This window comes from Nicotiana tomentosiformis, chromosome 9 (assembly GCF_000390325.3).
Source record: "Nicotiana tomentosiformis chromosome 9, ASM39032v3, whole genome shotgun sequence".
In the NCBI taxonomy this organism is placed as follows: domain Eukaryota; kingdom Viridiplantae; phylum Streptophyta; class Magnoliopsida; order Solanales; family Solanaceae; genus Nicotiana; species Nicotiana tomentosiformis.
This window is the reverse complement of record NC_090820.1, coordinates 46,242,575-46,314,663: the sequence shown is the minus strand read 5'-3', so window position 1 is coordinate 46,314,663 and position 72,089 is coordinate 46,242,575. Positions and strand designations below refer to the sequence as shown.

The 72,089-nt window shown below is 37.2% G+C and overlaps 1 protein-coding gene, 1 long non-coding RNA gene and 2 other non-coding genes across 5 annotated transcripts; all 4 read left to right on the top strand.

Annotated features, from left to right (window-relative positions):
- The first annotated feature begins 7,913 nt into the window (after positions 1 to 7,913).
- LOC104106921 (FCS-Like Zinc finger 8-like) lies at positions 7,914 to 10,419 on the top strand. Its single transcript, XM_033658836.2, has 3 exons — positions 7,914 to 8,319; positions 8,410 to 9,292; positions 9,976 to 10,419. The coding sequence occupies exons 2-3, from the start codon at positions 8,469 to 8,471 to the stop codon at positions 10,079 to 10,081; spliced, it is 930 nt and encodes a 309-aa protein (XP_033514727.1). The 5' UTR covers positions 7,914 to 8,319; positions 8,410 to 8,468; the 3' UTR covers positions 10,082 to 10,419.
- Positions 10,420 to 27,126: 16,707 nt separating this feature from the next.
- On the top strand, positions 27,127 to 27,233 carry LOC117279350 (small nucleolar RNA R71). Its single transcript, XR_004509763.1, has one exon. It is a non-coding gene; the product is annotated as a small nucleolar RNA R71 (small nucleolar RNA).
- A 5,635-nt stretch (positions 27,234 to 32,868) lies between these two features.
- LOC117279351 (small nucleolar RNA R71) lies at positions 32,869 to 32,975 on the top strand. The gene has a single exon (XR_004509764.1). It is a non-coding gene; the product is annotated as a small nucleolar RNA R71 (small nucleolar RNA).
- A 24,923-nt stretch (positions 32,976 to 57,898) lies between these two features.
- On the top strand, positions 57,899 to 61,917 carry LOC104106920 (uncharacterized). 2 transcript variants are annotated; one of them, XR_001971353.3, is made up of 3 exons: positions 57,899 to 58,465; positions 59,679 to 60,568; positions 61,536 to 61,917. It is a non-coding gene; the product is annotated as an uncharacterized lncRNA (long non-coding RNA). The 2 variants fall into 2 exon arrangements; XR_011411368.1 differs by having other exon boundaries at positions 57,900 to 58,465; positions 59,260 to 60,568.
- The last annotated feature ends 10,172 nt before the right edge of the window (positions 61,918 to 72,089 follow it).

The window sequence follows — 72,089 nt, the reverse complement described above, 5'->3', positions numbered from 1 at the left end:
ATTTCGGGTCGTGACAGTACCTAGTTCAAATAAGGAATAATTTAATATAGAAAATATAATTGATTTGAGATTCTTAAATATTAGGAAAATAACTTAAATGACTATTTTGTATAATGTAAAAATACATTTTAAAGAGTAAAAAAATAAACGATATTTTGTTAAGAGCTTTCGTGCGATAAATAGATAGATAGATAGATAGTCCATTCGTTCACTTTTACTTGTCTACTTTTAACTTTTCACGGCCCTTACGAAAAATTATAGTATGTATTTTATCATATAATCCTTAATAATGATAGTATTTTAAAAAGTCTTAGAAAATAATTTTAAAAATGAGTAATTAATTATAAGGGTAAAATAAAAAAAAAGATTGTCTTTCTTTTTATTTAGTATAGTGAATAAATAAAAATAAAAAATATATTTTTAATATGGTGGATAAATAAAAATGAACTTAGAGTAAATAGAAAGCCGTAATATAATTGGTAAAAGAGAAGTGGTGAATTGGAAAAGAAAAGGGTCCTGATAATTGGGGAGTTGGACCCACCAAAAGGTAAAAGACATAAACATTACGTTACTCGAGGTGTTTGTGGTTTTTGAGAACGATGGCTTTGGGCCTACTTCCCCCAGTAGGGTACTGGGCAGTCCGTGAACCATCCACCACCCGGGCCCTGTCAATCTTTTTGCTCCTTACTTTATTTGAACCTTACTACTTCACTAACTCCCTTGGGATAATAATTGGATTACCTCATCCTTCTTTCCATCCCCTACCATATTTGGACTTTTATTATTTTCTGAATTTCAGCTATAGACGATGAAAAGAATTGTATTTCCTCCATTTTGTTTTAACGCATAATCTCTCTTTGAATTTAACTTTACGTACAAAAAGTTTTATGCGCAAACGATTCCCTAAACGTTAATTATTGACATTTTTCTACCGTAAGCATGAATTACTAGTCCACAAAATAGTAAATAACTGTTAAAAAGCTAAGGTCAACAGGTAACAATAACAAAGATGAAAGCAAGAAATGAAGAGAGACAAGGTAGGATTTTTTTTTATTTCTTTCAAGTGTATTCAAGTACGTATAATATAATTCTCAATATCTCTATTTATCAAATCATATGAGGAACACCAAATTGTGTCATGAACATGGCTTTAACCATTGGAATCATAACGAAAGATTTACAAAGGTGTAAAAATTACAAACATAACGGCGAGAAGCAATAGGAAAGAGGCAGACAATAACATACAACAATAAATATAATGATACTGATAATGTAGAATTTTTTGCACAATCAACACACATAAGCAAGACTCAGAAGAAAAGAAATGTGTTTTACCCATTTCGATTCGTTCAATACTCTCTCTTATAAATTTAATTTTAAAAGGTGTTCGAATTAACTTAGAAGCAATCTACTTAGAAGTATATATTTTAGCTTGTTTTGGTGTTTCGCGAATTCTGAAAATTGCTTAGAATTTTGCAGCTTAAAATTTTTTTAAGTTTGATCAAGTAATTTACCTTATTATCCCTTGCATTCTTTGATTAAAACCAAAATATCCTCTGTCAATAATTAATACCCAAAGTCAGTTTTCTTCCTTCGTCAATCTTTAATTGCCTATGAAAGCTGCCACTCTTCACAACACCTTTCTATCCCCGGTCTTGCAAATCATCCTTTGCAGGGTTGCATGTCTCCAATTTGCACCTCATTATACTAAAATCAGATTTTTCATACTTTATTCTTTTTTTCTTATTCCATTAGCACACGTAAATTTGGAACAATCATTGACAGAAAAGTTTAAATATAAACTGCTTAATACGTTGAGAAAATTGTGATATCATATTTTAAAATATTGTACCGTATAATGATAAGATAAGGAAATTTTTTTTAAAAATAATTTGTATCTGAATTGATTTTAATTAAAAACATAGCAAGAATAAGTTATTTTGTTTTATTAACAACTTCAAGAATATTTAAAATTTTTACTTTGTCCTTAATGAAATAAGAGAAATTTTCAGAAACCACTATATTTTAGTGATTATTAGCTTGCTATAGCTACCATTTACTAAATTACTTCCTATAACTATGTTTTCAGTTGTTATAGATTGTATTCGATGTATTTTTGTTACTGTATTCATGAATACAGTAGCAAAACTCGGCGAAAAACAAGGGAGTCCAGCTAAGTAGAGAAAGTATTCGACTATATTCGCGAGCTATATTCGTGAATACAGTAACGAAATTTGCAAAAAAAAAAAGAAGGTATTCAGCTGTTTAAAAACGGTAAGTGAATCAATTAACGCGATCGACTCCTAATATAACTTAACAAACTCAATTATAACACACAAAAATTATAATTCCAGTTATAGAAAAGATTCTCAACCGAAAAATACCCCCAAAACAGGGCAATCTTTAGAGATTCAATCCATCATTTCTTTTTTTAGTGGTATCTTTACAAATAGATTTATATATTGAAATTATATAATTACATTGAATATAGTTAAATACATAAAAATACATTGAATACATGAAGTATAGCAGCTCATCTATAGTGCAAAAATATGTGAATACATATTAAAGATACATTTGAATACATATATACATCTGAATACATAAATTATATTAATTAAAAAAACATATGAATACATTCATGGAATACAGCGAGACGGTGAATACAATGAAATACATGGAATATAACGAGATACATTGAAATACAATTGAAAAAAAGACAGTGAATACAATGAAATACATGAAATACAGTGAGATACATTGAAATACAATATAAAAAAAAGGTAACAGACTCTTCAAGTTCCTCAGCCCCAAACTCCGTCCCCAATCCACTGATATCCAGGTCGCCACCATGTGGGACGTCGTCGCCGGTACCAGCACACTCGGAGTCGTCCAGGTAGTGAATCTCTCATTTATGCTTTGAAAAATTTGAGATATGCACTTTTGGGGGCTTTATCATCCTTGGAAGGATCAATGGCTTCCCTTATAGCAAATCCTGTATTTGGACTTTCTGAGGGAATAAATGGCTTCAGTGGTATAAATTATGCCAACGCTGCATCGCCAATGGGGCTTGATCTCGACAATGGTCTGTCAAGTCCTCCACCAGTAATTTTCACAAGCTTGGTGTTACACCCCGTAAGTTTAACATCCTTAATACTGATATATATACATTTGATATGGTATTTTGAGTGGAATATTTTTGTAAAATAGTTTGAAAAATAATAATAATAATAATAATATGATTTATTATAGTTATTAATATTACTACTTTCAATTATATACATAATATGAGAAAGTTTATGAGATTTTCTTTATTGTAAAGATAGAAATTATTTTCTCACAAGAAAAGAAGGTTATCTTTTTACCATTTTAAGAATTAAGCGTACGAAAATTTGTACTCTTTATATGAGATTATTTTGAGACCATAAGCATTTATGTTATTTGTAACATGTGCTAAGTAAGTGTTATAAAGGTCAGAAGATTAACGAATCAAAGAAATTGAGTATCATCGAAATTGTTATTTGGGATAAAATACAGTCCGAGTTATAATACCTGATATTTATGGACTAGTACCATACAAGCTACCCTATGAACGTGATAGTATGATGTATAAAGTGTATTAAAAAGGAGTTATATTTTAAATAATTTGAGATAATTCTTAATTATGCGGGTGATTGGTTAATTATCGGGTAACGAAACGTTACCTATTTAATTAATAAATTATGAGATAAGACTAACCTTCCAAAAAGAAACAACAACGTGGCAGCAAGGGACTAACCAAACAAAATGACTAAGGGTCAAATTGGCTTAGGTGGCTACCTAGGGTAACAAGACTTTAACGTGTAAAGTAAAGACATACAAGTTTGGTTCATTTGGACATTAACCATTCCTACAATCTGAATATATGCCATTCTTACAATTAGAAACAATAGCCATGAATAAGCACTACAGAACGTTAACCATTCTTCAAGTTTTCAACAAAGACGTGAATTCTTGAAACCAAAAGAAATCCAATGGGAATTGTTAGCAACGTAAATTTTGCGATTCTAAAGGAGTACAGTGCAACATTTTCTAAAAATATCATTCGAATTTTTCCCTACTCCAGATATGTGAGGCTATCCCCTTCATTCTTTTGCACGACTCCGATTGTACATAATATAATGAACGAGCTCCCAAAGATACTCTACTCTTAGAAGATAGCAGTACTTACATTGCTGGCCTTCTTATGAAACGATTGATATTGATGTTACTTCTCTTATTCTTATATTATCAATGTTGTTGGTAGTTCCTGATTCTTATAAGATTCTTGATGAAGAGTTAATCCTAATAACGTGTACGAAGGATACTGACCTTACGTCACTTCGAAAGGTTCAAAATGTAATTCCAATGAGTCCAGCATGCATCATATATATGTATATATTTTACTCTACCGAGCCGCGCTATAGTCGGCCGGGTACGACACCTATTGTGCAACCACTGATCAGTTGGGTTTTACCGAGCTCCACGTGGACGGGTACGATTCTACCGAGCCCTATGATGGCTGGGTACGTTTTACCGAGCCTATTACGGCCGGGTACGATATGATGATGGTGATGCCCATAGAGGCGTATGTTTTAAAAGTTTATGTATATATATGTATGTATCATGTATTTCATGTCAGTAGACCTGTCACAGGTTGTATATATATATATGTATGTATGTATCATGTATCTCATGTCAGTAGTCCTCAGAGGTACCTAGATGTCACAGGTTGTATATTCTCTATCCCTGGTTACATTACTGTTCTTACTTATGCTTTCCTGCCTTACATACTCAGTACATTATTCGTACTGACGTCCATTTTATTTGTGGACGCTGCATGTCGTGTTACATTATTCGTACTGACGTCCATTTTATTTGTGGACGCTGCATGTCGTGTTGCAGTCCTGATAGACAGGTAGAATCAGTTTGACGAGCCCTCATAGTAGACCAAGTTGGCATTCAGCGAAGGATCAGTAAGACTCCACCTTATTCGGAGTGCAGCCGAGTCTATGAGTCATCGTGTCAGAGTTTTTCTACAGACTTATGGGTACGCCGATACCCTATCCCATTTGATGTCAAATAATCTTAGAGGCTTTGTAGACATAGGTTCATTTTGTATAGTATGTCAGAGGCCTTGACGGCCCATATGTATTTATATTTTAAGAAAAAAAAATGTTTCTGTGATACAGTGTTTTCCCACTTACGCTTGTACATTATGAGTCGTGGCCATGTTGGCCCATGATAGTTACAAAAGGAATGAGTTCAGCCAACTCGACCTATGTATGTTATAGTTTTGATCGAATGATCATGAGTTACAGAGTGGTTCGCTCGGGCCAGCACGGCACCGGGTGCCAACCACGCCTCCCCAGGTTTGGGGCGTGACACTTGGCTAAAAATTTGAGAGAGATAATGGAGATGATTCAGTGGAGAATCGTTGATAGAGAGAATATGGAAGAGAATGGCGCTGTGACAGAGAGAAATTGGAGAGAGAGAGAGAGATCATGGAGAGAAAAGTTTACTTCCTATACGGTAATTTTGTGAGAGAAAAAAAAGAAAAAGGAGAAAGAAAAATAACACACATCATATTTAATGGCTTAAAAATAGGAAGTGGCCATAAATAGATATTTTGCTATAAAAATTAAAAGGTAGTTATAGGAGATAATATTTTAAAAGGGTATTTATTTATAATGAATAAGGTATCAACCTTTGCTATAGGAGGTAAATTTTTCATGAAATAATTACAACCACATTAAATATCTACGGTTTATTTTAGATCACAAAATTCAAAGGTTTTATTTCATTCTTAAATATAATACTGAGTCAAACACCACTACATACATTAAGAGTACTTAAATTTAGCTAAGCCAAATACTCTACCCATCTCAAATTATCTGTCAAGGTTTTTTAAAATAATTGTCTCAAATTATTTGTCATTTTAGAAGTTCAAGACTAAATATTTTTTTTTATTTTACCCTTAATATTTATTATTTTTTAAGACTACAAATATCTCAATTAAGAGTAAATATTAAATGAAGAAAGATTATATCTTAGGATACAAATAAGGGTAAAATAGTAAAAAAAAATTCATATTTAATATTTTTTTAAGGAATGCGTAAAAGAAAAATACGACATATAATTTGAGACAAAGGGAGTAGACTCTCCTGCTAAAAGTCAATTATTGACAATTGTTTACAACGAGCATGGACTATAGTAGCCTATGAAATATAGTGGAATATAGTGAATGACATATTACATGTCGTAAATTACAGTATAAAATTATTACGTAACTATATATATATATATATATATATATATATATATATATATATATATATATATATATATCAAAAGATATTATCACTTTTTAATATCTAAAAACTATGTTATGAGTGACATGAAATATTTAGGACCATGATGTTTACCCTAAAATTGGATAACAATTAAATTTGTATACGATTTTAAAGATACATGGTTTGATTCAACACAAATAATTAAGAACATTAGATAAATGTATTAAAGACAAAATAACCGATCAAACCAATTGTAATGTTATGGCCAAGCCTGAACTAAGATTGAACAGTGATCTCGTCCTCGATCGGACCCTCGGTTCGAGCCAAGTCGTGAATGAAGAACATGACAAGTGAACAAGAACTTTATCAGTATCTAAAAGATAGAAAATAAACTTGAATTGCTTTGGTTCGCGTGATACGGTATGTGCTACAAAAGAAAATTTTCCCCTTCATATAGTAGGATAGTTTCATCTCTAGTATAACTCTACAAAAAGGTAAAAAACTTCCTTTCTCGTTAATTACGGATCCATAACCGATATCGAGCGAGACCCGCGAGGTGATATTCGATTAGCTGCCAATATCACGGTCTTCTATCCGTCGTGTGTTACCGTTTACCATGTTTTTTGAGGTCTTAGAACCCATTCTTGGCCCGGGATGCGTCACTTTACCACATCCGATGATGAGCACATCGTTCACTTTTCCTGGATCTCGATACGAGGGGTTCCCAACCTTGATTACAATCTCGTGCATCCGTGCCTTTCTTCCGTTTTCTCACCGGAAAATCGGGATAGATATTTAACCCCGATTTTACCCGTACACACATGATATATTATGTTACGTTTAGTATTGCTAATTTGCTATACATAATAATATGTCAATTTTAATTTCTGAAATTTCGTCTTCAATTAGACACTAATATTTATTTTTCACAAAAGAAATGGAAAAGTAAAAAAGGTCGGTAAAGATTGTACACATAATCTCCCAATGTACCACAGTTGTACACCCACGCCCTTAAAATTGGCATCTACTGACAAAGAATTCACTGCTCATGCACTCATCTCCTCAGCAAATAGACTCAATGGCCGACCCCATTTATAGATAGATTGCAGATTTCTAGAGTTAGTGAAGAGCAGTTGCAGCGGTTTAGCCGAGTAGGACTGAGTGCAGTGACTGATCAGTTTTCAATCCAAAAAAGAAAACCCACCACGAATAAACTGCCACATTTTATAATGCCAGACGTTTTCATCTAAACCACTGATTTTCACGCACACGCGCCTCCACTGATTGACCTTTTTCATATTCTTTCTTTTTCTTCATAATTTTTTCTCACAATATTCTGTAATACTCCTTGGGTTGTTTCAAGAAACTGAAACAAGAGTAAAGGGTGGATAAAGGGGGAAAAAAGAGCCTAAAGTGTAGTGGGTTGTGAAAAAGGACAAAAACCCACTACGAGGTAGAGAGTTAAAAAAGTACTACTAATAGGAGCACTAGAACAGTGAATCAGACTTTCTAGACTTTTATTTTATTTTTGGGGGGTATTATTTAATTTTTCTTTTTGTTGAATAACTGCTGATATATATGTTGGTCTTTGTCTGCATGTAAGGCTTTGGGTCTTTATGATGCAAAGAAATCGTTTTGCTGAAATAATACAGTGTGAGGATTCACAAAGAAACAAAAGAGGGGAAAAAGCAAAGTGAGAGAAAAAAGATGACCAAAGACCTCTATAGGCCTTTGTGTGATTATTTTTTTTGTTGCTTGTGTGAATGTTTGGTCTTGATGATGACTATTGAGGTTTCATGTCGGTTCTCAGATATGAGGGATTCTTGCTGAAAAAAAATTGCCCTTTTTTTTTTTTTTTTTTAATCTTTCTCCTCTTCTTTGGATCCTTACTTTATGGTAGAGTTGTAAGTTTCCAAGACAAAGAAAACAGTTTCTGGGGTTGGTTAAAAATTGAATCTTGAGCTTTAGAGTTTATGTTAATGGTGGATTCAAGCTGAAACTAATCAAGGTGTGTATTCTTTGTTGAAAATAAAGTTTGACTTGTTTCTTGATGATCTTGAAGTGTAAAGTTTGAAACTTTGCTTTGATTTTGGTGCAGAAAAAAAAAAGATCTTTGTGCTAAAGAAAAGTTCAAGAATATCCAATAACAAAGTTATAATGGCAGATTATGGTTCTTTACCATCTCCAACAGATAACTGTAGAAAGACCTCTTCCTCTTTTTTTGGTTCACCAAGGTTGTTCACTGGTTTTGCTACAAAGGGCTTTCCTGATACTGAGTCTATTATGAGTCCTACTTCAATACTTGATAGTAGTAAACCTATCTCTGCTTTTAGAAACCCTTTTTGGTCTGATTCTAACTCACACACTCCAAGATCCCCTAAACCAGATAGTAGAGTTCATTGGGAGAAGCTTGACTCAAAAGGGGTTGGTCTTGGCCTTGTTGATGCTCTCATTGATGAAAAATCTGATTCCAAAGAATTGAATCCTGTGAGCAGAATGGTTGTCTTTGGCTCACAATTGAAGATTCAGATCCCTACAACATTGCCTCCCTTTTCTAGTTCCCTTACTGATTCACCACCTTCTCCTGGTGATTTTGGTATAAAGACTAGAAATTCCCAGTTGGGTTCTTTTTCCCCATCTCCTATGAAGAAATCTCCATTTGGGTCCTCAAATTCTAACATGGACATCCCAAATTCACCAGGGGCATTCAGTAGTCTCTCTGCCGCTGAGATGGAGCTTTCTGAGGACTACACTTGTGTCATTTCATATGGTCCAAATCCACGAACCACTCACATATTTGATGATTGCATTGTTGAGAGCTGTTGTGGTGTTGTTAAGTACTCTGCTTCAAGAAAAGAAAATGAGCATTTTCCCAGTCTGCCAATGAGCTATCCCTATCCCTATCCCTCTGGGAGCTTTCTCAGCTTCTGTCACTCTTGCAAGAAAAATCTTGGATTAGGGAAAGACATTTACATGTACAGGTAACCCAAATTTTCTATTTTAAAATTTCAAACTTGCCTATAAGCTATGCTCATATTTTGATCGGTTTATGAGTTTATTAATCTGGTCATGAGGGTGAGATTTTCCCTTTTCATGATTTAATTGTTATTCGAGACTTGTTTTAGTACTGTTTCTTGGGCATGGTAATCTTGACACATCCTTACAAATTTCTTGTAGCATTTAGAGTTTCTCCAAAGGTTCTGTATTCTGTAAAAGACCATTTAAAATAGGAGACTATTTTAAAGTATCTTATATGTTTAAGTTTAATGGTTTATTTTAAAGTACTTGATAATTTCAGTTTATAAGTTTATTAATCTGGCATGACTCATGAGGGTGAGATTTTTGCTTTTCTTTTTCACGACTTAATTGTTGTTTGATACACCTTTTTAGAACAGTTTGCTCTAGGACAAGGTAATCTGGACATTCTCTTTGCAAATTTCTACTAGCATTGAGAATTTCTATTGGGCTCTGTACAATATTATCAGAGACTAAATCTAAAAGTTACCGTAGATGTTAAAGTTTCACACCTTGTTCTGCAATCTTATATTTAGTACCTTAAAGATTAGTAATACATCGATTAAAACTTTTGAAATTTTCCTTTTTGTAAGAACAATATGTGATGCATTATGTCCTGAGTTGTATTTTTGTACTGTGTTCTTTTTAGAGGTGAGAAGGCATTTTGTAGCAGTGATTGCAGATACAAAGAAATGATGTTGGAAGAGGGAATGGATAAACCAGAGACCGATGATGTATATGGTATTATTTCCTGATAGTAACTGAGTCACTCAAGGCTGATGGCAAGTTTTATCTGTAGTAGCAACTTGCAAAAAAGAAGTGAAGGTTTTAGACTTGAGTGACTATTGCAGATTCAAAAACTGTTTTTTGTAAATTGGCATAATTGAATCTGTTTAGATGTATCTGTCTTTTTTTGTTTTTTTGTTTTCGGTTTAGGGGTAAGAAAATGTCTTTGTTGAGGAACAGGAAAGCTGATGAGATAATATTAAACTGATTGATGAATTTTTATTTGAAAGAAAAGATGTAGTAGGTGATTATGTGTCTGACACTACTTTGTATGCTTTTTGAAAGTTTATATAATGATGTTGATTGATGATGTTAGAGTAAAGTTGTTTGGCATTATCTTTGATTATGGTATTATATTATACACTAATCAATCCCATAATAATGCATACATCATCATAACCAATGACCTCAATTGAGTAGATTCTTTTCTCTTCTTTGGGATGTCCTCTTTCATCATTTGTTGATTGGGCAAGTTAAAGCTATTTTGACCAGGCTTTCATATTAGACAATTCAGCTAGAAACTATCATGCTGTAGTATTATACAATAAATTATAAATTATTTTACCTATGCTATTGTTTAATGAGTGTGACAACCTAGATAAAATTAAAAAAGGAGATAAGGATCAAACCCTAAAAGATTGGGCTAGTGGCCTCGTGTAGCAACTACCGTGTGTTCTTGTTAAGTTCCATATAAATTTTAAACTTATATCACTAATATATGGGTTCACCCACATCCTGCATTTTCATAGAATTTTTAAACCGCACTTTTTAGCTTTGTCAAATACTGCCAGTTTAAAAGCCAATCCCAACACCCTCGTGATTTAGTTGTGCATTTCAAGTGAAGTTTTCAAAAATTCAGCTTTCACCCACAAATGTTGTACTTTAACAAACTTCTTTTATTTCAAGAAAGTTGCAATTACTCAAACACAGCCGAATTCAGAACCACTATTTGTTCTGTTATGATAATATGTTAAATTGTGTCTGGCATCATTTATGAATTTAAAGTTATAGAAAAGATGAATTTTATTTTTTATTTTTTCTCAACAAGTTGTTAGTCTGTGGAAAATGTTATGAGGAGCTAATTGGCAATGTTGGGCTAATAGTCTTAGCACCAATTATATGGTGCTGAGTTTATGAACCTGTAATACGCCAAAAAACATTTAGTAGTACTAGAAAGAAAGCAGATGAAATATATTGGTCCCGAAGAGTAAAGGAAATCTGAAGGTTTATGAAGATGGTTGGAGAAGAGGAAACAAGGCATGGGACTGATAACTGGTGACTGATGAAATCTGAGAGAGAGCTGCAACAGTCCCAACAACTGAAGAGATAAATAATGAATGTAAGTTGGGAATTGGGACCATTACGGCATTATGTAACTCATTTACCAACTTCCCACTCTACAGTACTCTTTTAACCTACTTCTTGGCTTCTTGCCCTTGTTATTCTCTCCAATTTTACCCCTAAAATTTTACCCCCTAGGGGCAGCAGATGCATTGTATGATAGAAGGGTAAGGATGTTTCTAAACATGTGAGACTAAACCTAGCCCGCCCATGTCTGACCCAACCCAGCCCATAAGCATATTGATCCAGCCCGTCCTCTTTAAAATTAACGGACCAAGGCTGGGTTAAACTTGTAAATTGATCGTAGTCGGCCTGAGATTCTTTTTAGAGAAAATGATGAGAAATTGGCACCATGTGACAACAACATATAATAGTAATTGGTATATTTTTGGTCTTAGATTAAACTTGGCAAAGGCAGCTCAAAAAATTAGCATTATATAGCCGAATCAAAAAACCCTACTTCACTATGTATTCTCTTTATGTAACCCCCTCTCTACCTCTCTCTTGTGGTCTTCCTCTCCCTTTCTCCTCCCAATTCCACCACAAAACTGCCGAAAACCGCCACTCGATGGCCTTCACTGCCTCCATACTCAGTATCTCTTCTGTTTTTCTTCACTCTTATCGTTCTTGTTCGGTCAAGACTCGACACAAACAAGAATCTGTCAATATTTAAAAACTCAAGGCCACAAACTGATGAATTCATCCCAATGTGAAATACTTTTTGTTTCTAATTGTTAGACTACAATTCTTGGGAATCGTTTTTAAAGTTTGAACTTGAATGGCTAGTATGGTTTTCTTTTTCAAGAGTCAATTGACAATTGATCACGTAAAATTAAGCACAAAAAAGTCTTCTGTCATAGTGACCATTAAAAAATTACAGAGAAAATTATTTGAGGATGTTCCAAATCATGAACTTATTATTTCAAGTCGATTTTTTTATGTTCCTCAACGCCACGGCTGGACAAGATTTATATGTTTCTGCCAATGGAAGGAAGGCGAGGGTGCAATATCACTATGTATCTCAGTGTTGGTGGGCTGCTACTTTTTGAAGACCATAAAGGAGGAGAAATTGGCATACAAATAAGGAAAATAAATTTTGGTATATATATTTGTGTATATCTACAAGAAATTGTGTTATACAATGAGATACACAAAGAAGAAAAATAAATTTTTTGATATACATTGTGATATACAAAGAATAAAAATAAAATTTTGATATATAGTTTGATATACACAAAGAAGAAAAATAATGTTGTGATATACATTTTGGTATACACATTATTTTATTATACATTTATACAAATAATATAATTATTTTTGTGTTATGCATTTAGATATATTCAAAGAAGGAAAATAAAATTTTGATATATATTTTGATATACACAAAGAAGGAAAATAAAGTTGTGATAACATTTAGATATACATATTATTGTTGTGATATACATTTATTACCCATCTGGTGTCAATATCTATAACTAGGGCTTTTTTCTCCTAATTATGTGGGTACTATATCACACGGTGTCAAAATCCCAAAAAGGATGCTACGTGTTTTCTAAAATTTTTATGACCAAAATGCTTTATTTTTTTAAATATAACATAATATGCCCTTTTAGAAGATTTTATTACATGGTTGCTCCCTCCTTCGTATGTGTAGGCTCCACAAAAGGCTCCTCCCCTTTTTCCTTTTTTTTTTTTTTAATTTTTTTTTTTCGCTTTTTTGTTTTTTTTTCACTTTGTTCTTTTCATATAATAAAATAATACAATCTTTTTTCGTGTTTTTTTTTGTGTGTGTTTTAGTAGTTATTTTCCTTTTTTGTTGTTTCTAATAACAACCCCTCACGTTTTTTACTTTATTTTTTTCTTGTCTTAATTTTCTTTTATTATTTGTCGCTATATTTTTTATTTTTTGAATTTTAGTTTTTCTAGTAAAATTTCTTTCACCAAAATAATGTCACTCCCTTTTACCTTTTTAAATTTTTTCCATTTTATTGTTGTTTTTCATTTTTTTTTTTTCTAATAAATTTTGCCCGTGTTATTCCTTTTGAGTTAATTTTTTTTGTAGTAGTTATTTTTTCTTTTATTTATTTAATTATTTATTCTTTTTATTATTTCCAGTAATAATCCTCTAACCTTTATTGTTTTTTTTTCCCTAAATTTTTAATTGTTTTTCAGGTGTATTTCATTATTTTGCTTAATTTTATCCTTTTCTGTCCAAAACATTTGTCTCTTTTTCACTGTTATATTTTCAGTAAAATTCATTTGTCCAAAATGTTTTGTACTACTTTCTTTCATTTTTGTTATTTTTGTTCTTTCTAGTTAAATAGCTGAGTCCTAAGATTTGTATTGAAATACTTTTTAAACTATCACTAATCGATTATAATTACTGAGAGTTATTGTGTTACATTTTTTTATTTTTTATTTATTTTATGCTTGTAGATGACTTTTTAAAAATAATTTTCTGACAAATTTTAGACTTTTTAAAAATTCAAAAATTGTCTCGATTCTTTTTTATTTTATGATATATCTATACTAATAGTATATTGTTAATACCATTTAACATACTACTAATCATAGTATATTATACCTCAACATTAATCATAGTACATTAAATATTCAAGTGTAATAATGGTATATTACACAATATACCAAAAATATTGTGAATACCACTTTATATATCAGTAATTACAGACGAGATTATGAATGCCATTTAACATGCCAGTTATTATAGTACACTAAAAATATCATCAATACAATTTAATATACTAGTAATCACAATATACCAATAATATTATGAATACCATTTAACATACCAGTAATCATTATATCATAATTCAACAGTAATCACAATTTACTATGATTCACTGTAATCATGGTTTACAATGCAAAAATATGTGAATACCTTTTATATACCAGTAATTATAGTATACAATGATTAAACTATAATTATGACATACTATATATCAAGAATATTTTGAATACCGCTTAATATGCTAGTAATCACTGTATACCATGATTCGAATATAATCATAGTATACGATGCAGTATATCAAAAATATTATGAATATTATTTAAATTCCATTAGTCACAATATACCTTGATTTAACTATAATCACAATATACTATATATACAAAAAATAGTGTGAATACCGCTTAATATACCCGTAGTCATAGTATACTATGATTCAAATATAATCATAGTATACTACACAGTATAGGATACCAAGAATACTGTGAATATTAGTTAACATACTTAAATAAAGTACATTATAATTCATTAGTAATCATAGTATACAATGTAGTGTATATACTAAGAATACCATTTAAGATTTAACATTAAGAAAATGCTTTACAACTTAACAAAATATTTTATTAACAACTGAAATAATATATTAACTACATTAATACAAACAAAAATGCGTTCTTCCACAGCTCCTCGACTGCTCTCGTACACTATAAGAGTCGTATAATTTTTTTTTGTAGAAGGATTTAGATATAAATATTAAATTTAAAATGCACGCAAAGTAGACAAGGTTTGGTAGTTTGCTTGAAGAACAAGAACAAGATAACCAAGATTATAAAACCATTAAGGGGTAAATGAGATCGGGGATGGTTTCACTCCGAGGTAGCACTATAGTAAAGCAGTGCTAGAGAAGAGTAATCGAGAAAAATAATTTTAAGGAAGATAAAATTTACCATGGCATATGACCTTTGATCTCTCTTACTGAATTTGAACATTAACCAATGCCAGTACGAGCATATACCTAATATTAGCTTTTAGAAATTTTGATAAAGACTAGTCGACCATGACAAGAGAGATAGACACGATTCAACTGCAACTCAAGCCAAGACGTACATTAATGAATTACGGATTAGGGAGAGGTAATATAACTTCTGCAATATGGAAGAATATTTATCGAAAAAATATTTTCTTGATACAAGAATCTTTCTAATCTTTCCCGATAAGTATGTTTCACCAAATAAAATAAAAAATACAAATATTATTTTTGTTTATTGGTACAAAAATAAATAAAAGTGCAGTCTTGGTGCAATAACTTTTCTTCATTTACTTTACCAAACTTTTCAGTTGAAAAAAAAATCAAAATCCAATCCAATTTCAGCCGCAATATATAATGCTCAATCTTTTGATAGCAGTTTCTTTGAAAAAGAAGTCATTCGAGTTGATTACTTATTTCCACAGGTGTACATATGAGGAATTGGGAACCTCAAAGTAAAATTTCAAGAATTACAGAGAAATCCGAGAGACTATTGTGATAGATATTGAGAAGGACAAGAGGAGAATTTGAGAAATCACATCGAAAATTATTAGGATGGAGAAAGAATTGATGCCCGCCACTGTGGATTCATTCGGAGTCTTGGCTACACTGCCGGTGCCACGACCGCGAGACGATGAAATGTCCGTGGTCTGAAATAGGAGCACAATCAGGAGTAATTAAAATAATAAAGAAGAAGAGAGAGATTCTAAAAAGTGGTGAAGGAAACAGGGTATGCGGGTAAAAAATTAATTTTGGGAGAAGGGTCAATATTTTGTGCCGCTTGGGCTCTGTGCTTATCCCATTCTTTTTAACCGGCTTTGGACCAGCCCGGTCCATTTAAAGTATCAATGGGATGCTCAATCCGATGTTTTAATGTAAAAATAATCTTTTTAGCAATTTTTCTATCAGCCAAAAATACTCTCGACCTTCAAAATTAATTTTTATCCCTCTAATTTAAATAGTTATATTTTGACCCCTAAAAAATCTTCATTCCAATTTTTACCCTTGAGGCTCTCAATTCAATCTTCTGTCTTTTCTTTATAATTTTTCAGAGCTCTCAGAGGAGAGGTATAGTACTGTGTAGTAGGTGCTGCATATGTCCAGAAGACAGTGAAAATATAGACCATCTATTTGTGTGTTGTATAGTAGTAAGAAGCATATCAAATATGTTCAGCAACATCTTTTGTATAAGCTGAGCAATACCTAAGAGCTTGAAGGAAGTTTTGTTACTAAATGTTTTTGCTTTAACTCAGACATATGATTTGAGACAACAAAAATGTATGGGTTGGTGTAGCAAAATCTTATCTTCCATTCAATACATATAATTGGCCCACACACTTGAAAATTATTTAAACACAATAGGATACTCAAACAAACAATTGCTCTCTATGTTTTAGCTTTCAAACATTTCACTAACTCTAAAGTTGATGCAAGTAAATGTCACAATCCGGAATCCCAGCCTCGGGGTCGTGATAGTGCCTAATGTCCACTTGCTAGGCAAGCCAACATTAGTTAAACAATTTAATAATTTAAATAGTTCAAAATAGAATAATAATAATTATTAACGATGATTAAAGCTGAAATACATGAAATAAACCCATAACATAATGCGGTTTAACTCAACCCTAAAAGTCTGGTGTCACAAGTACATGAGCAACTGGAAGTCTACAAGTATAGTTTGAAATAAATACAACTGCTTCAATGAGATAAACAATTAAGATAGGAAATGGAATGAGATTTCAAGGTTTGCGAATGCCAGCAGATCTACCTCAAGGCTCCCAAGCAATGTGATCTGAGCAGACGCACCTCTAAGCACCCCTGGGACCACTACCGGTATCTGCACAAGAAACGCAAAAGTGTAGTATGAGTACAACCCAATGTACTCCATAAATGTCGATCCTAACCTAAATGAGGTAGTGATGAGGCTATGACAAGACACCTGTGTAAAAATCCTGTACATTTATATACAAAGCAGCAAAATAACAAGAAGAACGATAAAATATTAATTGAGAGGGGACATACGAAAGTCGAGATATCATTAAAACGATAAGTATGAAATCACTTAATGACATCTTTCGAAATAAGAAATAATATAACCAAGTAAATCACCAATCCGAAAATCAATTAAAGAAATGAAATGAAGATGGCACGACATCACACTTCGTGCTTTTACTCTCGGCCTCATCATGTAATATCATAAATGAAATGGCACGGCAACACCCTTCGTACTTTTACTCTTAAGCACGACATCACCCATCGTGCTTTTACTCTCAACATCTCTCAATATATGATAATGAATGCAAATAAGGCACGACAACACCCTTCCCGATTCACTCTTCCTCACCAAATTAGCAATACAAATCAAAATAATAAATACAAGGAGGAAATAATTTCACTTCGATTATAGTGCTAGGATATCAAACTCAACTTTCAAAACTTTCCAACATCTTCAAAATAAATAATAAATATGAGACAAATAATTAAAAGTAATAATCTAACCTAAGCATGGAGAAACAAAGTCAAATAAACAACTTCAAACAAAGAAATAATTCCCACCCACATGCTTTAACCCAATAACAATGCATATGTACTCGTCACCTCACATATACGTCCTTCTCACATATAATTCACGTAGAAAATCAACCAACAAGTGTTAATCCCTCAAGTCAAAGTTAACCACCATACTTACCTCACCCCGCAACCAAATCAATGCTCAATCGCGGCTTTTCCCTTTAGAATTAGCCTCCAGACCATTCAAATCTAACCAGATATAGTTCAAATAATTCAAAATTGGCTTTAGAAACTACCCACGAGTGAAAAAGATTCAATCTTTAATGATTTTGAATAAAGTCAACAAAAGTTAACCCCGAGCCCGCTTGGTCAAAATCCGAGATTCGGACTAAAATTCAATTACCCATTCACCCCCGAGCACAGTTATGTGATTAGTTTCAAAATCCGACCTCAATTTGAGGTCTAAATCTCAGTTTCTACTTAAATCCCTAATTTCTACCATGAAAAAGCATAGATTAAATGTTAAAATCAATGGGTGTTTATGGAAAAGTAACGAAATAAGTTTAAATCTACTAACCTATGAAGCTGCGATGAAAAATCTCTTCATAATTGCCTGTAGGCCGAGCTCAAACTTGAAAATTTGAAAAATGACTCAAATCCCATTTTTTGAAAGTTTATAACACTGGGCGTCAGGTGTTGTTCGCGTTCGCTAAGCACCTGATGCGATCACGATGCATAGCTTCCAAAAAGGCCTACGCATTCGTGATGGACTCAACCCCTTGGCCTTCGGGTTCGGGTTCGCGTAGAGTACTGCCCAGCTTGCCCCCCAAATTCTATAACCCATCGCGTTCGTAAGGGAATGGTCGCGTTCACGAACGGTAAGCCCTCCACTACTCCGCGTTCGCGATCAATTCCTCGCGTTCGCATAGACGAAATCCGCCCCTAGCCTAACTTCCCCTTCGCTCGCGAGATTAGCTTCGCGATCGTGAAGCACAAGACACCAGATATCAGTAAATAGCTTAAACCAACAATTTGTTTAAGTTCAAATGGTCTGTAGCCTATCCGAAACTCATCCGAGCCCCTCGGGCACCAAACCAAATATACACGCAAGTGTAATAACATTATACGAACTCGTTCGTGTGATCAAAACACCAAAATAACACTTAGAACTATGAATCAAACATCAAAAGGTATGGAGTTTTCAAAGAAACTCAAGAACTTCTAAATTCACAACCGAGCGTCCGAATCCTATCAAACCAATTCCGTTTTGCACCAAATTTTGTAGACAAGTATTAAATAGTAAAATGGACCTTTACCAAGTCCCGGAACCGAAATATGAACCCGATAGCCATAAAGTCAACCTACAGTCAAATCAAGGAAATATTTAAACCTTCAAATTACTAGCTTTCGATAAATCAAGTTAGGGACTTCCGAATTTAATTCTGGGCATACGCCCAAGTCCAAAATTATGATAGGACCCACCAGGATCGTCAAAATGCCACTCCGGGGTCATTTATATAAAATATTGACCGTAGTCAACTCAAGTTATTTTTAAAGCCAAAAATTATGTTTTCTTCAAATTTTCACATAAAATCTTTTCGAAAAAAGATACGACTATGCACGCAAATAGAGAAACACTAATTGGGGCTAATAGAAGTCTCGAAACATAGAAATAAGGGCTAGAACTCAAAACAACCTATAGGGTTGTCACATCCTCCACCTTTAAAGGAAATATTCTTTCTCTAACGGACATAGAAAAAGTACTGGACTGGTGAAAAGGTAGGGGTATCTACTCCGCATATTGGACTCGGACTCCCACATAGCTGCCTTGATCAGATGACCTCTTCACTATACTCTAACATAAGGATAACTCTTAGACCTCAACTTCCGGACCTGTCGTGCTAGAATAGCCACCAGCTTCTCCTCATAAGTCAAATCCTTGTCCAATTGGACTGAGATGGAATCTAATACATGGGATGGATCACCGTGATACTTTCATAGCATAGAAACACGGAACACAGGGTGAACTGCTGATAAGCTAGGTGGCAATACAAGCTTGTAGGCCTTTCTTCTTGAACCTCATCATACCTTTCATGGGTAAAACCCGGAGCAAAACCCTCTCTCCAACCATGAAGGAAACATCACGAACTCTCTGAGCGGCATAACTCTTCTGCCTAGACTGTGCTGTATGAAGCCGATCCTGAATCATCTTGATATTTTTCTGGCTCAAACCAGTCAACTAGAGAACGACTCTGCCTCCCATATAAGGCCTCATAAAGAGCCATCTGAATACTCGATTGGTAGCTGTTGTTGTAGGCAAACTTCATAAGCGGCAAGAGCTGATCCCAAGAACCCCCGAAATCCATAAAATAGGCGCAAAATATATCCTCCAAGATTTGAATGGTGCGCTCGGACTGCCGGTCCGGTTGGGGGTGGAATGTTGTACTCAACCTTTCGTGTGCCTAACTCACACTGTACGACCCTCTATAAATGCGATGTGAACTTCGTGCCCTGATCAGAAATAATGGACACGGTATACTAGGAAGATGAGCAATCTCGCGGATATTGATCTCAGCCAGCCGCTCAGAAGAATAGGTAGCCGCCGCCACCAGAATACAATGCGTCAACTTGGTTAACCTATCCACAATGACCCAAACTGCATCAAATTTCTTCAACGTCCGTGGGAGCCCAACAACGAAATCCATGGTAATACGCTCCCACTTCCACTCGTGAATCTCAAGTCTTTGAAGCAAACCGCCAATCCTCTGATGCTCGTACTTCACCTGCTGGCATTTCAAACATCGAGCCACATACTATACTATATCTTTCTTCATTCTTCTCCACCAATAATGTTGCCTCAAATCCTAGTACATCTTGGCGGCACCCGAATAAATGGAATACCACGAACTGTGGGCCTCCTCAAGAATCAACTCACGCAGTCCATCCATATTGGGCACACAAATCCGACCCTGCATCTGCAACACCCCATCCTCTCTAATAGAAACCTCCTTTGCATTACCATGCTACATCATGTCCTTAAGGAGAAGCAAATGGGGGTCGTCATACTGACGCTCTCTAATGTGCTCATACAAAGAAGACCAAGAGACCGTGCAAGCAAGAACCCGACTAGGCTCCGAAACATCTAACCTCATGAATTGATTGGCCAAGGCCTGAACATCTGATGCTAGCGATCTCTTACCAACTGGAATATATGCAAGGCTACCCACACTCACCGCCTTTTTACTCAAGGTATCGGCTACCACATTAGCCTTCCCGGGATGATACAAAATGGTGATATCATAGTCTTTTAACAGCTCTAACCACCACATGCGTTTCAAATTTAGATCCTTTTGCTTAAACAAGTTCTATAGACTCCGATGATCTGTGAATACCTCGCACGACATGCCATAGAGGTAATGCCTCCAAATCTTCAACGCATGAACAATAGTTACCAACCCTAAGTCTTGAACACGGTAATTTTTCTCATGAACCTTCAACTGCTGAGATGCGTACGCAATCACCCTGCTATCCTACATCAATACTGCATCAAGCCCATTACGTGATGCATCACAATACACGGTGTAGGATCCCGAGCTTGTAGGCAACACTAACACTGAAGCTGTAGTTAAAGGGGTCTTGAGCTTCTGAAAGCTCAACTCACACTCGTCGGACCACCTGAATGGGGCACCCTTCTGGGTCAATCTAGTCAATGGGGCTACGATTGATGAAAGCCCCTCCATGAACCGGTGATAATAACCCGCCAAACCTAGGAAGCTCTCAATCTCTGTAGCTGAAGCAAATCTAGGCCAGTTCTAAACTGCCTCAATCTTCTTAGGATCCACTTTAATGCCCTCGAAAGATACCACATGCCCAAAAAAGGCAACCGAATCCAACCAAAACTCACGCTTTGAAAACTTGGCATATAACTGACTTTCTCTCAAGGTATGAAGTACAATTCGAAGATGATGCTCATGCTTTTCTCAACGAGTATACCAAAATATCATCAATGAAGACGATCGCAAAAGAATCCAGATAGGGATTGAATACCCGGTTCATCAAATCCATAAATTGCTGCAGGGGCATTTGTTAAGCCAAATGATATCACTAGGAACTCATAATGCTCATGCTGAGTCCGGAAGGCTATCCTGGGACATCTGATGCCCTAATCTTCAACTGATGGTAGCCAGATCTCAAGTCAATCTTCAAAAATACTTTGGCACCCTGGAGTTGATGAAATAAGTCATCAATCCTTGGCAAATGAGACTTGTTCCTGATAGTGACTTTATTCAACTGCCGATAATCAATATACATCCTCATCGTACCATCATTCTTCTTTACGAATAACACGGGTGCACCCCAAGGTGAGACACTAAGTCTAATGAATCCCTTATCAAGCAATCCTACAATTTCTCCTTCAGTTTCTTCAACTTAGTTGGGGCCCTACAGTATGGAGGAATAGAAATGGGTTGAGTGCCTAGAGCCAAGTTAATACAAAAGTCGATATCTCTATCAGATGGCATCCCCAACATATCTGCAGGAAACACCTCTAAAAACTCATGCACAACTGGTACTGAATCCGTGGAAGGAACCACCACACTACGATCACGTATGCTAGACATCCCTTCTCGACCATATGTCGAGCCTTCACATAAGAAATAACCCTGTTAGTAGAATGATCAGGAGTCCCTCTCCACTCTAATCGAGGCAACCCTAGCATGGATAAGTCCACCGTCTTGGCGTGATAGTCCAATATAGAATGATAAGGCGACAAGCAATCCATGCCCAAGATAATATCAAAGTCCACCATATCAAGAAGTAGGTGATCTACACTAGTCTCAAGGCTCCCGATAGAAATAACACACGAGCAATAAACATGATCTACAATAATAGAATCTCCCACAAGTGTGGACAATATACAGGAGCACTCAAAGAATCATGAGGCATAACAAGGTATGACGCAAAATAGGATGACACATAGGAATAAGTAGAGCCCAGATCAAATAGAATTGGAGCATCTCTATGAAAAACTAGAACAATACCTGTGATGATGACGTCTGATGATTCTGCCTCAGGTCTAGCTACAAATGCATAAAAATAGGACTGGGCCCCACCACACTGACCTTCGCCTCTCGAACGACCTCTAGCTGGCTGGCCTCCACCTCTGATGGCCTGACCTCCACCTCTAATGGACTGACCTCCACCTCTAGCAGCCTGACCCTAACCTCTAGCTGGAGGTGAAGCAACTGATGCCAGAACCATGGCACGAGAACTCTGTTGTGGCATGCCGCCCTGTGACATAGGGCAAAATCTAGCAACTGTCTCGGATCTCCACAAGTAAAACAAGCCCTTGGCTGTTGTGGTTGTTGACCTTGGAACTAGACGTGTCGACCTGGATAACCACCCTGATAACTCTAGATAAGAGATGCACTAATAGGAGATACCGATACGCTATGGGCTATCTGCTCAGGATGAGACCCATAAGAGTTGCAGCACCAGTCAAGCACCAGCAACTATGAACCAAGTCCAAAGCATTCCAAAATATGCCCGAAACTTACTCGAGCCCCTGGGGTTCCACCCCAAACATCTACAAGAGTCTAAGAATATCATACGAACCCGCTCGCAAGCTCAAAATACCAAAGTAACATCCGGAACCACGAATCGAATACAAAACACATAGAAATCATAATGAAACTCAAGAATCGCTAAATTCACAACCAAGCGTCCGATTCCTACCAAACCAATTCGGAATGATTCCAATTGCACACAAGTTTCAAATGACAAAATGGACCTATTCCAAGTCCTGAAACCAAAATCCAAACCTGATAGCCATAAAGTCAATCCATGGTTAGGAAATTTGTAAACCTTCAAATTGCCAATGTTTGGCAAAAAGAGCCCATTCATACTAGGAGCCCCCAAATTCAATTCCGTACATATGCCTAAGTCCAAACTCACCATACGAACCTATTGGGACCATCAAAATACCGTTCCGGGATCATTTTCCATAAAAGTCAAACTTGTCAACATATCCAACCCAAGCTTCCAAACTAGGGATCAAGTATTCCAAATCCATCCAACACATCCCAGGAACCCAACCAACCATCCCCGCAAGTGACATAACCACAAATACACATACAGGGAGATTTCAAAGGGGAAACATGGCTTAAATACATAAAACGACCGATCAGGTTGTTAAATTCTCTCCCTCTTAAACAAACGTTCGTCCTCGAACGAGTAAAGAGATATAACTGAAGTGCCAAAAAGGTAAGGATATCAGCTCCGTATATCATGCTCGATCTCCCAAGTCCCCTCCTGGACTAGTTGATCTCTCCATTAGACCTTCACCAATGCAATATTCTTTGACCTCAACTTCCGGACCTGATTGTCCAAAATAGCCATCAGCTCTTCAACATAAAATCCTTGTCCAATTGCACTTAGCTGAAATCTAACACATGAGATGGATCACCATAATATTTCCAGAGCATGAAAATGTGGAACACCGAGTGAACTGCCTAAGCTAAGTGGCAAATCAGTCCGTAGGCCACCTCACCAACTCTCTCAAGAATCTCAAAAGGACCAATATACCGAGGGATCAACTTGCCCATCTTCCCGAACTTCATCACATCCTTCATGGGAAAATTTTGAGTAAAATCATCTCACCCATCATGAATTTCACATCATGCGCTCTTCTATCTGCATAACTCTTCTGCCTAGACTGCGCTGTACGAAGTCGCTCCTAAATCCACTTCACCTTCTCCAAAGCATCAAGTGCCCAGTAACCTAGCCTCCTTAGGCTCAAATTAACCAACCGGAGAACGATACCGCCTCCCATATAAGGCGTCATATAGAGCCATCTGGAAGCTCGACTGATAGTTTTTATTGTAGGCAAACTCTGCTAGTGGTAGAAATTGATCCCACTGATCCCCAAAGTCGATGACACAAGCTCGTAGCATGTCCTCCAAGATCTGAATAGTGCGTTCGTACTTCCCATCCATTTGGGAATAAAATACCGTACTCAGCTCGACCTGTATGCCAGACACATGCTGCACGGCTATCCAAAAATGTGATGTGAACTGCATGCCTCGATCCAAGATAATAGACACCGGCACACCATGATGAGAACAATCTCACGAAGATAAATCTGAGCTAACTGCTCTGAAAAGTAGGCAATCATGACTTGAATGAAGTGTGCAGACTTAGTCACTCTTTCCACAATGACCCACACTACGTCAAATCACCTAAATATCCATGGTATCCCAACCACAAAATCCATAGATACGTTTTCTTCCACTTCGGAATATCTAGCCTCCGAAGTAACCCACCTAGTTTCTGATGCTCGTACATAACCTGTTGACAGTTCAAACACTGATCCTCATTCTCAACAATATCTTTCTTCGTTATTCTCCACCAGTAGTGCTGTTTCAAATCATGGTACATTTTCACGGTGCCTGGATGAATGAAATACTGCAAACTATGAGCTTTATCAAGAATCAGCTCTCGCAACCCATCTACATTGGGCAAATAAATCCGGCCCTAAAGTCTCAATACCCTATCATCACAAATAGTCACCTCCTTAGAATCACCGCGTATACACCTGCCCTTAAGGACAAGCAAATAGGGATCATCATAATAACGTACCTTGATGCGCTCAAACAAAGACGACCGTGACACAACACAAGCAAGAACTCGGCTAGGCTCTGAAATATCCAACCTCACGAACCTATTGGCCAAAGAATGAACATCCAAATCTAATGGTCACTACCCAACTGGAATAAAAGCAAGACTCTCCATGCTCTTGACGAGCACAAAACACCACTTAAAATTATTCTAGCTAATCAAATATAATATAGTATAATATCGTATCCACAAGGATTGGAGTTAAACAACGTTCTTGTAGTTTTTATCTTGTTTGCTATCCAAGATGATCAATAGTTGAGTTTTATATGATTAGTCCTAAAATTATCTAAGAATCTAAAGCTATTGACTAGTGACAATCGAAGCAAGGAATAGGCAAAGAAGGATATCACTGAGTGAATATAGGGTTTTGATAGGATAGGTGCAAGTTAATTGTCTGGGATTTAACTCTAGTTAATTCACTTTTAATGTTCAAGTGAGTCTCTCGAATTCACTTGATTATTAGTTCAATTGTTTAGTAGAAACTCCTCTCTCGATTAAGTCTCAACCTCACAATATGAACCAATTTAAGCTCTGTGAAGATATGCAAGAATGGGTAGTGGATTGGTCTTTAGGAGAACCTCTATCGATTATCCTCCTAACTAGGATTAATCAATGATTCAACTAGCCTCTTCCGATTACTAAGAAAAATTAATGAACTCAACCACCAATATGATGCAAAGATAGCACAAGTTATGCCTCTCTCGATTACACGAACAAGTGAATATATATGTAATAATTAAATCATCCAAAAAAGATCCAATACATAAAACTAGAGTTATAATCCACAAACAAATATCAATACACCAAATCCATCAAACCTAATAGGAACTACTACATATACATGGTGTAATTCATCACAAATATAATAAACGTATAGGAAAACATAAATTCAATCCAAACTCGGGTCTTGACTGAGGAAGGAATGATGAAGTCCTTGTGCATTTGCTCCCCAACTCTTCCTTAGCCTCCTTAGGTCAATTATGTGTCGAAAAAATCCAGAAAACAACATTTTTCCATGTATTTATACCAAGTAGGGTCGGGCCTAGACGAAACTACCTTCTCCTAGACGAAATAGGGCATTGGCTCTGTAAAGATTACACATGCGCACCGCATGGGGAGACGCTCCATGCGAGGCATTAGTGGGGAAATCAAGAGAGCTCAACTTCTGTCAGGCAGCCCAAAAATACACTACTGCCTCGCACCATGTGTCGCATAGTGCGTTGCATCAATGCAAATTTCTCAGAGTACAGATTAAATCCCTGCAATCTGGGGATTTTTTGTTGCCATGCATTTGCGGTACCCACATGTTAACTCCATGAAAACCGGGGTGCTTCTGACCCATTCCATTAAAGTTATAATTTCCCACATCATTCATTTCCTCAATTAAGGCTTGAAACTCATGAGTATGGTGTCCTCTTTCACATATATCACAAGTTGCATGAGGCTCACTTTGTATTGTAGCTAAGGTCAGCTTCCGTATTTCTTTAGCTATAGCATCAAGTTGTACCTACACAGATGTATTAGCATCAACTTGGTGAACACTAGTTGATCTTGTTCTTTCCGCACTCTCAGAGGGCCACTGATTTGCATCTTCAGATAACTCATCAAGAATTGTAACTATCTTCTTTGGAGTCTTCTTCATCAACGGGCCTCCAGCTACATTGCTGGCCAATGTCAATCTATCCTAAAAGTCCTGGAGTTGAATCCAGAGTTTAATTCCGCTATGTTGACACTTTAGAACAATCTCCTTAAACCTCTCCCATGCTTCAAAAATAGTTTCAATATTTTTCTGGTAGAAGTTATGGATTTCTCTTCTAAACGTGCCCGTCTTAGCTAATGAGAAATATTTATCAAGAAATTTTCTGGTCATCTAATCCTATGTTCTAATTGATCTAGTGGGCAGACTTCGAAGCTACTACTTTGCATCATCTTTGAGTGTAAAGGGGAATGCCCTTAAGTACATTGCATTTTGTGATACCCCATTGTATTGAAAGGTATTCATAATCTCCTCGAAGTCCATCAGATGTGTATTTGGAACTTCATTCATCTTCCCTCTGAAGACACAACAGTTTTGAAGGTTTTAAAGTAACCCTTGCTTCAACTCAAAGTTGTTAGCTACAATTGGAGGTGGTCTCACACTTGATAACCCTTGGTTGTAAACTGGTCTAGCATAATCTCCCAGTGATCTCCAAGGCCCGGGAGGTATATTTCCGAACTGGTCTGTATCTAAGGATTGATTTTGAGTAATTTTCCAAGCCCTTTCTTCTTCATAGATTATATGTGCATCTCTAATAGCTCCTTCCTTAGCATCATGTGCAGCTTTTTCTCGTCGTTGGCTTCCTCTCTTGCCGCAAAATCTACATTATCATCATCGTCTCCAGACATAGTTTATTTGGTTGAGGATTGCCCAACCTTCTCTAACGTCTCGATGAGATTTCTTAACTTTCTTAGCTGTCACAGTTATTTTCTATCTCTAGTTTGTATGGTAGCACTGTCTTCCTAGAATATCGAGTCATGCACCAATCTTAACCTGTAACTTGCGCTTAGTCAAATAACACCAACCGTAAAAAGGGAAAAATAATATACAATAAAAATTCCTGAATTAGCACTACAAACTATTTCAAACACTATTGATTGTCACTCTCCGGCAACGTCGCCGAATTTTGACGATCGCAAAACACCACTTAAAATTATGCTCACTAATAAAATATAATATAGTATAATATCGTATCCACATGGATTGGAGTTAAACAGTGTTCTTGTAGTTTCTAGCTTGATTGCTATCTAAGATGATAAAGAGTTGAATTTTATGTGATAAATCCTAAAATTATATAAGAATCTAAAGCTATTGACTAATGACAATCGAAGCAAGGAATAGGCAAAGAAGGATATCACCGAGTGAATATAGGGTTTTGATAGGATATGTGCAAGATAATTGTCTGGGATTTAACTCTAGTTAATTCACTTGCAATGTTCAAGTGAGTCTCTCGAATTCACTTGATTATTAGTTCAATTGTTTAGTAGAAACTCCTATATCGATTAAGTCTCAACCTCACAAGATGAACCAATTTAAGCTCTGTGAAGATATGCAAGAATGAGTAGTGGATTGGTCTTTAGGATAACCTCTATCGATTATCCTTCTAACTAGGATTAATCAATGATTCAGCTAGCCTCTTCCGATTACTAAGAAGAATTAATGAACTAAATCACATATATAATGTAAATATATCACAAGTTATGTCTCGCTTGATTACATGAATAAGTGAATATAGATGCAAAAATTAAATCATTCAAAAATGCTTCAATACATAAAACTAGAGTTATAATCAACAGACAAATATCAATACACCAAATCCATCAAACCCTAAAAGGAACTACTCCATAGACATGGAGTAATTCATCATAAATATAATATAAGTATAGGAAATCATAAATTAAATCCAAACTCGGGTCTTGAGTGAGCAATGAATGATGTAATCCTTGTGATGTTGCTCCTCAAACTCTTCCTTAGCCTCCTTAGGACGATTATGCGTTGAAAAAGTTTAGAAATTAACTTTTTTCCATGTATTTATACCAAGTAGGATTAGGCCCAGACGAAACCATCTTCTCATAGACGAAACAGGACATTGGCTATGTAAATATTACACAAGTGCGCCGCATGGGGTGACGCTCCATGCGGGGCATTAGTGGGGAAATCAAGAGAGCTCAACTTCTGTCAGGCAGCCCAAAAATACACTGCTGCCTCGCACCATGTGTCGCACAGTGCGTCGCATCAATGCAAATTTCTCAGAGTACATATTAAATCTTGCTTTTTGACATCTAGACTTGGTCCTCGACCCCCGAACACGATCCCGACTTATTCTCTTGGGATTGTTTCTTAGACTTCAAAGCTCCAAATAGCTCGAATTAGCTCCATAATATTTACATCACTTGAAATCACTCCTACAAGGTGTAAAACATGCAGTAAGTTCAAAACACTAATTAAAGCTCAAACCAAAGTAAAGTGCAGTGAATTAGAGTGCAATAAGTGACTAAAACACAAGATTATAGCCTACTATCAATACCCCACACTTCAACCATTGCTCGTCTTCGAGAAATCAAACTACACTTTATAAAGACACGACATTTTTAAACAACTCTCCTAACTCATCATACCAAGAATATTTAAAATATATTAAGCACTTTAACATAACATCCTCACCTCAAGATTTGACTCACAAGTACCACACATTTTTCACAACCTACTCGCTTACTCTAACATAGAGGTCGGCGACATTACCTTTCCTTCGTGAATCAAGTGCCTTCACAAAACAATAGAGAGTAGTTCCACACATCATAAAAATTAAGAACAATCAGGAACTCAAGATAGAAAGAATTCACTCACTCTTAGAAACAACATTCATATGCCACAAAAGATGCACTATAGGCTTGCCTGTAGTATACTACTCTACTAATTGAACTCATTCAGTCAAGGATCAAGTAGGACATTTATTGGTTGTAATGTAAGATGCGAGATAGGTAGGATACATTTAGATATAAGAGTGACTACACTTCCCTAAGCACTTTATTACATACAATTTACCTTTCAAAACCCCACACTTATGTCAAAGCATAACTCCTTCACATAAATATACATTAACTCCCAACTTCTTTAAGCACAATTACATCAAGAGATACCACTTATAAATGAATATTTTTCTTCACAACAATACACCAATATTTTTTTCTTATTTTCTTATTCAGTTCAAGTGACTCTTACTTTTTCAAGACAGTGCACCTTTCTCCTTATTTCATTAGTTCCACTCAAAAGCCAAACCAACCACCCCACACTTCAATTTTTACAAAGTTCATAACCAATTCAAGTGCTCACGAGAGGTAAAAGGTTCAAATAGATGGTCAATTCAAACAAATGGATAAGGCTCGTAATGTGGTTGCCAAAGGAACAAGATTACATGCTCAAAGGGATTAACTACAATATATAACAATTAGGTGGGTAATAGCATATAACTAGCTCAACAAAGAAATGTCTATATCACTTCCAAGACTGAATAAAACTACTATTTCACTTCGCAAACATACAAGACAAGTTCTAGACATCAAATGTAATGCACAGAATACACAAAACCTCACACACATATGGCACATAACTCACTCAGGATCAGACTTGTCAAGACATTCTAGTCAAAGCAGTTAAGAAAAGTTACAAATCATACAGTTTAAGGTACTTATACAAGAGTCAAAAATTGAGTCTAAGTGTCACAACTAAAGCACTTACTATTCTCAAGGTATAATAAAGTTAGGAGATATTTCCATCCATTTAAACCATAGTACAAGGTTTCCTACTCCTAACAAAAATAAAAACTAACTACACCTGGTTCAAACAAAACCCTTGAAAAAGAATCGCGACACAAAGAAACACCAAGGGGGAATTATTACACTACCTACAAAAGAAATTTGTATTGTCTATTTTCTTTCGACTTTAATCTCTCAAGAAACCTGTCGATGATATCCATTGTCGGGAAAAATAAAAAAATTTAAATGTTTTATATTTATTTAAATTTTTTTAACCCCTAAACTAAGAAAAAAGAAACACTATTATACACACACACACACACACATATATATATATACATACAATTATCCCCCACCCCACATTTTAAGTTGTGACATGTCCCAATGACACACAATTAAAAAATATAAGGTAAAGAAAACTTTTCTGAACATCTAGTCGGGGTCTGAGTCGACGTTGGGCTCCATTCCTAGCGCCCGATCTAATGCACACATCCATGAATACAACTTTTTCTCAGCCTTTATGGGGTACACTCCACACTTGTCATTCTCGCTCACTGCATCCTTCTCTTTCGAGCCCTTCACTTTTCACTCGACACTTGCAACTGATTTTCCTTTTTGCACCCCCTTTTCTACATCCATATTGAAGGTCACAGTCTCCTCACCCACTCTAAGCATGAGTTTTCTCTCATGTATATCTAATATAGCTCTACCCATTTCTAAGAATGGTCTTCCTAGGATGAGGGGAACGTCCTTGGTTTCCTCCATATTCACCACTATAAAATCCACAGGAAATACGAACTTATCCACCCGAACTAACACATCTTCCACTATTCCCTAGGGTATCAAAGTTGTTTGGTCTACCGGCTGCAAAGATATTGGTGCAAACCTTATCTCTCCAATCTCCTTCTCCAGTTTCCAATAAATAGATAGAGACATTCAATTAATTGAAGCACCAGAATCACATAAAGACTTATCAAAATTTATAGTTCCCAATGAGCAAGGTATAGTAAAACTCCCTGGATCTCCACACTTTTGTGGGAGTTTATTTTGCAATATCGCATTGCAATGCTCTGTGAGCTTGACCACTGGGTCTCCTCTATTTTCCTCTTCTTTGTCAGGATCTCTTTCAGAAATTTAGCATAAGCCTACATTTTTGAGAGCACTTCTATGAATGGTAAGTTTACATGAACTTGTTTCAATATATACAGAAAACTCTCAAACTGCTTGTCCAGCTTTTCTCTACACAACTTTTGAGGGAAAGGTAGAGCAGGCATATGCTTGCTCTCCTCATGTTCCCCCCTTCTCGATTTTTCTTCCTATTTCTTTTTCTCAGCTTTCATCGGGCCTTTCTTCTTCTTGTCATCATCACTTTTCAGCTGCTCCCCACTTTCTTTTTCAAGTATCACCTCTTTTTGGATCAGGGTGGGATATTTCAATACTTGCCCACTTCTTAAGGTTACAACATTCGTTGTTTCATTGGGATTTTTTTCAGTATTAGCAGGGAGAGTGACTGGAACCCTCTCAAACAATATTGTTGCAATTTGTCCCACTTCCTTCTCTAAATTACGAATTGCTACCCCTTGTACTTCAAATCTTTCATCAGTTTTCACAATAAAGGCCTTCATGAGATCTTCTAGACCAGGGTGATTAGGTTGTTGAGGTTGAAACTGCTGCCTCGACTGATTTATAAAACTAGGAGCTCCTTGTCCCTGCAATCTGGGAATTTTTTGTTACCATGCATTGGTGGTACCCACATGTTAACTCCATGAAAACCGGGGTGCTTCTGACCCATTCCATTAAAGATGTGATTTCCCACATCATTCATTTCCTCAATTGAGGCTTGACACTCATGAGTATGGTGTCCTCTTTCACATATATCACAAGTTGTATGAGGCTCACTTTGTATTGTAGCTAAGGTCAACTTCCGTATTTCTTTAGCTATAGCATCAAGTTGTACCTGCACAGATGTATTAGCATCAACTTGGTGAACACTAGTTGATCTTGTTCTTTCCGCACTCTCAGAGGGCCACTGATTTGCATCTTTAGATAACTCATCAAGAATTGTAACTATCTTCTTTGGAGTCTTCTTCATCAACGGGCCTCCAGCTACATTGCTGGCCAATGTCAATCTATCCTAAAAGTCCTGGAGTTGAATCCAGAGTTTAATTCCGCTATGTTGACACTTTAGAACAATCTCCTTAAACCTCTCCCATGCTTCAAAAATAGTTTCAATATCTTTCTGGTAGAAGTTATGGATTTCTCTTCTAAACGTGCCCGTCTTAGCTAATGAGAAATATTTATCAAGAAATTTTCTGGTCATCTAATCCTATGTTCTAATTGATCCAGTGGGCAGACTTCGAAGCTACTACTTTGCATCATCTTTGAGTGTAAAGGGGAATGCCCTTAAGTACATTGCATTTTGTGATACCCCATTGTATTGAAAGGTATTCATAATCTCCTCGAAGTCCATCAGATGTGTATTTGGAACTTCATTCATCTTCCCTTTGAAGACACAACAGTTTTGAAGGTTTTAAAGTAACCCTTGCTTCAACTCAAAGTTGTTAGCTACAATTGGAGGTGGTTTCACACTTGATAGCCCTTGGTTGTAAACTGGTCTAGCATAATCTCCCAATGATCTCCAAGGCCCGGGAGGTATATTTCCGAACTGGTCTGTATCTAAGGATTGATTTTGAGTAATTTACCATTTCTTCTTCATAGATTATATGTGCATATCTAATAGCTCCTTCCTTAGCATCATGTGCAGCTTTTTCTCGTTGTTGGCTTCCTATCTTGCCGCCAAATCTACATTATCATCATCGTCTCCAGTCATAGTTTATTTGGTTGAGGATTGCCCAACCTTCTCTAACGTCTCGATGAGATTTCTTAACTTTCTTAGTTATCATAGTTATTTTCTATCTCTGGTTTGTATGGTAGCACTGCCTTCCTCGAAGATCGAGTCATGCACCAATCTTAACCTGTAACTTGCGCACAGTCAAATAACACCAACCGTAAAAAGGGAAAAATAATATAAAATAAAAATTCCTCAATTAGTACTATAAACTATTTCATACACTATTGATTTTCAATCTCCGGCAACATCGCCGAAATTTGACGAGCGCAAAACACCATTTAAATTATGCTCACTAATAAAACATAATATAGTATTATATCGTATCCACATGGATTTGAGTTAAACAGTGTTCTTGTAGTTTCTAGGTTGATTGCTATCCAAGATGATCAACAGTTAAATTTTATGTGATAAATTCTAAAATTATGTAAGAATCTAAAGGTATTGACTAATGACAATCGAAGCAAAGAATAGGCAAAGAAGGATATCACTGAGTTAATATAGGGTTTTGATAGGATAGGTGCAAGATATTTATCTGGGATTAACTCTAGTTAATTCACTTGCAATGTTCAAGTGAGTCTCTCGAATTCACTTGATTATTAGTTCAATTGTTTTTTAGAAACTCCTCTCTCGATTAAGTCTCGACCTCACAAGATGAACCAATTTAAGCTCTGTGAAGATATGCAAGAATGGGTAGTGGATTGGTCTTTAAGATAACCTCTATCGATTATCCTTCTAACTAGGATTAATCAATGATTCAACTAGCCTCTTCCGATTACTAAGAAGAATTAATGAACTCAACCACAAATATAATGCAAAGATATCACAAGTTATGCCTCGCTCGATTACATGAACAAGTGAATATAGATGCAGTAATTAAATCATTCAAAAATGCTTCAATACATAAAACTAGAGTTATAATCAACAGACAAATATCAATACACCAAACCCATCAAACCCTAAAAGGAACTACTCCATAGACATGGAGTAATGCATCACAAATATAATATAAGTATAGGAAAACATAAATTAAATCCAAACTCGGGCCTTGAGTGAGGAAGGAATGATTAAATTCTTGTGTTGTTGCTCCTCAAACTCTTCCTTAGCCTCCTTAGGACGATTATGTGTCAAAACTGTTCAGAAATTAATGTTCTTCCATGTATTTATACCAATTAGGATCAGGCCCAGATGAAACCATCTTCTCATAGATGAAACATGATATTGGCTATGTAAAAATTACACAAGCGCGCCGCATGGGGCGACGATCCATGCGGGGCATTAGTGGGAAATCAAGAGAGCTCAACTTCTATCAAGCAGCCCAAAAATACACTGTTGCCTCGCACAAGGCATCGCATCAGTGCAAATTTCTCAGAGTATAGATTAAATCTTGTTTTTTGACATCCAAACTTGGTCCTCGACCCCCGGAACATGATCCTGGCTTAAGCCCTTGGGTTTTTACTCACACTTCAAATATCCAAATAGATAGAATTAGCTCCATAACATCTACATCACTGGAATTACTTCTACAAGGCATAAAACACGCAATAAGTTCAAAACACTAGAGATTAAACCTCAAACACAAGTAAAGTATAGTGAATTCGGGTACAATATGTGACTAAAACTCAAGATTATAGTCTACCATCAACTCTCCACCTTCCTACTCAAAGCATCTGCCTTCCTGGGATGATAAAGAATGGTCATATTATAATCCTTTTCTATCTCTAACCACCTCCGTTGCCTCAAGTTCAGATGTTTTTATTTAAATAAGTGTTGTAGACTCATGTGATCCATGAACACCTCACAAGACACAACTATAAAGATAGTGCCTCCAAATCTTGAGCGCGTGAATAATGCCTGCTAACTTGAACTCATGCACTAGGTAGTTCTTCTCATGGGGTCTTAACTGAAGAGAATCATAAGCAATCACTCTACACTGCTGCATCAATATACACCCAATTCTAAACCGCGAAGCATCACAGTAGATTGTATAAGAACCCGATATTGAAGGCAAAACTAGAACTAGAGTTGTAGTCAAGTCAATCTTGAGCTTCTTAAAGCTCTCTTCACACTCATCAGACCGCCTAAATGGGGCACCCTTATGCGTCAATCTAGTCAATGGGGTTGCTATAGAGGAAAACCCCTACATGAAATAGCGATAATATCCAGCCATACCTAGAAAACTCTGAATCTCAGTAGCGGTAGATGGTCTGGGCCAACCCTGAACTGCCTCAATCTTCTTCGGATCTACCTTACTACCCTCACTGGACATCACATGGTCTAAGAATGCCGCCGAGTCTAACCAAAACTCATACATAGAGAATTTAGCATATAGCTTCTCCTCCCTCAAAGTCTGGAGCACAATTCTCAAGTGTTGCTCATGCTCCTCTCGGCTGTGAGAATACACTAGTATATCATTAATAAACACAATGACGAAGGAATCCAGATACGGCTGAAACACGTTGTTCATCAAGTGCATGAAAGATGATGGGGGAATTGGTCAGCCTAAAAGATATCACTAAGAAATCATAATGAACATAACTGGTCCTAAAAGCCGTCTTCAGAATGTCTGAAGCCCGGATCTTCAATTAATGGTACCCTGATCTCAAATCAATCTTCGAGAATATCCTAGCACCTTGAAGCTAATAGAGCCATCTTTCTTTTTCATAAATAGAACTGGAGCATCCCTAAGGTGAAACACTCGGTATGATGAAACCTTTATCAAGCAACCCCTGAAGCTTTTCCTTTAATTCATTCAACACCACTAGCACCATGCGATATGGTGGAATATAGATGGGTTGAGTGTCCGACACCAGATCAATACCAAAATCAGTATCCTTATAGGGTGGCATGCCCGGTAGGTCTGCTGGAAATATATCTGGGAACTCCCTCACTACCAGAACTGTATCAATGATAGGAGTATCAACACTAACATCCCTCACAAAGGCTAAGTATGCCAAGCACCCCTTCTCAACCATCTGTTGTGCCTTGAGAAAAGACACCACCCTACTAGGAACATGATCCAGGGAGCCACTCCACTCTAACCTTGGCAACCCCGGCATAACCAATGTCATGATCTTAGCGTGATAATAAAAAATAGCATGATATGGTGGCAACAAATCCATGCCCAAAATCATATCAAAATCCACCATATTGAGTAACAAAAGGTTAACCTTAGTCTCAAAGCCCCCAATAGTGTCCAAACAAGAATGATAAACACGGTCCACCACAATAGAATCCCCAACGGGCATAGACATATAAACAGGTCTATCCAAAGAATCACGAGACATATCCAAATACAAAGAAAAAGGATGACACATATGAATAAGTAGAGCCCGGATCAAATAAAACTGATACATCTCTATATCAAACTGAAACAATACCTATAATGACAACATCTGATGCTACAACCTCAGTCCTATCAGAGAAATCATAACAACATGCCTACCCCTCTAGGACGTCCTCTACCTTCCTGTCCTCCACCTCTAGCTGGCTGTGCAAGTGGAGTATCAACTTGAGCAAAAACTATGGCATGAGTACCTTGCGGAGGCCCACCACTCCGTAGTCTGGGACAATCTCTCACAAAGTACATGGTATCACCATACTTAAAATAACCTCTCTGCGTGCGTGGCTGCTAGTACTGAGTCTGCCCCAGACAGATGGAATAGCCACTATAGGAACCCCATGTAGAAGGTGCGCTGGAAGATGGCTGTCTAATATGAATACGCTGAGGTCCCTGACTAACTGGAGCACTACGAGTAACCTGAAGTGAAGACTAAACTGGTCGACTGATAAAACCTCTCCCATGATGAGTTATAGCTGAAGAATGGGAATCGCTAAATCCTCCAAAGCCTCGAGGCCTCTTGGTCTCCCTATATTCACTCTTCTGCCCATGGATATGCTCCAACCTCCTAGCAATATCCACAACCTAGTGGAATGGAGTCTCAGTCTCCAGCTCCCATGTCATCCCAAACTTAAGGCTATAACCGAGTCCCTTAATAAATCTATGAACTCTCTCTATATCAGTGGAAACCAAAGAAGATGCATGAGAAGATAACTCAGTAAACCTCATAGCATACTCGGACATAGTAATACTCCCATGATATAATTTCTCGAACTTGGTACACAACGCATCCCTTAGGGTATATGGAATGAACTCCCACAAGAAGAGATTAGTGAATTGAGTCCAAGTAAGTCGCGTTGTGCCAGCTGGCCTACTCGCCTCATAAGTCTGTCACCATCTATAAGCCGACCCAATCAGCTGGAAAATAGTGAGGTCTACCCTGCTCGACTCCACCACACCCATAGAACGCAGAATGCAGTTTCACCGATCAAAGAAATCATGTGCATCATGAAACTTTTGGAACCTCTCTAAACTCCTCTATCTCTCAGCTTACAAAACTAGCCCTACCTCAGGCTGAACTGCAACCATGGGCCTGCATCGTATGACACCCACATCCTAATCAGCATGAGCCTACTGCTCTGGAGTATGGTCCGCGAGAGTTTGAGCTCTTCCCCCATCCTCGTGAAGTATGCAACTGGGATCAACCCCACCCGAGCCAAAGTACCAAACATGTCCAGAAAGTGTGCTAGGGTCTCCTGAAGTCCAAGGGTAGCAAAAAGCTTCTCAGGTGCATGCTCCACATACTTGGGATCATAGTACTCAACATGAGCTACTGAGGCTCCCAGTTGCTGCTCTAATAGGTGCCCTAGCTATAACACATGCCCTTTCTTGCCTCTACTTCGACCCTGGTCTCTCGCAGCTTTAAAAGGGGTCACGAGTGTCTACTTATCTGATCTAGCTGAATGTGTTCTCACCATCTGTGAGAGAATAGATTGACAAAGGCTCAAATTCCGAAATCAATAAATCCGCACGATAAGGAATGGACGAAGTGAAATTTCCTAATAGTTCTGTAGCCTCTCGAAGATAAGTATAGATATCTCTTTGCCAATCCACAAGACTCTACTAAACTTGCTTATGACTCATAGAACTTATGAACCTAGAGCTCTGTTACCAACTTGTCATGACACAAAATCCCACCATATGGGTAGTGAAGGCACCTAGTTACTAAGAATAGGTAAGCCCATCACACAATGATATCAAACAAAATATAACAACTTAAATACTAAATAAAAGATGAGAAATGTCATAACATAGCCAAAACAGAAATACGACAGTCACAATCCCAAAATCCGGTAATACTGAGTCATAAGCTACAGAAGGAATATATAATAACTCTCAATTGTACATTACTGTTTGGAAGACAATATACAGTATAAAATGAAGTAAGATGGTGACTCCGAGGCCTACTATCGGAAAATCAGGTATACCTTGATATCTCCAATAGCAGTGGCTCAACTCTCTAATGACCAGCATGATGCGAGGTACCTACACCGTTCTGGGATCATTTTCAACAAACCAAACTTGGTCAACATATCCAACGTAAGTTTCCAAACTATGGATCAATTATTCCAAAACCTCCCCGGAACCCAGCAAACCATCCCCATAAGTCACATAGCCAAAAATACACATAGAGGAGCTTCAAAAGGGGAAAAGTGGGTCAAATAAAAAATAAATGACCGGTCGGGTCGTTACAAATCAAGAATTTATATTAAATTCTAAAAAGCATCATTAATGGAGATATAAGCTGTAACGACCTAACCGAGCATTTTGTGTATTTGAGCCCCGTTTCCAATTGAAGCTTCTCGTATGTGTGTTTGTGGTTTTATGACTTTCGGGATGGTTGGTTTCGTTTCAGAAAGTTTTTGGTTTGATTTGGAATGATTGGTTCTTAATTTAGAAGCTTAAGTTGTAAATATTTACCGAGGTTTGACTTTTATGAAAATGACCATAGAATGGTATTTTGATGGTTCCTATAGGTTCGAATGGTGATTTTGGACTAAGGTGTATGCCCGAAATTGGATACGGACGTTCCTAGGTTTATTTGACTCTTGCCGAAAGTTGGCAATTTGAAAGTTTAGTTTGACCATGGTTTCACTTTATGGATATCAAGTTCGGATTTTTATTTCAGGACTTGGAATATGTCCGTTTTTTCATTTGGAACGTGTCTGCAAAAATTTGGTATCATTCCAAGTTGGTTTGATAGGAATCAGACGCTTGGTTGTGATTTTAGTGATTTTTGAGTTTCATTGTGAATTCTAGGTGTTTTGGTGTTGGATTCATGGTTCTGGATGTTATTTTGGTATTTTGAGTGTACGAGCAAGTTTGTATGATATTTTTAGACTTGTGTGGATATTTAGTGTGGAGCCCCAGGGGCTCGGGTGAGTTTCAGAAGTGTTTCAGATTGGTTTGAACTTGTGTTAGGTTGCGGGTGTGCTGGTGCTACAGTTATCGCAATTGCGAGCACCAGCATCGCAATTGCAAAGGGGGAAAGGGGCTTCAGGTGTCGCAAATGTGACACCTCGATCGCATTTGTAAAGGTAGCACAGAGTTTGGTCAGGTCTCATTTGCGACCATATGGTCGCTTTTGCGAAGTAGGTTGTAATCGCAATTGCGAAGCCTTTATCGCGATTGGGCCATCTGTATGGGCTAACATGGTTTGCTTTTAGGATCCCTGTGTTGCATTGATGAGGGGTCGCATTTGCGAACCCTAGGTTGTATTTGGGACATCTACAGCTGAATAAAAGGTTGGGATTTAGGGACTTAGTCTCATTTTATCACATTTTAGTCTCATTTTATCACATTTTGGAGCACTAGACTCGGTAGGAGACGATTTTAAGAGGATATTTTCACACCAAACTATTGGATAAGATATTTTGATCCACTTTTGAATATATAACATTATTATTTATGAGATTTAACATCTAAATCATGAGATTTTAAGAGTAATTTTTGGGATTTTGGACTATGTTCTGAAAAACGAGGAGATGTACTCCGTTAATCATACTCTGAAAATATTTCATTAACAACTTCCATTTCGTTTCCATTAGCAGCTTCAACCATAATTTCCAAAATATTGCAATTTTATAGATATGATGAAAAATATGTTTGCCAAATACCAATATTTCTAATTGAATTCCCAATATCAATCACCACCCACAACCTGTCTACGGAGCCTCTAAGTACAACTGAAGAGTAATATGGAAATGCCGGTCACAAGGCTCCGGCTATACCTCAAAATACAAAGTACATGAGAAACAAAATATACAGGACCCCGAAATGAAGTGAGGCTCACCAAGTCATATGAAAAGAGTATACTGCTACCACTGATCGATGTCGCCTACTGTGGAACCACCTGTATTAATTAAAGATAAAGCACCCCCGAAAAAAGGGACGTTAGTGCCGTCGAATAGCACTAGTATGTATAACTAAACATTATTTCAATAGAATGAACAATAATGCAAGTAAGGACAATCATAATATTAGTTAAGGCATTAAACATTTACTAAACATCAAACAAGGGATGAGTTAAGCTTCAATGAAATTTCATTATTTTAAGTCGGGGAAGTCTTTAGTACCAATATGCCACTATTCACCATTTCGATTTCAATTCCCAATACAGTCACCACCATGTGTATGGCATGTCATATGATCACGACTCGATCAGCTAGGCCGTCTCATATGGCACATCAACCACAATCACGATTTCAGTTCCAAAACAGTTACCACCATGTGTACGGCATGTCAACCGATCACGACCCGATCGGCTAGGCCGTATCATACGGGACATCAACCACAATCATGATTTTAGTTCCAATACAGTCACCACCATGTGTACAACATGGCGTCCGATCACGACCCCATCAGCTAGGCCATCTCCTAAGAGAAATCAACAACAGTTGCAATTTCAATTGCAATTTTTAATAGAGTCACCACCATGCGTACGACATGGCATCCGATCACGACCCGATCGGCTAGGCCATCTCATAAGATACATAAACCATGATTATATTATTTCACTTGACACGTTGGCCGTATTTCATATTTTACTTTTAGTATTCCTCGCTTTGTATCTCATATTTAGTAGTTTGCATTTCAACAATCATCATAGATTTTCCAATAATGAGGCATTTATTTTCATAGCATTTAAGCACACATGTGAGAAATTGAGAGTTTTAGGTACATTGAGATTTCTTACAGAATTGTCATTACTTTTGTTTGAAACACAACTTCATGTCAAGGCATTTAAACATGCAACCCATACTTTGAACACATTTTTCAAATAAGAGTATAACATAACAAGAGCATTTAAATTGCATATTGAACATGGATATCTTTTGGCACAAGCTTATTCGGAATGTTCAACTCAAAGTGAGCAACTCAAGACTTACATGGATATTGTGGGGTTCAATTCTAAGAGAAGAGTTTAGCCATACATACCTGGATTCAGCCATTTAGTGTTATTAAAATCCCCCACTACTCTTACAGCTTCAATCTACATCAACATAATTCAATTGGACCAATATTAGTAAAAATTTCCAGGTTTTTGGTCATTTTGGCATTTTATCAAATACCTAAAGTGCATAGCATTCTACTACATCTAGTAATGGTGTTCCTTTATCCAACAATCCTTCCTTCCAACCAACAAGATATATTACAACATCCTCTGACTACTAATTGCCTTCTTTAGCACCATTATAATAAACAATGAACTCACATCCAACAAATTTCACTAATTAACTCATTACAATATCTCTACAACACCCAATAATCTAGTTTAAGTATTTATGGCTTCCAATCACCATCTCATAAGTGATAATACTTATTTCTTAATTATATATTCACTAACAATCCATGCATGTAGGTTTAAGGGTTGAAGATTACCTCTTGTAGATCAAATCTTGAAAGTCAACTTTTCGGGTGTTCATGAGATTTTGAATAAATCCTATGGAATGCATTCAAAACCTTGTTGTAACTAGTGATTGAGAAGTGAAATTGTCATATAAACACACTTAAAAACTCACCTTTAGTGTGTATTGGAAGCCTTGGCCGGATGGGTGATGGAGAAAAAAATCCTAGTCTTGAAATTCTTTTATTTTTCTCTCTCCCCGCTCAGGTATTAATAGGCCCAGATACAGTATTTTTCAACTGGTGCTATCCCTGTGCTATAAGGCTTTAGCTCACTGCTTTGCTAAAATGTTTAGCTTCCCTCATGTGCTATAGCTGTGCTATGGGGAGATAGCTCATTGTATTTTCTTTAGTCTTATTGCTTTGAAATAGCTAGTATTCAGATGGCACTATTTGAGGCATTATATGGTAGGAGATGAAGATATCCCATTGGGTAGTTCGAGATTGGGGAAGCTGAGTTGATAGGACCAGACCTTGTGCATCAAGCTATGGAAAAGGTTAAGATCATCAAGGGGAAGTTAAAAACTACTCAGAGTCGCCAAAAGTCCTATTCGAATGTTGTCGCAGACACGTAGAGTTCAAAGAAGATGATTGGGTATTCTTGAAGGTTTCCCCTATGAAAGGTATTTTGCGGTTTGGGAGAAATGGAAAATTGAGTTCGAGGTATGTCGGGTCGTTCAGAATCATTCAGAGGATTGATAAGGTGGAGTACAAGCTAGAGCTACCACCTGAGATGTCATTAGTGCACCCGGTATTTCATGTATCTATGTTGAAGAAATTAATAGGAGATCCGTCGCTTATCGTGCCAGTTGAGACAATTGAAGCTAATGAAGTCTATCATATGAAGAGATTCCAGTTGCCATTCTTGATAGGCAAGTCTGAAAGTTGAGAAATAAAGAAATTGCTTTCGTGAAAGTGATATGGCAAAACCAGCATGTTGAAAAAGCTACTTGGGAGGCCGAGGAAGAGATGAAGAAGAAGTATCCGCACTTGTTTGAATATTTGTGTAATCCTTTTTATGAAATCATCACCTCTGAATTTTGTATCACTTGTTCAGTTAATATAAAGGTGTTCCCTTTTGGTTATATGTTGCTTATAAAACCACGGTTGGTGTTATTTTGTGTTGTGTTACGTCAATGGATTATGTACATGTTGTTAGGATGTGTTTTGGGGCTCTCTGACAGGTGGATAGGCCTAATTACAAAGGGAACTCCGGTGAAATTTCTGGAAATTTAGGAAGTTAGTCAAATTTGGGGCTGCTGGTGTGTGGTATGAAAACCAAGTTGCATAAGTTGCTAATAGTGGACCTTAATCCTCATTCAAGGACCAATGATCTTAAGTGGGGGAGGATGTAAGGCCACATAAAAGTTTTTCTTTCTAAAACCCCGAATTTCATGGTTCCAAGTTAGGATTTTGTGGTAGAGATTGTTGAAATTCTTCGCAGCGAGCTTACGAGCCGCGGTTCGGACTTTTTGGATTGAACAGTACGCGAGGGAGTTGAAGAAAATATTTTTGTAGAAGTAAGTATTTGTGCGGCCCATTATGCGGCCGCAGAGTGAAGCGGTCTTTTTGGCCAATTTTGAGGTCAGTTTCGCGGCCAATTATGCAATCGCATAACCATTTTGCGAGCTGCACTTTGGTCGCATAATTATCCTTGGACTTTTGCAGAGGGAGGTTGTGCGGCGCATTATGCGACCGTAGAACAGGTCTGCGGGTTGCATAACAGCCACAGAGTGAAGCAGACCAGCCTAGTTCCCAGGTCCTCTTTTCGCGGACCGCATAACCATTATGTGGTCGCATATGCGACCGCAGATCTTATTCCGGGGCTTCATTTTGGGGGGTTTTATAACCCGACCCAATTTAATTATATAAGCTTTTTGGATAATTTTTCTTGTAAAATATGATACTTTTCAAGTGAGAGAGAGATCTTAGAGTAGGGAAGTGTTCTTCAACCTATTACCCATCAATTCTTGCTCAAATCATTGAAGATTAACTAGGAAATTCACTAAGTATTCATCTTAAAGTTAAGAATCTATGTCCCAGCTCTTAATTTCGAAATTCTACTAAATAAATGAGTAATTAGAAAAACCATCCTTGGGTAAGGGAGTTGTTATCTTTCATGCATGTGTGATGAAAGAGTGTAGGAGGACTGTGAGCTAAAAATGGTAAAGAATGGGGTGTGAGATGATGGAATCTTTCACAAAAAGGGTCTTGCAAACATAATGCACACCAAGTGTTTGATAATGTGCTCAAATGAGATAGAATCATGATCATCTTTCTAATTTTTGGTTCAACTTGTTGTATTCCTAAAATAGATTGAAGTTACTAAGAGTTTCGGAATATAGTTGAATTTAAGGAAGCTCTATTGAGGTATGTATGGCTAAAAACCCCTCTTCTTAGAAATTGAACTCCCTTGGTGTCCATGCAATTGATGTAAGTCCCAACATTGATTGATGTAGAAATTGCTATTCCAAATATGCTTGTGTTGCAATAATATATGTGCAATATGTATTTCAATGCTCCCATTATGCTATCTTATCATTTGAGGATGTGTTAAAAATATGGAATAATATGTGTTAAAATGCCTAGACTTCAAGTCGAGTTGAATAAAGATTGTTATGCCAAAGTATGTGAAAGCCTCTATATGCCCAAGATTCGTAATTTCTCTCGTGTTTATTTAATATCTTGAATTGAAATGCTTGTTTGACGAAAATGATAATAATGTGAAATGTGGAAAAGAACTTGAATTATGAAATGAGGCCATGTGCTAAGTGTGGTGTAACGATTGTGGCCACTAGTGCCGAAGAAATTGAATTATATGAGGGAAATATGAAATGAGATGATTGAGGGAAAATGGTAATGTCTTGAGGGAGATGGCCTAGCCGATCGGGCCGTGATCGGATGCCATGCCGCACACATGGTGCTATTGTGCGGGAAATTAAAATCGAAATTGAAACGGGAATTGGGATTGTGGTGAATGTCTCCAATGAGATGACCTAGTTGATCGGGTCTTGATCGGACTCCGTATAAAAGTACGGTGGTATTGTGAATAATGAGGTATCAATGCTAATAATGTCCCAATTTAAAGCTGTGGAAAATTTACTTGAAAGCTTATGTGATCATTTATTTCATGATTATTTCTTCTTGTATTATTGTTCTTTCTCATGAGATGGTGTTTAGTTATACATACTAGTGCTATTCGATGACACTAACGTCCCTTTTGTCGGGGGCACTGTATCTTTAATTGATACAGGTGGTTCCACAACAGGCGGCACCGACCAGTGTTAGCGATATACTCCTCCCAACAGTCTTAGTGAGCCCCATTTTCTTTCGGGGTCGTACATCTTTTGTTCCTTATGTATTGTACTTGAGGTATAGCCGGGTCTTTGTTGCTGGCACTTTTGTAGTACTCGTTTTGTATCTATTTAGAGGCTCCATAGACATTAGGTGGGTTGTATATGGGTATTAGAAAGGTCAACGAATTATGTTGTGTTTCAAACTCTTGTTCCACTAAACCGTAAGTTTGAAATTAATTAGTAATGTCTGCATGATTTTCCTATTGTTTAATTAATGTAAATACGCCTCCTTTTGATCATAGAGAGTTGGGTAGAAAGTGTATAACATGCTTTCTTAGTCGAGTTCACTCGGATGAGCGCCGATCGCGCTCCCTGAGGTTGGGGCATGACAAACTTGGTATTAGAGCCTAAGGTTTTAAAGTGTCATAGGATGTCTCGGAGCCGTGTCTAGTAGAATCCTTCTTATCAGTATGTTGTCGACCACATCTATAAGTTGGAGGATACTTGGGCATGTATGAATAATACCCTTCTTTGATGTTCTATATCGTGCGATAGAGCTGGTTGTGAAATTGTTCCTCCTCTAACTCGTGCATTGCTCTAACTTTCAGTAAATGACACCTAAGAAGAAAGCAAGAACTGGCCAAGGAGCCAACGCTGCCCCAGGAGTGACCGTCAATTCTGTGACTGATGATGCGGGTGAGAACCCAAGGGGTGAGGACATTCCCCCGACTACTACACTGCCTGATTCCACTACACCAATTCCTTCATCTGCTGAGGGTACTACGGTCCCTCTAACTAACGTTCTGGTTCCACCTCCAGCCCCAGCTTCTGGTCCTAGTGTTACTAATAAGGACCTTATGGGATCCATACAGATGTTGGCTCAGATAGTGGCTTCCCTGGCCCAGAGATCAAATGCTGCACCCAGATCTTCTAGCCAACAAAGGGATTCTGCTAGTTCTAGGGTAAACGTATTTCTTCAGCTAGATCCTCTAGTGTTCACGGGTGCTAATCCCGAGGAGGACCCCCAGGATTTCATTGATGAGATGAACAAGACCCTCAGGGTTATGCATGCAACTCAGACAGAGGGAGTGGAGTTGGCTGCCTACCGTCTGAAAGGGGTGCCCTATTCGTGGTTTAAGTTGTGGGAAGAATTCCGTGAGGAGGGAAGCCCTCCAGCGAGGTGGAGTGAGTTTGCTGATGCCTTTGTGGATCATTTCCTGCCTGCTAAGACAAAGTCAGCCAGTGCAGCGGAGTTTGAGCATCTAAAGCAAGGTAGCAAGAGTGTATGGGAGTACCACATAGAGTTCGCACACCTGTCCAAGTATGCTATTCACATAATGCCCACCATGGATGCTAGGGTGTGCCGGTTTATTTAGGGCCTTAGTTCTTTGACTATTAATGAGGCTTCTACAGCTGCCCTGAATTCTGATATGAACTATGTGAAGATGGTAGAATTTTCTCAAGCTACTGAGAACCGTAAATTAAAGAACAGGATGGAGCGAGAGGGTAGCAGCAAGGCCCGGTCTACAGGCAACTTCGGGGAGTCATTTGGTGGGGGGAGATTAGCTTTCAGGGGAGGATCATTAGGGCCATCCCAGTATGTTGCTCAGACTTCAGCCAGTGCAACGCCATCAGGGTCCAACCAGCATTAGCAGTGGTGTCGTTTCAGGCCCAGTCAGGGCAACAGGGGACCCCACCAACAGGGTCGGTCAAGAGAGAGATCCCAGCAGTAGAGGAGGCCTCCATGCCCCAGGTGTGGGAAGATACACTTGGGGATTTGTTACATGGACTTACCCATATGCTATGGGTATGGATTGAGGGGTCATATTCAGAGAGAGTGTCATTTATCATCCCCCCAGGGTATGGGCAAGGGCACAACATAGCCATCCAGTCCAACAACTGCTACATCTTCAGCGCCCTCTCCAGCTCGGGGGACTCCAGCACCCACAGGGCATGGTGCAGCTAGGAGTGACACATAGGCTTTGGGAGGACCCAACTATTTTTATGCTATGAGTGGTCGCCAGAGTGCAGAGGCTTCTCCAGATGTTGTCACAGGTGTATTAACTGTCCAATCTCATGATGTGTATGCTCTTATTGATCCCAGTTCCTCCTTGTCCTATGTTACCCCGTATGTTGCTATGGAATTTGGGATAGAACCGGAACAACTTCATGAGTCATTCTCCGTATCTACTCCGGTTGGTGAGTCTATTATGGCCTCGCGGGTTTATAGAGATTGTGTTGTCATGGTAAGTGGTCGGGATACCATGGCCAATCTTATTGAATTGGGGATGGTGGATTTTGATGTAATAATGGGGATGGATTGGCTTTATTCATGTTTTACCAAGCTCGATTACCGAACTAGAATTATGAGGCTTGAATTTCCTAATGAGCCAGTTGTTTAGTGGAAGGGGATAATGTGGTGCCAAAGGGTAGGTTTATTTCTTACCTTAAGGCCACAAAAATGATTAACACGAGATGTTTCTTTCATTTGGTCAGGGTCATGGACACCGATGCTAAGGCACCTACACTTGAGTTTGTGCCGATTGTGAATGAATTTCCGGATGTCTTTCCAGATAAGCTCCCTGGGATTTCGCCAGAAAAGGAGATCGATTTTGGGATTGATGTGATGCCAGGCACACATTCCATATCTATTCCATCTTACAGAATGGCACCGACAGAATTGAAGCAGCTAAAAGAACAATTGAAGGATTTGTTAGAGAAGTGTTTCATCCGATCGAGTGTGTCGCCTTGGGGAGCACCGGTTCTCTTTGTAAGAAAGAAAGATGGATCGCTATGGATGTTTATTGATTATACTCAACAAAGTCACAATAAAAAATAGGTACCCACTACCAAGGATATATGATTTGTTTGATCAATTGCAGGGTGCTAGGTACTTCTCCAAAATTTATTTACGGTCCGGGTATCACAAATTGATGATAAGGGAGCAGGATATTCCGAAAATAGCTTTCAGGATCCGATATGGGCACTTTGAATTTTTGGTGATATCTTTTGGGCTAACAAATGCCCCGGCTGATTTCACGGATCTTATAAATCGAGTCTTCAAGTCTTTTCTTGACTCCTTCGTAATAATGTTCATTGGCGACATTCTTGTGTATTCTCGAAGTCGGGAGGACCATGCTGACCATCTCAGGGCAGTTCTGCAGACTCTTCATCAACACTAATTGTATGCGAAGTTCTCAAAATGTGAATTTTGGCTTGAATCTGTTACATTCTTGGGCCATGTCGTCTCCAGAAAATAAATTAAGGTTGATCCTCAAAAGATTGAAGCGGTGAAGAATTGGCCTAGACCTACAAATCCAACAGAAATTTGCAGTTTCTTGGGCTTAGTAGGGTATTATAGGAAGTTTGTGAAGGGGTTCTCTACTCTTGCCTCTCCGTTGACTGTATTGACGTAGAAGCAGTTAAGTTCCAATGGTCCGATGCTTATGAAAAGAGCTTCCAGGAATTGAAATCAAGATTGATTACGACACCGGTATTGACCTTGTCAGAGGGTACAAAGGGGTTTGTGGTATATTGCGATGCTTCAAGGATTGGGCTTGAGTGTGTGTTAATGCAACATGGAAAGGTTATATCTTATGCTTCAAGGAAACTCAAGAATCATGAAAAGAACTATCCAACAAATGACTTAGAACTTGTGGCGATGGTTTTTGTATTGAAGATTTGGCGTCATTATTTGTATGGGGTCTATGTGGATGTATTCACGGACCATAAGAGCCTTCAATATATTTTCAAACAGAAGGAGTTAAATATGAGGCAGAGAAGATGGCTTGAGTTACTCAAAGACTACGACATCAATATTCTATATCACTTGGTAAAAGCCAATGTTGTGGCGGATGCTCTTAACCGGAAATCTATGGGTAGTTTGGCTCACTTGGAGATATGTCAGAGGTCGTTGGCCATGGAGGTTCACAATTGGCTAGTTTGGGAGTTTGTCTTGCAAACTCAAATGAAGGAGTGATAATTGTGCAGAATAGGGTTGAATCATCGTTAGTGGCAGAGGTCAAAGAAAATCAATACAATGATCCATTATTGGTACAGCTGAAGGAGGGGATTCATAAACACAAGACCACACCTTTTTCTCTTTGGCATGGATGATGGTACACTACGGTACCAAGGGCGACTATGTGTTCCAGATATTGATGGTCTTCGAGAAAGAATCATGGCGGAAGCTCACACTTCGAGGTATTTCGTGCACCCAAGTTCTACGAAACTGTATCATGATCTCAAGGAAGTCTATTGGTGGAATGACATGAAAAGGAATATGGCAGATTTTGTGGGAAAATGTCCAAACTGTCAGCAACTGAAGGCCGAGCATCAAAGGCCAGGTCGGTTGGCACAAAATATAAAAATTCTAATGTGGTAGTGGGAAATGATTAATATAGACTTGTCGTAGAACTACCGCGCACTCCGCGCAAGTTTGCCTCAATTTGGGTGATTGTGGATCGATTCACAAAGTCAACACACTTCTTACCAACTAAATCTACTGACACAACGGAACAATATGCTCAGTTGTATATCAAGAAAATAGTCAGGTTACATGGCACTCTAGCTTCCATTTGGGTACACAGGCGAATCTTAGCATAGCCTTCCATCCATAAATCGACGGGCAAGCAGAACAAACTATTCAGACGCTTGAGGACATGTTGCGTACTTGTGTTCTTAATTTCAAGGGTTGCTGGGATGATCATTTGCCACTCATCGAGTTTGGTTATAACAACATCTTCCATGCTAGTATTCAGATGGCACCATTTGAGGCATTATATGGTAGGATATATAGATCTCCCATTGGGTGGTTCGAGATTGGGGAAGCTGAGTTGATAGGACCAGACCTTGTACATCAAGCTATGGAAAAGGTTAAGATCATCAAGGGGTGGTTGAAAACTGCTGAAAGTCTACAAAAGTCCTATTCGTATGTTCATCACAGAGACTTAGAGTTCAAAGAAGATGATTGGGTATTCTTGAAGGTTTCTTCCATGAAGGGTATTATGCGGTTTGGGAGAAAAGGGAAATTGAGTCGGAGGTATGTCGGGCATTACAAAATCATTCAGAGGATTTTTCAGGTGGCATACAAGCTTGAGCTACCACCTGAGATGTCATTAGTGCACACAATATTTCATGTGTCTATGCTGTAGAAAGTAATCGGGGATCCGTCACTTATCGTGCCAGTTGAGACTATTAACGCTAATGAAGAACTGTCATATGAAGAGATTCCAGTTTCCATTCTTGATAGGCAAGTTCGCAAGTTGAGGAATAAAGAAATAGCCTCCGTAAAAGTGCTATGGAGAAACTAGTAGGTTGAAGAAGCTACTTAGGAGGCCGAGGAAGAGATGAAGAAGAAGTATCCTCACTTGTTTGAATAGTTGTGTAATTCGTTTTATGAAATCATCACCTATAAATTTTGTATCACTTGTTTAGTTAATATAAATGTGTTCCCTTTTGGTTATATGTTGCTTATAAGGCCATAGTTGGTGTTATTTTGTGTTGTGTTACGTCAATGGATTATGTACATGTTGTTAGAATGTGTTTTGGGGCTCTTTGACAGGTGGATAGGCCTAATTACAAAGGGAACTCCGGCGAAATTTCTGGAAATCTAGGGAGTTAGTCAAATTTGGGGCTACTGGTGTGTGGTATGAAAACCAAGCAGCATAAGTTGATAATAGTGGACCTTAATCCTCATTCGAGGACAAATGATCTTAAGTGGGGGAGGATGTAAGGCCCCGTAATTTTTTTTTCCTAAAACCCGGAATTTCGCGATGCCAAGATAGGACTTTGAGTTAGAGATTGTTGAACCTATTACCCATAAGTGTGTGTGAGAGAGAGAGAGAGCTTAGAGTAGGGAAGTGTTCTTCAACCTATTACCAATCAGTTCTTGCTCAAATCATTGAAGATTAACAAGGAAATTTTCTAAGTCTTCATCTTAAAGGTAAGAACCTATGCCCCAACTCTTAATTTCGAAATTCTATTAAATAAATGAGTAATTAGCAAAACCATCCTTGGGGTAAGGGAGTTGTTATCTTGCATGTATGTGTGATGAAAATGTGTAGGAGGATTGTGAGCTAAAAATGGTAAAGGATGGGGTGTGGGATGTTGAAATCGTTCACAAAAAGGGTCTTGCAAATATAATGCACACCTAGTATTTGATAATGTGCTCAAATGAGCTAGAATCATGATTATCTTTCTAATTTTTGGTTCAACTTGTTGTATTCCTAAAATAGATTGAAGTTACAAAGAGTTCTTGAATATAGTAGAATTTAAGGAAGCTCTATTGAGGTATGTATGGCTAAAATCCCCTCTTCTTTGAAATTGAACCCCCTTGGTGTCCATCCAATTGGTGCAAGTCCCAACATTGATTGATGTAGAAATTGCTAATCCAAATATGCTTGTGTTGCAAGAATATATGTGCAATTTGTATTTCAATGCTCCCATTATGCTATCTTATCATTTGAGGATGTGTTAAAAATATGGAATATTTGTTAAAATTCCCAGACTTCAAGTCGAGTTGAATAAAGATTGTTTTGCCAAAGTATGTGGAAGCCTCTATATGCCCACGATTCATAATTTCTCCCATGTTTACTTAATATCTTGAATTGAAAGGCTTATTTGATAAAAATGATAATAATGTAAAATGTGGGAAAAGAACTTGAATTATGAAATGCGGCCAAGTGCCAAGAGTTGTGTAATGATTGTGGCCACTAGTGCCGAAGAAATTGAATTATGTGAGGGAAATATGGAATGAGATGATTAAGGGAAAATGGTAATGTTTTGAGTGAGACGGCCTAACCGATCGGGCTATGATCGGATACCATGCCGCACACATGGTGGTATTGTGCTGGAAATTGAAACCGAAATTGAAACGAGAATTGAGATTGTGGTGAATGTCTCCAATGAGATGACCTAGCCGATCGAGTCATGATCGGACTCCATATAAAAGTACGGTGGTATTGTGAATAATAAGGTATCAATGCTAATAATGTCCAAATTTAAAGCTATGGAAAATTCACTTGAAAGCTTATGTGATATTTAATTAGATGATGTAGTGTTGTTTAAGGTTTCTATTGATTTCATGATTATTTCTTCTTGTATTATTGTTCTTTCTAATGAGATGGTGTTTAGTTATATATACTAGTGCTATTCGACGGCACTAACGTCCCTTTTGTCGGGGGTGATGTATCTTTAATTGATACATGTGGTTCCATAGCAGGCGGCACCGACCAGTGTTAGCGGTATACTCCTCCCAGCAGTATTGGTGAGCCCTATTTCCTTTCGGGGTCGTACATCTTTTGTTCCTTATGTATTGTACTTGAGTTATAGCGGGGGCTTGTTGCCGGCACTTTTGTATCTATTTAGAGGCTCCGTAGACATTAGGTGGGTTGTATATGGGTATTAGAAAGGTCAACTAATTATGTTGTGTTTCAGACTCTTGTTCCACTAAACCGTAAATGTGTATGTATTTTGGAGGTCTAACAATGATGTAGTAAGTTTGAAATGAATTAGTAATGTTTGCATGATTTTCCTATTGTTTAATTAATAAAAATAAACCCCCTTTTGATCATAGTGACTTGGTAGAAAGTGTCTAACAGGCTTTCTCAGCCGGGTTCACTCGGATGAGTGTTGGTCGCGCTCACCGAGGTTGGAGCGTGACAACATAACCCATTGCAAAACCCCCATTGAAATTCTCAGAAGGGTGTTCTGCGGCACATTATGCAACCGCAGACCGGCCACATACTGGAGCAGAAATATTGTTGTTCCTGTGGGCCATTATGCGGGTCGCAGAAGCATTATGCGGTCGCATATGCAACCGCAGATCCATGTCGGGGCTTCAGATTTCTAATTTTATAAACCTGATCCCATTCATTAAAACATATGCTAAGGCTCATTTTGAGCATATTTCTGATGCTTTACAGTGAGAGAGTGAGTCCTAGAGTGAGAGAGTGATCCTCCACTAATTTCTCCTCAATTCTTGCTTAAGACCTTGAAGATTGACAAGTAAAGTTCACTATGTCTTCACCTTAAAGGTAAGAATCTATGCCCCAACTCATAATTTCAAAATTCCTACTAAAATGAGTAATTAGCAAGATGGTTCATGGGCTTGAGGATTGTTTGTTTTGCATGTGTGGTTAAAGAATGCAGGGAGAATGTAAGCTAAAAATGGTAAAGGATGGGGTGTGGGATGATAGAATCTTTCACAAAAAGGTCTTAAAAACATAATGAACACCTAGTGCTTGATGATGTGCTCAAATGAGCTAGAATCTTGATCATCCTTCTCATTTTTGGTTCAACTTGTAATGTTCATAAAATAGATTGAAGTTTCTAAGAGTTACGGAATTATTGTAAGAATTTAAGGAAAACTCAATTGGGGTATGTATGGCTAAAACCCCCTCTTATTAAAATTGAACCCCCTTGGTGTCCATGTAATTGGTGTAAGTCCCAACATTGATTGATGTAGAAATTGCTATTCCAAATGTGGTTGTGTTGCAAGAATATATGTGCAATATGTATTTCACTGCTCCCATTATGCTATCTTATCATTTGAGAATGTGTTAAAAATATGGAATATGTGTTAAAATGCCTAGATTTCAAGTCGAGCTGAATAAAGATTGTTATGCCAAAGTATGTGAAAGCCTCTATATGCCCACGATTCATAATTTCTCCCGTGTATACTTAATATCTTGAATTGAAAGGCTTGTTTGATGAAAATGATAATAATGTGAAATGTGGAAAAAGAACTTGAATTATGAAATGCGACCAAGTGCCAAGTGTGGTGTAACGATTGTGGCCACTAGTGCTGAAGAAATTGAATTATGTGAGGGAAATATGAAATGAGATGATTGAGGGAAAATGGTAATGTCTTGAGTGAGACGGCCTAGCCGATCGGGCATGATCGGACGCTATGCCGCACACATGATGGTATTGTGCTGGAAATTGAAACAAGAATTGAGATTGTGGTGACTGTCTGCAATGAGATGACCTAGCCGATCGGGTCATGATCAGACTCCGTATAAAAGTACGGTGGTATTGTGAATAATGAGGTATCGATGCTAATAATGTCCCAATTTAAAGCTATGGAAAATTCACTTGAAAGCTTATGTGATCCTTAATTTGGTGCTGTGGTGTTGTTTAAGGATTTCATTGATTTTGTGATTTCTTCCTTCTTGTACTATTGTTCTTTCTAATGATATGGTGTTTAGTTATACATACTAGTACCATTCAACTGTATTAACGTCCCTCTTGTCGGGGGAGTTGCATCTTAAATGGATGCAGGTGGTTTCATAGCAGGCATTATTGACCAGCGTTAGCAGTACATCATCCTACCTTCAGCTGACTTGGTGAGCCCCACTTCACTCGGGGTCATGCACCTTTTGTTTATTATGTATCGTATGTGAGGTATAGTCAGAGCCTTGGTACCGGCACCATTGTAGTACTCCCTTTTGTATCTAAATAGAGGCTCCATAGACATTATGTGGGTTGTATATGGGTATTAGAAAGGTCAACGAATTATGTTGTGTTTTGGACTCTTATTCCACGAAATCGTAATGCGCATGTATTTTGGAAATCTAACAATGATATAGTAAATTTGAAATGAATTAGTAATGTTTGCATGATTTTCCTATTGTTTAATTAATGAAAATACGCCTCCTTTTGATCATAGTGAGTTATGTAGAAAGTGTCTAACATGTTTTCTCAGTCGGGTCCATTCGGTTGAGCGCCGGTCGTGCTCCCCGAGGTTGGGGCGTGACATAAACTTGCTTTGCCACCCAACTTATCTGGAGTTCACTCGGTGTTCCATATTTCCATGCTCTAGAAGTATTATGGTGATCCATCTCATGTGTTAGATTTCCGCTCTATGCAATTGGACAAGGATGTGACTTTCGTTCAAGTGCTGGTGGCTATTTTGGACAGATATGTCTGGAAGTTGAGGTCATAGAACATTGCAATGGTGAAGGTCCAATGGAGAGCTCAACCGATCGAGGTGGTGACTTGGGAGACCGAACACGACATGCGGAGTCGTTATCCTCACCTTTTTGGTACTTCAAGTGTGTCTCTATACTCATTAGAGGACAAACATTTGTTTAAAATGGGGAGAATGTAACGACCCGACTGGTCGTTTTGTGTATTTGAGCCCCGTCTTCCTTTTGAAGATTTGTGGATTTATGACTTTCGGGGATGCTTGGTTTCGTTTCGGGAAGGTTTTGGATTGATTTAGAATTATTGGTTCTTAGTGTAGAAGCTTAAGTTAGAACTGTTCGCTTAAGTTGGTTCTTAGTGTTTTGATGGTTCCTATAGGTTCGTATGGTGATTTTGGACTTAGGCATATGCCCAAAATTGGTATGGTGATTTCGGAGGTTCCTAGGTTGATGGCTCTTTTGCCGAAAGTTGGAAATTTGAAGGTTTAGAAATTTTCTAAGTTTGACCATGGTTTTCCTTTATGGCTACCGGGTTCTTAGTTTGGTTTCGAGACTTGGAATTGGTCCGTTTTGTCATTTGGAACTTATATGCAAAATTTGGTGTCCTTTCGAGTTGGTTTGGTGGGAATAAGAAGCTTGGTTGTGATTTTGTGATTCTTGAGTTTTATTATGAATTCTATATGTTTTGGTGTCCGATTAGTGTATCTAGATGTTATTTTGGTGTTTTGAGCATGCGAGCGAGTTTGTATGATGTTCTTAAACATGTGTGAATGTTTCGTGTGGAGCCCCGAGGGCTCGGGTGAGTTTCAGACATGTTTTAGATTGATTTGAACTTGTTTCAAGTTGCTGGTGTGCTGGTGCTGCAGTTATCGCAATTACAAGCACCATCAATGCAATTGTGAAGAGGGAAAGGGGCTTTAGGTGTCGCAAATGCGACACCTTGATTGCATTTGCGAAGGTAGCATAGAGCTTGGTCATGTCGCATTTGCTACCAGATGGTCGCTTTTGTGAAGTAGCCTGTAATCGCAATTACGAAGCCTTTGTCGCAATTGCGACATCTGTGTGGGTTGACAGGTTTCGCTTTTCTGATCCCTATGTCGCATTTACAAGGGGCCGTATTTATGAACCCCAGGTCGCATTTGCGACATCCGCAACTGAGGAAAAGGTTAGGATTTCAGGACTTAATCTCATTTTATCACATCTTGGAGCCCTAGACTCGGTGGGAGGCGATTTCAAGAGGAGATTTTCAGACCAAACTATTGGGTAAGTGGTTTTGATCCATATTTGATTATATAACATGATTATTTATGAGATTTAACGTTTAAATCATGAGATTTGAAGAGGATTTTAAAGCATTTTTGACTATGTTTTGAAAAATAAAAATTTGATATTTGAGACTCGAATTGGACTCGGATTTGAAAATCAAACACATATACAGACTCGTGGGGTTATGTGTTATCGAGAGATATGCCTTTTGACTCGGATTTTGGCCGGGCGGGCCTAGGGTTGACATTTGTTAACTTTTGGAAAATTATATAAAGATCTTAGCTTTATTTATTGAAATTGGTTTCTCTTGCATTGTATGATATTATTCAGTTGTTTTTGGCTAGATTTGGGCTGAATGGAGGTGAATTTTAAAGAGAAAGCATTCTTCGAGTATTGAATTGGCTTAATTGAGGTATACATCTTGCCTATCTTTGTGTGGGTGTATTACCCCTTAGAATTTGGTCTATTTGCACTACTTACAATATATGGAAAGACGTGTACACGAGGTGACGAGTGTGTACACGGACTTATGTGTGGTAATTGAATGGATTAGACCCTTAGGCTATTAATATTTCTTGTATTAAAGTTATTATATGAAGCACCTTTCAATGTTGATTTACTTCCCGTGCTTTTATGTTGTTGTTTTAATTCTCGCATACATTGTTGTTAAGCCGTGGGCTATATATTGTTGTGAAATTGGTATTGTTCTTTGAGCAATATTATCGCATATGGTCACATGGCGTGCGATTGATTGTTGTGTGGTAATTGAGATTCGCATACGACGACATAAAGGTGGTGTGTATATTGATGCTCATGCGGCGAGATAAATGAGGCTTATGCGTGTGGTGCAAGTAAGGGAAAATACTGGCATTGTAGCTACTATTCAGAGCTTATTCCAAAAATATCATTTTAGCTTAAGGGTGTGCAAGGAAAACTGGCAAATTTCACACCAACCTGATATTCAAATAAAACCAAAGAAAAAACAATTCAACTAGAGCTTTTGTTTAGTTTGGTGTTTAGAAAATAAACCTGACGACAACACTACAACAAAAAAGACTTTTAGTGGTAATTATTATGTGGCAATAAGTTAATTGTTGCTAATTTATTCATTATAGGACAATGTTAGCTGCAATTGAACATTTACCGAGAATAAACACTTATTACCGCCAATTAAGAAAAATCGCCACTGAGGCTTGCGTCTTTTACTATTACACTAAGAAGTCCAAGAGCGGCATTTTTTTTCACATTCCCTCCAAATTGTTTTTCATTTCCCTCCTTCATTTTTGTATTTTGTTTTTCATCAAGAACCTAGAGGAATGAAAAATTAAAATCAAATGGAACCCTAACACCCAACATTTATCTCTATTTCCAGTTGGATCGATTACTCTGGTACGTCATCATCAACTTCATCTTCTTTTTCTTTTGATTGCTACTCGATAAAGATCCATTATTTCCCTAGTAAATTAATGAAAAACATCAAAATAGTTTGAGTCTCTCTTGTTGCTGCATAGCTGTTGTGCTTCTTCTTATTCATCGGCACTCGTTAATGAGATAGGAACCACTAGGCATGTCTTTTCCTTTGAAATTGAAGAATCCAAACGTTGTGCCTACGAGCTCAAGGTACCTGCTAATCTCTTTATTTTATGTATTCTGATAAATTGCAAATACCCACTAGGGATGGTTTTTCAAATAATGTTTTGCATCAGGTGCTTTGTGAATTATAATTTATTTCTGGAGAATTTATTTTAATTTTATTTTACAGTCATGTTCTTTTGGCTGTTGAAATTCATTGTCTCCGGAGAATGAAATTTACTCTGGGAATACTGTAGATCTAAATAGTAAAAACAAATCTTGAGAAACTGTAGCTAAAAGAAGCAGTAAGAAAGAAATCTTCAAAATGTTTGTGGGTACAAAGAACTTTGGATATGTAGTTGCTGTGAATAGTCCAATTTTTCTTGTTGCTAACTAAATATGCAGATAAAAGAAATGAGAAAAGATAAATAAGTTATTTTAATCCGATAAGTACCAAAAGAATCGAATACACAGACCAAAAAGCTAGTGTTGATGCCTTAAGTAATATTACTCTAGCCATGTGAATCGGGCTACAGTTTTCTATCCACGATGTTGTTATTGCAGTTGTTGGATAAGTTTATGATATTGAGCATTACTTAGTCCATCTTCAATGGGACTAGTTTATTATAAATTTGTCTTCTTCTTCTTTTTAATATTCTTATATCTACATCATTAAGATGATATTCGATAGAGGAAAAATAATTTTTAACATCTAACTTGATATCAACACAGAGTTTGGTGGAGATTTTCTTAAGCCCACATTGGACGTAGGTTTATACATTATAATATGCTTAAGATACTTATTTGGTCTACTTGTTTCGTAATGTATTGATATATGCTAGGTTCTTGAGGCAAAAGGCAACCATGCACAAGCGACATAAACACCATGAATGCCATTTCAAAGTAAAGATTCCTTTTCTTTTTGAATATTTGAATGTATGTTTCTTATCTCCATTCCGCAACTTTCTAACTTTGGCTCTTTGCAATATCCATGGTGGTTGTTAGATCCTTGTTTTCAGTCATGTTGCAAGTCTGTTAGTATAGCAATGTTAACAAATTCTCATAGTTCTAGATCATTTTAAACTTCTAACTTCTTTAATGTGATTGGAGACATAATATAATATGTTGGTGAATGAAATTTGAGTTGCTTATTTTTCCTCTTCTTTTCTTTATTCACTTTCATTTACATTTCATTTGTGCCTTGTTTTTCATTCTATTATTCATCTTTGTCCTTCTTGAGTTCGATCTGTAGTATTTGCAGAATTGAGTTTGTCTGGCATTCCCCTAGAGATGTGAACAAACTTTTTGGATAATTAATTTTAGATAGATATTCCTCCCACGATCATATATTCGTACATGTGTATTATATTGGATATTGTCCTTTTATCTTTCCGTACTTGAATTCAATTGCTCGGATTCATTGGTGTATCAAAATATATGGGAATGTATATTCTGATTCTAGTTATGAAGATTACGATATGGTCTTGTACCCAAGGTGAGAAAGATCAAAGGTGCCAAAGCTGCTATTGCTTCTCCTAGTTCGACTCCAACAGATATCAAGTACTAAAGCGGGAAGCAGAAAGGGAGTGGACATGCTTCTAATAGAGGACTCTATGAGAAACTCAAAGTTGGAAGCTAAGTTGCTCGGACACGGGTGCGGATCTAGAGGTCAGATCTTTCAAGATGTAAATTTTAAGATTCGGGGATACGGATTCTAGTACGGATACGGGTGCGGGGATCCGGCTAAAAATAATTTAAAAAAATAAAAATCTCTCTAATTTATGAGAAATTTTGTGGATTACTTACGTATAACTTGTAAAGTGTGGATTTCCTTTTTATTCTCAAGTTGTAGATAAGTAAAAGGTTATTTTTCTAGATAAGATATGCTATTTTCTTCAAATTTACCCTAGTTTTAGTTTCGGTAATCAAATTGTATCTCGTCTCGAATTTTTCTGTCCGTCGTGTTCAAAGTACCCAAAATTATTTGACCAGATCCGGTACGGATCCCATACCCACACCCATACTAGTGTCGTGTCGACACGGGTGCGGCACCTAAACTGCCATGTCAGAGCAACTTGGGTTGGAAGCACGGACACCTCTGAACCTCATTCAAGTGGTAAAAAGAAAACATATGGGGAAGCTGCCATTAAGGTATTTGAGTGTTTTACTCTGCTTCCAACCTTTTATATATTCGATCTGTGTCTATGGTTCCAGTGACATCTTGCTTTGCTTTGAAATTAAGAATAATTTCTATTGAAAAAATATGTCATTTTTATGTCATCCTTGAACAAGTTGTATACAATAGGGATCATCTACTAACTCCCTAGTTAACTTTTAAGTAAAACTTATTTAAATTACTATTTAACTTTCCCAAAGAAAGAAAGCAAAATTTGATAGTATATGTACTTGTCTAATATGGCAATGTCTTTTGAAAGAAAAGATTTTGAAAGGTCGAATAAGAAAAAGTTGTATAGAAATTATCAGTATTTGTTTACTAGAAAGCATAAAACATTTATACACCAAACATACATCAAATATTTCATTCTATTGACCAAACATGAGTAAATTAATAAAGTATAAATAACCAAGTAATGCCGTCTATCTTATTGGCCGGACAACTAAAAAACCTAAATTTTATTATATTGTTAGCTTGGTCCAGATTCAGCTTAGATTTTTACCATTTTATATAATTGCAGTGGAATGACAGCATGAACATGTGGTCTTGTAAGTCTAAAGTACAAAAGTAAGTAGTTTGTAAAAAATTAACTTAAAAGAGCTACTTGTCACATAGTATAGATTATTGGGATCCTTAAATATCGACCTTCTGCTGTTAATTGAAAATAGTTTTGAGGTTTTTAATTTTTTTTCGTTTGTGTTGGCTTAAACGTCTGCATGCATAACATATAAATGAATGAGGAACATATGCTTTGACAGTTGACACTCACCAAAGTCTTTCCGTACATGCTTTGTTGCTAAATTCCAGAAGTTTCTCTCGTAGTACTTAATGCGATTTTATGGTTTTCGATTTTAAAGTAGTTGTGTAATTATCACACAATCATAGCTTACCTCTACAACAAAAGAAATACTAATTTCATACTTTGATTTGTTTCCTGTAAAGGTACTGCATTATGCAAGGCATATAGCTTAGGAGACTAGTGATGAAGTATATATGGTATGGGAAGTCAGACAACTATTCTTCGAACAGTAAGACAGAGATTAAGTAGTTCTTCAGATAATCTCGCACGTGCAAGATTTTATCATGATCAAGAGTTGGAGAAGCTTTAATGGCACCATTTATTGTATAGTATTGTAGCAATTTGATAATGCCAGTTAGTAGATGGCAAATCACACTAGTTATTAGATTCAAATAGTTTACCTTTTTAGTTATGTTGTTGATACTTTGAAATTATGGATTAGTATATTTTTTTGTGGGTTTAATGAAGTGTATTAAACCTTTTGAAAATGAATCTTATTCTTATTATAATTGAATTTGAATCTGCGTAATGCGCATTACAGGTTATGAAAGGAACCTTTCTTTAATTCTTACTAGCAATAAGAAAGTTCGTTAAGAAGGCAATCACATGGATTTTTACTGCCTATAACAAAAGCTTTTAAATATATAAACAAAGACCAATTCATAGATAGTTTAGCGACAATTATATATGCCGCTGAAATAGCACTTTTTACTTGCAATTGAATGGGTCTTTACCGGCAATAACAAAAGTCATAAAATGTATGATGTTGGATATCATAGGGCAGTTTTCGTGGCCATTTTAATTACCGGTAAATAATTTCCGTTAAAACTCAAGTACTTTTAGCGGCAATAAAAGGGATCTTTACCGGCACTTCGTGCAATGGGCGCTAAATCCTTTAGCGACGCTGGCAACACCAGCCAAAGTCTAATTGCTGGTAAATATTTTAACGGCAATTTGTATTGCCGCTAAAGAGCATATTAATTGCCGCTAATAGACATTTTTGTAGTAGTGCAATTGGTATTGTTTGGTATTAAATAACAAATATCAAACCAAAATAAAAGAAATTTGATATTATATGTGTGTGTATATATATTAAAATATTGTATACATAAAAATATTTATTAGAATATAATCTATAAAGATTTCTTAAACATTATAATAATTGTTACACCCACATTTAAATAAATTATGGTAAGTGTGGATTTTTGCACGACAAATCGGATGAAGACACGTTCAAAGCCATAAGGTGGTTACACGTTTCAGTAGGTATCCGTTAAGTGTCTCACCAGGCGCAACAACCGGGGCGGGGTGACCCATTTTGCATGTGGAAGTGGCAAAAATTCCAATGCTTGGTAACAATATAAAATGACAGTAAGTCTCTTTCCCTTTCATTCATAGAAGTATCACCAGAACAAGTCCCCTAAAATACTCTCAACACCCCTTTAGAATTTCCTAGTGAATTAAGGTAAAATCGAGGGTGAATATCTAGCTTGAAGGAACATGGAATCGTTGCTGTAACCCCATCTTCTGGTGGCATTGATTCTAAAGATTCATTAAAGGCAGGAGTTAACCACCATAGGAGTGTAATTAGATCTTCAACAGGTATGTAAGATATCTTTCTTTTTTGGTATGATTTGGTGTAAGTCTCTCTCTCTCTAAAGGATTCACGCATTGTAAGAATTTGGTTGTTTTTGAGCCCCTCTCAATGATGTTCTTCTGTTATGGTGAAATCTTGATGGTAGCATTTCTTTCAAAGTCTAACTTGTTCCCAATTGGTATCTTGTGGCCGGAGAGTATGTTTCACTTTGAGTTTAAACTTTTTATCTCTTGAAGCCACTATTGCATTGCTCTTATATATATGTATCTAATTTACTTTACCGCACCGCGCTATAGTCGGTGAGGGTACAACATCTATTGTGAAATCACTGATCAATTGGGTATGTTGAGACATGATATGAGGTATTACCGTGCCCATGTGTGGCCGGGTATGATAATGTGTGAAGTAAGGCTACCAAGTCCTCTTGAGACCGGCTACGCCGAGTTTTGTTGAGACTAGGTATAACCGAGACCTCCTGAGGCCGGGTATGACTGAGTCTTCTATGAGGCCAGGTATGGAGTGATGATGTGTGATGTGAGGCTTTCGAGTCCTCTTGAGGCCGGCTACACCGAGTTCTGCTGGGACCTTGTACAACCGAGACCTCCTAAGGTCGGGTACGACATAGTCCTCTATGAGGTCGAGTATGGAGTGATGAAAATTTTCCCTAAAGAGTGGATGAAGATAATATACATACACACAAACAAATATCACCCATAAAATTTGACAAGCGCAAAACATACACTTAAATATATTTGTTAGTTGAGTATAATATAATATCGTATCTATATGGATCAGATTTAAATAGTGTTCTTATAGTTTCGAGCTTGATTTCTATCCAAGATGATGAATAGTTATGATTTATAACTAACATTAACTAAAGTCTAAAGCTATTGACTAATGACAATCAAAACAGAGATAAGCAAGGAAGTTATCAGTGGGAGAAAATAGGGGTTTGATAGGATAGGTGCAAGATAATTGTTCGGGATCTAACTCTAGATAATTTATTTCTAAGGTTTAAGTGTGTCTCTCGAATTCAATGAATTATTAGTTCAAACATTTAGCAAAAATGCCTCTCTCGATAATGTTTTAATCTCACGAGATAAACCAATTTAAGCACGTGAAGATATGCAAGAATGCATAGTGGATTGGTCTTTAAGAAAACCTCTTTCTATTATTCTCCTAACTAGGTTTAATCAATGATTCAACTAGCCTCTTATTCGATTACTAAGAAGAATTTATGAACTCAACCAACAATATAATACAAAGATATCACAAATTATGCCTCTCTCGATTACGTGAACAAGTCATAGATGCAATAATTAAATCATCCAAAATGATCAATACATAAAACTAGAGTTATAATCCACAAACAATCAATAATACACCAAATCCACCAAACCCTAAAGAGAACTACTACATAAATATGGAGAAATTCATCACAAATATAGTTAAAGTATAGGAAAACATAAAACAATCCAAACTCGGGTCTTGAGTGAGGAATGAAAGATGTAATTCTTGTGCTCGTGTTCTTCCTACTCCTCCTTAGCCTCCTTAGGTCGAATATTTGTCAAAAGTCTAGAAAATAATATTTTCCATGTAATTATACCAAGTAGGGTCGGGCCTAGACGAGATCACCTTTTCCTAGTCGAAATAGGATATTTACTCTGTAAAAATACATAGGCTCTCCGCTTGGGTCGACACGCCATGCAAGGTATTAGTGGATATTTTTAGAGAGCTCAACAATTGACAGGCAGCAGAAATTGGGTAGTGGTAGTGGGGTTTTCTCAGAATACGGCTTTTTGCTTGATTTTTGACGTCCTGACTTGGTCCTCGACCCTCGAACACGATCCCGGCTTGATCCTTGGGGATTTTACTCATATTTCAAAGCTCCAAATAGCTCAAATTAGTTCTGCAACATCTACAAAACTAGGAATCGCTCCCGCATAAAACACAAAATAAGTGCAAAACACTATCAATTAAACTCGAACACAAGTAAAGTACAGTGAATTAGACTGCAATAAGCGAATAGAATACGTAATTATAGCCTACCATCAACACCCCACACTTAAACCATTGCTCGTACTCGAGCAATCCAACTATACTTTATATAAACACGACCTTTTTAAACAACTCTCCTAATTCATCACACCAAGATTATTTAAGAGAGCTTAAGTACAATACCGTAACATCCTAGCCTCAAATTTTGACTCAAAAGCACCATGTATTATTTATAACCCGCTCACTTACTCTAATACAGAGGTAAAAAATATTACCTTTCATTCATGAATTAAGTTCCCTCACACAACATTGGAGAGTAGTTCCACACACAATAAAGATTAAAAACCATTAGGGAGTCAAGATAGAAAGAATTCACTCACTCTCAAAAGTAACATTCATATGCCACAAAAGACGTACCATAGGCTTGCCCGTAGTGTACTACTCTACTAATTGAGTTCATTCAGTCAAGCATCAAGTACGACTTTAATTGGTTGTAATGAAGGCTGTAGGATGGCTAAGATACATTTGGATATAAGGGTGACTACACCTACCTAAGCACTTTAGTACATACATTTAACCGTTCAAAACCCCACACTTATCTCAAACCATAACTTCACCTTCACATCAATATACATTAAATCCCTACTTCTTTAAGCACAATTACATTAAGAGTCACCACTATCAAAGAATATTTTGCACAACAATACAACTATATTTTTCTTTTCTTTTTCAATACAAGTGGCTCTTTCTTTTCGATATTGTGCACCTTTCTCCTTATTTCATTAGTTCCACTAAAAGCCAAACCAACCACCCCACACTTCAACTTTTATAAAGTTCATATCAAATTTAAGTGTTCACGAGAGGTTAAAGGTCAAATAGATGGTCAATTCAAATAAATGGGAAGACATGTGATATGGTTGGCAAAGAAACAAGATTACATGCTCAAAGGGGTTAACTAAGATAAATAAAAAATTTGTGGATAAAAACATATAACAAGATCAACAAAGAAATGCCTATATCACTTCCAAGACTGAATAAAACTACTCTTTCACATTACAAACACACAGGGAAAGTTCTAGACATCAAATGCAATGCATAAAATATAAAAAAATCTCACACACACATGGAACATAACTCACTCAGGATCGGACTCATCAATGCACTCTAGTTAAAGTAGTTAAGCAAAGTTAAGATCATATAGCTTAAGGTACTTATATAAGAGTCAAAAATTGAGCCTAAACGTCACAACTAAAGAACTCACTATTCTCAAGGTATAAGCAAAGAGATATTTCCTTCCATTTGAATTATAGCACAAGGTTTCTTACTCCTAAGAAAAATAAAAGGTAACTACACTCGTTTCAAACAAAATCATTGGAAAAGAACCGTGACACAAAGAAAAATCAAGAGGAAATTAATACACTACCTAACAAAAGAAAATTATTTTTTATTTTTCTTTCGACTTTAATCCCTCAAGAAACCTGTCGAATGATATCCATCGTCGGGAAAATCGAAAATTTTAAAATTTTAATGTTTGTTTTTCAATTTTTTCTATTCTCTATCTACTACAACTAACAAAAATAAACTGGAACTAATATACATACATACAAACCGATATCCCCCATAATTTGACGAGCGCAAAATACACATTTAAATATGTTCACTAGTAGAATATAGTATAATATAATATCGTATCCACATGGATTAAATTCAAATAGCCTTCTTGTAGTTTCTAGCTTGATTTTTATCCAAGATGATCAACAATTGAGATTTATATGATTTATAACTAAAATTAACTAAGAGTCTAAAGCTATTGACTAATAACAAGCAAAATAAATATATCAAGGAAGTAATCAGTAGGAGAAGATAGGGTTTTGATAGGATAGGTGAAAGATAATTGTTCGGGATCTAACTCTAGATAATTCACTTCTAAGGTTCAAGTGAGTCTCTCAAATTCACTCAATTATTAGTTCAAACATTCAACAAAAAGTCCTCTCTCGATTAAGTCTGAACCTCACGAGATGAACCAATTTAAGAACGTGAAGATATACAAGAATGTGTAGTGGATTGGTCATTAGGAAAACCTCTTTCGATTATTCTCCTAACTATGGTTAATCAATGGTTCAACTAGTCTCTTTTGATTACTAAGAAAAATTAGTGAACTCAACCAACAATATAATGCAAAGATATTACACGTTATGCCTCTCTCGATTACATGAACAAGTGAATATAGATGCAACAATTAAATCATCCAAAACGATTGAATACATAAAACTAGATTTATAATCGACAAACAATCATCAATACACCAAATCCATTAAACCTTAAAGAGAACTACTACATAGATATGGTGAAATTCTTCACAAATATAGTTAATGTATAGGAAAACATAAAACAATCCTAACTCGGGTCTTTAGTGAGGAATGAATGATACAATCCTTGTGCTCGTGTTCCTCCTTAGCCTCCTTAGGTCGGATATGTGTCAAAAGTCCAGAAAATAACGTTTTCCATGTATTTATACCAAGTAGAGTCGGGCCCACATGTGTTCACCTTGTCCTAGCCAAAATAATATATTTACTCTGTGAAAAATACACAGGCACACCGCATGGGGCGACGCGCCATGAAGGGCATTAATTGGGCAGCCATGGCACCCCACGCGCCGCGACAGTGGGGTTTTCTCAGAGTACAGATGTTTGCTTGATTTTTGACGTCCAGACTTGGTCCTCAACCCCCGAACATGATCCCGGTTTGATACTTTGAGCTTTTACCCAGACTTTAAAGTTCCAAATAGCTCAAATTCGTTCCGCAACCTTTACTTGTTGACGATTGAGAGCGCTATCATTCTCGTACCAGCTATTTGGTGAGCCCCAATTCTTTCGGAGAATTATCATTATTTTACAGTCTTCCAGTATTTACAGACAATTGGTGTTTTTAGTATTTCACTAGAGGTTTCATAGACTAGAGTAACAGTTAGACACAATTGCATGCTATCATGTTAAGCAATGTTGACTACTGATATATTTCATACCTATATCAGGGTTTCCGCACTTTGATTTATATCATTCAGACTTTCAGTGTATCAACATGTATTAGTTTATCTTCCGCTTTCAGTATGTGATTTAGCCAGCCAGTTAGTTCGCTTAGTAATATTAATCAGGCACTGGGTGCCGTGTTACGTCCAAGGCCAGGTTCGGGGCGTGACAATTTCATCCCAGATGTCATGCTGAGAGAACTAGAAATACACTAAGAGAAAAATCAAATAGTTATAAAAATAAAAATATTTACAAAAAAATAAAATTTGTAAAGATAAAAGTAAAAGTCTAATCTAGAAAAACATATAATTCTAAGTCCCTGGCAACGACACCAAAAACATGTTGCCGTCAAACACACATGTAAGTATACGTGGTCGTCAATTAATAAAGTGACTAAAAGTCGGATGTTGAACCCACGAGAAATTATGATTAACTATTAACTAAATTAGACTATCCTAATTATCTAAACAAGAATTAAACCTAGAAGTATTTGATAATCTAATTAAAATAAAAATAAAATAAATAAAGAACTCTGAGCAAAAGAAGAGCAGATTTGAATATGTTATCAATGTAATGAAAACGATTTAGGGTTATGGGCTATATAGCAATCCTATTATATTCTTCAATTGAATTAACTAATTAAGCTATCTAGTTTATTGTTTATCAGGGTTAATATTTCTCATAAGAATCTAATGATCTCCTACTCGCCTACTCAAGCTAACCCAACGCCTATATGTCTATAGAGTTAGAATGAACAAGAATGCATTTATAATTCCAGTATATGTAACGACCTGGCCGGTCGTTTTGAGTATTTTAGCCCCGTTACCCCATTTATTTACTCCTCTATGTTATATTATGATTATGTGACTTGCCGAGGTGGTTAGTTTTGGTTTCGGGTGAGTTTCGGAATGAAATGGGATACTTAGTCCCTATGTTAGAGGTTTGGAAAGTTAAAAAATTGAAGGTTTGGAAAGTTGTGGAATTTGACCGATAGTTGACTTTATTGATATCGGGGTAGGATTCTAATTCCGGAAGGTGAAATACGTCCATGGTGTCATTTATGACTTGTGTGCAACATTTGAGGTCAATCGATTGGTTTGGTATGCATCGATGTTAGTTTTGGAAGTTGGATATTATGGTTTCAATAGGCTTGAGTTGGGTTGCGATTTGTAGAATCGATGTTGTTTGATGTGATTTTAGGCCTCGAGTAGGTCCGCTTTGTCTTTTGGAACTAGTTGGTATATTCGGACGGGGTCCTGGATGTGAATCTGATTAAAATCGGATAATTTTTGGATTTTGGAAGATGGCTGAAACTACTGAAGTCTGGTGTCATCACACCTACGGTGGGTCTGGACGTAGGTGCGGACACGTATGTGTGGAGGAGGCATCGCAGAAGGGGGGACTGGAGTGGGCTGGGGGAGGACCGCGGGAGTGGTCAACACTCCGCGGAAGTGGGCTTGCAGAAGCGAGCCACTGCCCGTAGATGCATGACCGCAGAAGTGGCTTCCTCTCCTCAGAAGACGATCTTCATGGCTTAAGTAAAAGCCGCACTTGCGATGGAAATTCCACAGGTGCGTAGCCGCAGGTGCGGTTGAGGGCTCGCAGATGCGAGATCGCTGGGCAGAAAAGGGTGAGTTCGAGGGTTTTAATTCATTCTACATCTTTTGACTTAGAGAGCTCGGTTTGGGGCAAATTTGGGAGGGATTTTCAAGGAATTGATCATGGTAAGTGATTCTAACTCGGATTTGGCTATTATACATGAATCCATCGTTGTTTGTATCATTTAATTAGTGTTGTGAGTTGAAAATTTAGAGAAAATTATGAATACTTCATAGACTATATTTTGAGTATTTGAAGGTCGATTTGAGATAGGAATTGAGTAATTTTAGTATGGTTGGAATCGTTATCAAATGATTGTTCGGATTTTGTAAGTTTGGTCGGGTTCCGAGACGCAAGCTCATAGTTGACTTTTTGATTTTATTTAAAGATTGTAGATTTATAATTCAGAATAGTTTCCTATGGTTTGTATTTATTGCATGAAGTTATTTTTTCTAGATTAGAGCCGTTCGGAGATGGATAATCGCGGAAAAGGCTTACTAGTGGATTGAGTTAGCGTGTTTTGAGGTAAGTATCTTGCCTAAATTTGTGTGGGGGAATTACCCCTTAGGATTTGTGTTGTTTTGTGTTAATTGTGGTATGTGGAAGTCATGTACGCAAGGTGACGAGTGGGTACACGGGATAAATGTGATAATTGACCGGTTTAAGCTATGTAGACTCTTGTCATGCCTTTAATTGGGTTGTCATAACATGTGATATCCACCATCGCTAGTCTATCTTCACATGATTCACTTGACAATGTTAATACTTGTCTCATCTCTTACTTATTATTTGCCTTTACATGCTTAGTTGAAGTTATTGTTCTCTCATTTCCTTGTTAAATATTTAACTGTTGAGTTACCTTATTTGAAGTTGGTATTTCGTGGAATCTCCTATTGCTAAATTTTGGTTTTGAAGTTATAAAGGCCATGATTCACATTGAGGCAAAGTTGTAAATTGTTGAAATGCCATTCTTGTTGAGATATTCACTTTCGGTTGCTATTGTTGAAACTCTTGTACATACATCGGCTATTTATTGTGGAAACATTATTGTTATTGACTTTTTTGGAAAGTTGTGGTTTTGGGCACTTGAGGTGCGATTTGTGATATGTTTTGATATTGATATATATGCAGTGGTGTAAGGATTGGGGTTGATACGCTTGCGGTGAGATAAGGTGGGCTTGATACACGTGTTGCTAGTAGGGGAACTACTTAAAGCCACGCGGTGTGACAAGGTGGGCTAAAACACGGGTAGCTATTTCGTGAAATAATTTTTAAAAACTAAATGCAAGGATCTCGCGGTGGTTTAAGGAAAAACTGTGAAATTTGATTGTGAAACGAAACTACGAGGCGGTACCTCGCTAGTGATTCTTGTTGCCATCTTTCATCTACATCACTTGTTTTTGTTTGCATCGTTTCCTTAGGATTCTTACTATGTGTTCCTTCCGTTATGTCTTAATTGCCTGAAGTTTTAGTGTAGCTATTCTTGTTATATTCCTTAATTGTATCATTTTCATTGTTTCCATTATTATACTGTACTATACTTGTTAAGTTTTTTATTTAGTCCTGTAGGTATCTTGACCTGACCTCGTCACTACTCAACCTAGGTTAGGCTTGATACTTACTGGGTACTGTGTGAAGTACTCATACTATGCTTCTGCACATCTTTTTGTGCAGATCCAGGTACTTCATACCAACCTAGGCATCCATGAATTGAGCTTGGATTGGAGACTTCAAGGTATACATGCCGGTATTCGCAGGCCTCAGAGTCACCCTTTATCTAGTTTCTATTTCATTCCCCTTTTTTATAGATACTTTTGTATAGGGATGTTCAGTATACTCGTGTAGAGCTTGTGACCCGATCACACAAGATTTTGGGAGTTACATTCAGTTGTATTGTGGAGTCCTTTTTATGATAGTTGTTGGTTTAATTGGGAGTTTTATTATTATTTCTGTCAATTTTTCATATATGTTAGGCTTACCTAGTCTTAGAGACTAGGTGCCATCACGATATCCTACGGAGGGAGATTGAGGTCGTGACAAGTTGGTATCAGAGCTCTAGGTTCATAGGTGTTACGAGTTATAAGCGGGTTCAGCAGAGTCTCGTGGATCGGTACAGAGATGTCTGTACTTATCTTCGAGAGGCTAAAGAATTGTTAGGAAACTTCACTTCTTTAATTCCTTATCGTGCGAATTTGTTGACTTCGAAATTTTGAATCTGTCTTTCTATTCTCTCACAGATGGTGAGGACACGCACCGCTGGATTTGACGATCAGACACTCGCACTCCCCACTAGAGCTATGAGAGGCCGGGGCCAGGGCAGAGGCCGAGGAAGGGCACATGGTGCAGCCAGAGCACCTGCCCGAGTTGTGACAGAGGAGCCACCAGTAGCTCCAGTTGGGGGCAGGCACCTGAGGCACATGTTGCTACCCCTGCACTTCAGGAGATCCTAGCACAGTTCTTGAGTATGCTTGGTA

Bases quoted from the DNA above. Each gene is read 5' to 3' on its own strand.
- LOC104106921 (XM_033658836.2), top strand. From the start codon at position 8,469: ATGGCAGATTATGGTTCTTTACCATCTCCAACAGATAACTGTAGAAAG. The intron at 9,293-9,975 runs GTAACCCAAATT...TGTTCTTTTTAG, and splicing joins AAAGACATTTACATGTACAG to AGGTGAGAAGGCATTTTGTA.